This window comes from Salmo trutta, chromosome 9 (genome assembly GCF_901001165.1).
Source record: "Salmo trutta chromosome 9, fSalTru1.1, whole genome shotgun sequence".
Lineage (NCBI taxonomy): Eukaryota > Metazoa > Chordata > Actinopteri > Salmoniformes > Salmonidae > Salmo > Salmo trutta.
In genome coordinates this window covers 8,941,365-9,002,312 of record NC_042965.1, presented here as the reverse complement: position 1 = coordinate 9,002,312, position 60,948 = coordinate 8,941,365, and the positions used below count along the sequence as shown (strand labels likewise).

General features: G+C 41.7%; 2 protein-coding genes across 3 annotated transcripts; both read left to right on the top strand.

Annotated features, from left to right (window-relative positions):
- The first annotated feature begins 2,500 nt into the window (after positions 1-2,500).
- gltpa (glycolipid transfer protein a) lies at positions 2,501-12,002 on the top strand. Its single transcript, XM_029762262.1, has 5 exons — positions 2,501-2,732; positions 8,475-8,533; positions 8,640-8,773; positions 9,132-9,282; positions 9,580-12,002. The coding sequence occupies exons 1-5, from the start codon at positions 2,630-2,632 to the stop codon at positions 9,760-9,762; spliced, it is 630 nt and encodes a 209-aa protein (XP_029618122.1). The 5' UTR covers positions 2,501-2,629; the 3' UTR covers positions 9,763-12,002.
- A 1,262-nt stretch (positions 12,003-13,264) lies between these two features.
- On the top strand, positions 13,265-41,181 carry LOC115199811 (transient receptor potential cation channel subfamily V member 4). 2 transcript variants are annotated; one of them, XM_029762260.1, is made up of 17 exons: positions 13,265-13,775; positions 17,507-17,590; positions 19,151-19,611; positions 21,533-21,717; positions 23,871-24,023; positions 25,342-25,482; positions 36,089-36,387; positions 36,577-36,756; positions 37,026-37,184; positions 37,382-37,474; positions 37,803-37,876; positions 38,372-38,537; positions 38,638-38,704; positions 38,813-39,123; positions 39,418-39,545; positions 39,645-39,775; positions 39,912-41,181. In XM_029762260.1, the coding sequence occupies exons 2-17, from the start codon at positions 17,582-17,584 to the stop codon at positions 40,028-40,030; spliced, it is 2,676 nt and encodes an 891-aa protein (XP_029618120.1). In that variant the 5' UTR covers positions 13,265-13,775; positions 17,507-17,581; the 3' UTR covers positions 40,031-41,181. The 2 variants fall into 2 exon arrangements, with proteins under 2 accessions (XP_029618120.1, XP_029618121.1); XM_029762261.1 differs by lacking the exon at positions 19,151-19,611 and having other exon boundaries at positions 13,266-13,775.
- The last annotated feature ends 19,767 nt before the right edge of the window (positions 41,182-60,948 follow it).

Here is a 60,948-nt window from a genome sequence, read left to right as displayed (position 1 = left end):
ACAATTCCGTTGTCATTAGAAAGGAAAGAGAATGAGCGTCGCGCTCACGGCCACACGCGAAACTAAACTAATGTCTTTCAGCTTGACCACTTGTTGAAACAGCTCTTATTCGATCCCCTTTCACAATACAAGCCTGCAACAACTTCTAAAGACTGTTGACATCTACTGGAAGCCTTAGGAAGTGCAATCTGACCCCACAGACACAGGATATTGTATAGGCAATCACTTAAACCTCAGATTTCCCACTTCCTGGTTGGATTTGTCTCAGGTTTTTGCCTGCCATATGAGTTCTGTTATACTCACAGACAGTTTTGGAAACTTTAGAGTGTTTTCTATCCAAATCTACCAATTATATGCATATCCTAGCTTCTGGGCCTGAGTAACAGGCAATTTACTCTGGGCACACTTTTCATCCAAACTTCCCAATGCTGCCCCCTATCCCAATAAATTTAACGCTTTAAGTTCGCTAACGTAGATTCAAAATATCATGACTCTAGCAAACCATTATCAAGTCGTAGCAAACGTTAGCTAGCGTAAAATTCGCATTTGTATTTACAGAGATACTTTTGAATAACATTGCTTACCGGTCTACGTTCCTTCTCCCAAATATAATTTCATATAAATTAGCTAGCTATGTTAGATTGCAACTTTTTTTTAATGTTAGATTGCAACTGGAGAAAATCCTTGCATTTCTTTCTCTTCCCGTTTCACTTAGTAACCAATTCTCTTCCTAGTTACACTATGGCGCATCACAAGGGTCAAACAGCGCAACGAGAATGACGTTGTAATTTATTGGCGATTGATGAATGTATGCCAAGCATACACGCAGCACTTAAACCCAAATCCATGATTTTAATTCAGCGTTTTTGCTTTAGACCAGCTGGTGGTGTTGAATTTTGCCAACAACTGAAACTAGTGAATTTGCTGATTGGTGAGGAGATGGGTAGGTGGGATCCCTGATTGGGACAAATCAGCGAAAGGAACAATGCATGCCTTCATATTGGCCAGTGCAACATACTGTATGCTACTGTAGCGACTCTAACCAAACACCTAGAGTCCTCACCATGAGTGTTCAGATCTCTCCGTAACGGCTTGGGTGACAGCTCAATGTATGTAGTTCAATGTGCCCTCTGACTTCGCTACATTGGTGTTAGAAGAGGGATGACCCTTGGTTGCAGACATCGATAATGTCTTCTAAGCATAGTCTGTTATAATCTCCACCCGGCACAGCCAGAAGAGGACTGGCCACCCCTAATAGCCTGGTTCCTCTCTAGGTTTCTTCCTAGGTTTTGTCCTTTCCAGGGAGTTTTTCCTAGCCACCGTGCTTCTACACCTGCATTGCTTGCTGTTTGGGGTTTTAGGCTGGGTTTCTGTACAGCACTTTGAGATATCAGCTGATGTAAGAAGGGCAATATAAATACATTTGATTTGATTTGATTTAAGCGTCCAGTGTGAGAAACGAACATGGGTAGTCTTCGACAGCATATCCCAACGTAGGAGCAAGATCAAGGGACTTGTTAGAGTGAAATGTGGGACGGGAAGAGCTTTCTGGAGACAGGGGTTGTGTGTATACACCTATAAATACAACACCTAGCGACCTTGTCAAGATGTCTTTGCATAGCAGGTAATGTGTTGGACTGACAGTCGCAGTGACCTGGGTAAATGTAACCCTCAGAATTTGCGGGAGTACATTTCCGGCAGTAATTGTATGCTAATCCGTTCTTGGCCCACTGTCACCTAGTTGTGATTCCACATTGCATAAAGAAGCACATCAGGAGTAGGCCTAAAGTGGAGACATAATTGTCTGATGAATTATTTATATATAGCTAAATCTTTAATGGAGAACAGATAATTCTAGGCCTTTGTCATCTGTATCTGCTATATCAAGGAATTAGACCAGAAGTATAAGGTTTTATCTTCCTTTCTCTGCGAAACGTCTAAGCAGTGCACAATGAGTTCAATTTGAATATAGTATGCTCATTTTATTCTAATTGTATTGTTGATCACGAGACAGTTTCAGGAATACCTACATCACGTTCACAAGTCCTTTTCAGTGACCACATGAGTGAGCATCATCCATCTACTGACACCAAAGCAGCAAACAACAGGGGCCTATTCATTACGCCGATTCTGATGCAAAACGTTTCTTAAACGGAACGAAACTATCTGAATTTGTCCAATAGAAACTCGTGTTTTAGTTGCAACTGTTTGGCTAATGATTACACCACGGGATATAATCCACTTGACCGTATAATGATGTCCCTCACTAAAAAAGTACCCAGCTCCCTGACCAATTAAGCATTTAAAAAGGCAGCTTTTACAAGTTGCATAGGCTACTATTACATTATGTACTACATGTTGAGACGTTCTGCTGTCAGATAGATACCTACGCAAAATTCCATGTAGTGTTTTAACCCTTGTTTTTTTGTTTTCACGTGATCGGTGCACTGCTTCCCATCTATTGAAAAGAGCATTCTGAGTCAGCTTCTGTGCTTTCCAGCTTTCAGACCACGAAGGGGCGTGCGCTGTTGGAGAGGCTCACAAACTCACTTCGGTGGCAGTTCCGGGTTTTACAAATCACTTCACTGGTCGCGGTTATTGTCGGAGATATCGTGGTATAGTGTTAACGATGGCTCTTCTTATGGAGCACCAATTTAAACAGCTTCCAGCCGATAAACAAGTGGAAACTCGATCATTCTTGGAGTCGGTGTCATATCTTCCGCCATTCTTTGGTAAGTAGCTTGCAAACTATGATTTTTTTTCGAGCTCGCTACATGAGTTCTAGCCATAGTCTGTGCATAGACGACCACCCAAATTGCTCGCTATTATGTCGCAAGAAACAACATATTCTCCGTTAAGCCACACCATTTAATACAGCCCATCATGGGTAAAGACAATTTATGATCGTACTCTTGTGGCTGGCCATCAACTTGTCATAGGCAAATTGCTTTTCTCTGAATATTTTGTATGCATGCAAGGGTAGAGTTATCAACATTTTGTTTGACCTGACAATGCCAGGAGTGAGGAGAAGCATTCATGTGTGTAGAAAACGGATTTAAAATAGCTTCATAGTCTGATTTGCCCGTGGGATAGTTTGCTTTTGGGATTTCAGAATGTGAGAAGCAATCTGTCAAAACACCTCTGTCAATCCCAAGCAATTAAATGCCATAAGGGACAATCTTTTTTTTTGGATCGTATGTCTCTTTATCAAGCAGTCAACAAACCTTTTGCATTAATAATTTAATTCACTGGCCTCGATTTGAAGTTGTTAAAATTGATTAGCGCGGTGTTGAGTTCCCTGGGCCATTCACTGACTGTGTAGACCACTGGGGCATCATTGTGTGGCTCCATCCTGTATGCCAAAGATACTCTATTGAATTGGGCAGGTGAAACCCCTGAAAACACTCAAGTCTGGTGTTGATATTAACGTCTTTCCATTTTGTTGTCATTGATCCAACTGAGCTAATCATTTCTTAGAAAACTTTCCATTTGACCTTATCAACTCAAGAAACTGGATAACTGTTTTTATTTTTATGCTGTAATGAATTTTGTGTGATATAATCACAGTCATAACTCAATTATACATAACTGCTACATTGAGTTGTGACTAGAGTATATAATGTTGGAATTTCAAATCTCTTTGGAGTCTATGCCTAGGATAGGATCTTCTCTTTGTTTTTCCACCAACCTTTAACTCAGTTGTACGTTTACACTTGATGTTAGGATTCAAACATAATACAATTGATGACCTCTGCTTTCATCACATAGCCTGGACCTTCCAAAGCAACCGCACAGAAGCATTTATGTGGAAGCAATTGAGAGAGAGAGAAAAGGGTTTCATTTGTATGGGGTGGAAAACGAGAGATGGGCATCTTTGGTGGTAGTCATGAATGAATAACATTCAGGATAGGTAGAGGCATGTCTCTCTCTAAATGATAAGGACAAAGGTGGGGCTTCTCTGTAACTAGAGAAGATACCAGTACCACTTGCACAATGGATAGCCTTCTGGGGCTGAGGGCTAACAGTTGTCAGTTGTATTCCACTTTAAGCCGTGTGTGTGGTCGGAATGTAAGTCGTCCAGTGGGCTACCCCAAATGAACAGCCGGGCCCCCTTTTTATGTAGTTATGTAAATGGCTTGGGGAAAGAGATAAGGCTAAGCGAAAGAAATGCATTGTTACAAACGGTTGGAAGTCTTTAAACTGAATGCACATATGTAGGTTACTATACAGAACTAGCCTATACCTTGCTATGAAGAATGAAAAAACTGTTGGTCCTGTTTGAGGTCTGATGATGTGAGGGTATATTTCCTTTTCCGGTTGCATAGATAGGCCTAGGGCCAATGATGGGATGCATTGGATTAGGCCCATTGAATTTGGCAGGATACTAGGACCTACTTAAAGTTTTATGAGTCTCTCTGGTGCTTTCAGAAATCTGTCAGGTGCTCTGAGCAGAGTGAATTATTTAGCATATTGTTGATTTTCAAGTTCAATATGAGTTTGCTGTCGACCTACCATTTTGTATCAAAAGCACTCAAGTACATGATCAGGATGCAGCTCAGAATGCTATTCTCTGTTTGTCTCAACCCTGTGTTTTGCTAGTTCTAACGTAAAAGCTTTCTTTTGCCAACGTATATGCCTCTCTGAAAAGTATTTGACAGAGTGTAGTGGTTTATTAGGCTGCGTTGTTAATCTTCAAGGGATGTGGTAGTCCGCTTTCTCTTTCTCTCTCTTTCTCTCTCATATTGTTCTGAAATGATGTATGTTATTAGAAACGGATAAGATTATTTTGTTGAAATATAATTTGATCTAATTTGATTGCATCCACATTTTTATTTATAGGATTCATATAATAGTCATGAACTATAGTAACAAACATCTGAATTGGACCAAACTTTACAAAAAATGTTAAAAATGTAGACACGAGGAATCCAAAAGGATTGGTCAGTAGCTAACCACGGACCCCTCACACAGATCCCACCCCAACAACAAGTATATAATATGGCGTTGCCCCTCAAAGTATTCTTTGTTCCTTCATCCTATGTAATGTATTCCCAGTGAATTTGGTGACGTTTATTTTCCATATTTCAGAGAAATGTCATTGAAGTTGTTAGGTTCATGTTCCATCCTACATCTTGATATTACCAAGTTCTGACCACAAGTTTGAAGCCCCCTCCTTTCAATGTTAAAGGGATAGTTCACACAAATTACATTGGTTTTCTTACCCTGTAAGCAGTCTATTGGCAAGGTATGACAGCCACCCATGCTTTGGTTTTGTTGGTCACTGTTTCAACTGCTAACTTTTAAGCAATTGTGGCACAAATCCAATGCAAATAAATTGTACCTATATTAGCATTTTCACACCATGTTTAAGTGTCCTAAATTGTATGATTTTTTTTGGTTGTATTTTTACCCACCTTTTTCTCCCCAATTTTTGATCTTGTCTCATTGCTGCAACTCCCCAACGGGCTCAGGAGAGGTGAAGGTGGAGTCATGCGTCCTCTGAAGCATGACCCGCCTAACCGCGCTCCTTAACACCCGCCAGCTTAAGCCAGGAGCACCAATGTGTCGGAGGAAACTAGAGGTCGGCCGATTATGATTTTTCAACGCCGATACCGATTATTGGAGGCCCAAAAACCCACTACCGATTAATCGGCCGATTTAATAAAAACCGTTTTTTTTATTTATTTGTAATAATGACAATTACAACAATACTGAATGAACACTTATTTTAACTTAATATAATACATCAATAAAATCAATTTAGCCTCAAATAAATAATGAAACATGTTCAATTTGGTTTAAATAATGCAAAACAAAGTGTTGGAGAAGAAAGTAAAAGTGCAATATGTGCCATGTAAGAAAGCTAACGTCTAAGTGCCTTGCTCAGAACATGGGAACATATGAAAGCTGGTGGTTTCTTTTAACATGAGTCTTCAATATTCCCAGGTAAGAAGGTTTAGGTTGTAGTTACTATAGGAATTATAGGACTATTTCTCTCTCTACGATTTGTATTTCATATACCTTTGACTATTGGATGTTCTTATAGGCACTTTAGTGTAACAGTATAGCTTCCGTCCCTCTCCTCGCTCCTACCTGGGCTCGAACCAGGAACACATCGACAACAGCCACCCTCGAAGCAGCGTTACCCATGTAGAGCAAGGGGAACAACTACTCCAAGTCTCAGAGCGAGTGGCGTTTGAAATGCTATTAGCGCGCACCCCGCTAAGTAGCTAGCCATTTCACATCAGTTACACCAGCCTACTCTTGGGAGTTGATAGGCTTGAAGGGGTGGGTATAATTTGTGGAACGTTCCAACAGGAATCTGTTCCAAAAAACGTAAAGTAAAAGGTTGCCAACCAACAATGCATACAAAGTAGCAATGCATACAAACCTAGCTAACTAGCTGCCGAATAGGCATCAACTCACCACGTAGCTTATTCTTAATGTTTGTCCATAGGCAACCAGAGGAAGGACAGACATTTTTAGGAATAAACTTGATGAGTAAAAAACGCAATGAAATAGACCACTCCCTACCCGGTATCTTATTCTGCCGCTATACAACTTTGTATGCATTGTTTTTTGGCAACCTTGTTATTTATGAAGTTTTTGGAATAGATTCCTGTTGGAACGTTCCACAAATTATACCCACCCGGCTTGAAGTCATAAACAGCTTGAAGCAGAGCGAAGAGCTGCTGGCAAAACGCACTAAAGTGCTGTTTGAATGCTTACGAGCATGCTGGTGCCTACCACCGCTCAGTCAGACTGCTCTATCAAATCATAGACTTAATTATAATATAATAACACACAGAAATACGAGCCTTAGGTCATTAATATGGTCGAATCCGGAAACTATCATCTCGAAAAACAAAAGTTTTTTTCTTTCAGTGAAATACAGAACCGTTACGTATTTTATCTAACGGGTGGCATCCATAAGTCTAAATATTCCTGTTACATTGCACAACCTTCAATGTTGTGTCATAATTACGTAAAATTCTGGCAAATTAGTTCGCAACGAGCCAGGCGACCCAAACTGTTGCATATACCCTGACTCGGCGTGCAATGAACGCTAGAGATGTGACACAATTTCATGTTAGCAGGCAATATTAACTAAATATGCAGGTTTAAAAATATATACTTGTGTATTGATTTTAAAGAAAGGCATTGATGTTTATGGTTAGGTACTTTGGTGCAACGACAGTACTTTTTTCGCAAATGCGCTTGTTAAATCAACACCCATTTGTCGAAGTAGGCTGTGATTCAATGACAAATTAACAGGCACCGTATCGATTATATGCAACGCAGGACACGTTAGATAAACTAGTAATATCATCAACCATGTGTAGTTAACTAGTGATTATGTTAAGATTGATAGTTTTTTATAAGATAAGTTTAATGCTAGCTAGCAACTTACCTTGGCTTCTTGCTGCCCTCACGTAACAGGTAGTCAGCCTGCCATGCAGGCTCCTCGTGGAGTGCAATGTAAGGCAGGTGGTTAGAGCGTTGGACTAGTAACCGAAGGTTGCAAAAACGAATCCCCCCTGAACAAGGCAGTTAACCCCCGTTCCTAGGCTGTCATTGAAAATAAGAATGTGTTCTTAATCTGACTTGCCTAGTTAAATAAAGGTGTAAAAAAATAATAATAAAATAAAAATTGTTTAAAAAATCGGCAAATCGGTGGCCAAAAATACAGATTACTGATTTTTATGAAAACTTGAAATCGGCCCTAATTAATCGGCCATTCTGATTAATCGGTCGACCTCTAGGGGAAACACTGTTCAACTGGAGACCAGGGTCAGCCTGCAGGCACCCGGCCCACCACAAGGAGTCGCTAGAGCGCGATGAGCCAAGTAAAGCCCTCCTCCCCTGTCCAAACCCTCTGCTCACCCGGGCGACGCTGGGCCAATTCAAATCAAAGTTTGTACGCCGTCCTATGGGACACCCGGACACGGCCGTTTGTAGCACAGCCCAGGAATGAACCCGGGTCTGTAGTGACGCCACTTGGGAGGCCCAAAAATGTGACTGTTTAACTCCATGATGTTACTTTTAGTTGTCAGAACCTGGTAATATCAGGATGCAGGATGGGACATGAACCTAACAACTTCATTAACTAATTTCTCTGAACAGTAGGGGGGAAAAAACATCACCGACTACATTACATAGGATGAAGAAACAATACTTTGAGCCGCAGCTCCATACTACTCAACAGACATAGAGATACTGCAGCCTGTTGTTGGGATTGGTGTGGGGTGTCCATGGATGGCTGTTTGACCATTTTTGGGGGATTCATGTCTTACTCATAGTTACAAAGAAGTTTCAGCAAAATAGTTTTGCAGTAATGCTAATTGTACCTCTCTCCTGTATTATCCTACCTCTTATCCTAGCTCTTGGGAATGTAGACAAAGCTGACATGTGAATTGTGGAGGATGTTATTTCTCCAGTACGGGCAAACATGGTATTTTTACATCTCTCGACAGACTGCCTTGGCTCTACTGTTTTTGCTCCAATTAAAGCAGACATTGTAGGGAACATCACAGTAAGTAGCCTACAGCAACATTTTTTTATACAGTCAAAGTTCAAACTGGTAACCTTAGATCCATAAGGAAACAAACAACTATATTACTGTACTATCCCTGTTTTAGACAATCAAAGCAGTTTTTGACAGCAACCCTAGCAGGTTCAAGACCCTCCAGAAAATCCTGGAGGCAGAGAAGGAGCTGCATGGAGCAGACTGGCCCAAAGTGGGAGCCACCCTGGCACTTATGTGGCTAAAGAGGTCAGACAACTTTTGTATTTTTGGATCTTGAGTCGGTACTTAATGCCTACAGCTGTAATGCATTATGACGCAGATATAATGCGTTATAAGACTTGTCGTGAGCATACGATCTCTGCGTCATCTCATAATGATTCTAATAAGTACCAGCCGTTTTGATTCAGTAGAAACTTCAATAGAGGGATTTTAATATCATCCTTATTATAAGACATTATAAAGCCTCATATCTGCTCATAATAATAAAGGGATGTACCTAGTGTTTTATTATAAAGCCTTCTCCCTGAAATTTCTGTGTTGCCCTTGAGTCTGTCTACTTGTCTGTCTGATTTTATGATTTGTTTCCGTGTTCTTCATTGACCAGGGGACTCCGGTTCATCCAGGTCCTGCTGCAGAGTCTGGTGGATGGAGAGAAGGATGAAAACAACCCTGACCTTATCCGTGTAAATTGCACCAAAGCTTATGAGTTGGCCCTGAAGAAGTACCATGGTTGGCTGGTGCAGAAGCTCTTCAAGGTAAGCGTCTCACCATAGCATGATTTGCTTTAGATTACTGCTTGATTACACAGCTTCTCCGTTGCCATTTAAACTGTGCAAGTGTAGCTGATTTTTTTTAAATTTGTAAAACAATTTTTTTATAGATGTTTTTATATCTAGATTTTTTTTAAATAAATCGATTGATAATTAGTTGTGCTAGTAGTGGCCATCGTTCAAGTGATGTCACCTTCACTGAGATCTAAAAGGCAACTTTTGTTTATGATTCTGACGAGTCTGCATTTTGAACTGACTTTACCTGAATGTCTCCCACTGAAGGCAGCCGTGTTCGCAGCTCCCTACAAGGCAGATTTCCTGAAGGCGCTGTCCAAGGGGCGGAACGTCAAGGAAGAGGACTGCCTGGACAAAATCCGACAGTTTCTAGTCAACTTTACTGCCGCTAATGATGCCGTCTATGAGATGTACACCAAGATGAATGCCGAGCTAGATTACACCGTGTGACCACGCAAGCTAACCCCCCCATTCCCTCAATGATCTGCCCCCCCCATTGGGACAATTACAAGCAGTGAGAGTTGCTATGCTTTCCTACAGGTTTGTGTGTGTGTGTGTGTGTGTGTGTGTTAGATCCGGTGTTGTGTCACACATCCAGTCTGTGCTCTTTTTAAGATTTCCTTTGAGTGCATTTGCTTGCTGCTCTTAATCAGTATGTTTCTCTGTCAACTGTTTTGTTGCTTATTTTCAATGCCTCAAACTTTCTTACAGGGAATAGCTTTCAATAGGACCCGAGTCTTTACATGGCGATATGTGTTTGATTGTTATCAGGTTCACTAGGCACAAAATGAAAGAAAACGTACTGAAATGGGGAGGAACTACCTGGACTTATCTAATAAGGAATTATCATTTTTTGTTTTCCACTGCAAATCGTTTTAAAACATTTGCCATTTCTTGCCCCAATGAACATGACCCAGTTTCATAGACCAAAACTGCAGATGCATCTGGACTGTCGAAAGTGTAGTCTCTGGATAAACTGTAATTTATTATAAATTCATCTTACCCAAGTAACTGAGATATTATTATTTTGTGTATGTACGTTTCATTGAGTTTATTATACACAACTGCATAGCGGGCAGTTCCATAGTACTCTTTTAAAACTACTAATAGAGATGGAGGAAATGATTGTATTAGTAATTGCTATTTGGTAATTGTTTGTAGTCACATGAGTAACCTATGCACTTTGAGAATGTTTTCGAGGATTGTGGTAAATGAATAATCAAAACCAAAAATATATTTAATTCATAATTATGTATTTTCTCATGATATTTGAATAATAACATACAAATATTTGTATTTTATATTAATGAACCTTTTTAACTCTGCTGGAATGTGATTTATTGATTCTATCTACTTGAAAATGTAATCTATTTCTTATTTGTTTATGTTAGAATTTTCTGACTTTGATAATGCAACTCTGTATCATTAGGACAGTAAATATAATTTTTTTTTTTTTTCTTCATGTTATTTATTCTTTGTTAAATTTCCATCCTAAGAGCTGATTCCATTGGTACATCAATGTGATTGTGTGTAATTAAATGTATTGTGTTATTGATTTAGTATCTTATATAATCATACAAATGTTATTTTACATAATCACATCTTGGAACTCAAAACTAAATCTGTCTTGCGGGAACAGTGTTGTCACAAGATACTAGTATTCATATAGTCAATAAACCTGCAAAAGTAAACACTCAAGTCAAAGTGATGATTTGTTTTGTAAGTTTAAGATTGAAATAAGTGAGACTTTTAAAGTGTTGTGTAAAAATAAAGCCATTTGTTAGAACGGAAGTATCGTATAACCATTACTTGATGAGTGACATTGAAATCAATCCATGGGAACATTTAATTTTAGGCTGTTTAATAAATGTGATTAATTGTGAAATAAAATCATGATGCCGTGTTCAGTATGAATAGTAAACCAGGTTTATTTGAAGTGTGCTTTGTAATTGGAGTGGGTGATTCAAGCCATAGACTATTGCCCTCTATTGTTAACCTAACTGTGCCTTCTGCTAGTGACACAGGGGAAAGGGTGAACTCACTATCTTTGTCTCCATCCAACAGTGCAAGTTTACTGAATGGCTGCCTGCCTCTTGAGTTGGGTCATGTTCATCACCAAACGGAGGAAATGCATATTTTCCATTCCGGTTCCAAAACGTTTTATTACGGTGTGTTCTAATGAACACAACACTTGTAGACAGTTTGTCTTGCTCCATGTCATGTATCTTTGCTTGGTATGCCTCAGTTTCAATTCTGAATTTCTTCGTAATACCATCTCATGTGCCTCAAGATAATCTTTGTAACTTTGTTTGTACATTGACATACTCTGTCATTGCTGAAGAAAGTAGTGTGATCTTATAAGATGAAGAATGTTTAGATGAGATGTTTCCCTGTCCATGCCCTATGCCTATGCAATAGGAATTTGTGTGGTTGCCTGGACTTCAAAGAATGTAATAAGAAACTATGGAATTATAGCAAATTTCAAGCAACCATTAAATAAACTGAAAATGGATTGCTTATTTGAACTTTTTTTTTCCTTTTATGGCTATGAAAATGTATTTATCTCTGAAAACATTTGTGTGATGAAAAGCATTTAATTGCAGTGCATTAATACTGCAAGATAATTTACATTATTTTCAACTAATATTGTAAACTAACTTTCACAATAAACAATGACCAATTGTTTGTAATTTCATATTGAATCGTGCATTGTTATGACAATGTGTGTGTGTGTTTTTTGTGAAATTCAATGGTGCATGGCCACACACTTCAGTTACAGCAGCCTAGGTTTAAAGTATGTTATAAGCGCAACATGTAAAGTGTTGGTCGCATGATTCATGAGCTGAAATAAAAGATCCCAGAAATTTTCCATATGCACAAAAAGCTTATTTCTATCAAATGTTGTGCACAAATTTGTTTACATCCCTGTTAGGGAGCATTTCTCCTTTACCAAGATAATCCATCCACATGATAGGTGTGGAATATCAAAAAGATGATTGAACAACATGATCATTACACAGGTGCACCTTGTGCTGGACACAAAAAGCCACTCAACACAATACCGCAGATGTTTTGAGGGAGCATGCAATTGGCATGCTGACTGTAGGAATGTCCACCAGAGCTGTTGCCAGAGAATTTAATGTTCATTTCTCTACCATAAACGTTGTTTTAGAGAATTTGGCAGTACGTCCAACCGGCCTCAACTGCAGACCACGTGTAGCCATGTCAGCCCAGGACCTCCACATCCGGTTTCTTCACCTGCGGGATCTTCTGAGGGGGTGCTGAGGAGTATTTCTGTCTGTAATAAAGCCCTTTTGTGGGGAAAAACATATTCTGATTGGCTGGGACTGGCTCCCCGCTGTCATGTGAAATCAATAGATTAGGTCCTATTTTCTATTTATTTAACCCTTATTTTACCAGGTAAGGACTGAGAACACATTCTCATTTAAGCAACAACCTGGGGAATAGTTACAAGGGAGAGGAGGTGGGATAAATGAGCCAATTGTAAACTGGGGATGATTAGGTGACCATGATGGTATGAGGGCCAGATTGGGAATTTAGCCAGGACACCAGGGTTAACACCCCTACTCTTACAATAAGTACCATGGGATCTTTAGTGACCACAGATAGTCAGGACACCCGTTTAACATCCCATCCGAAAGACAGCACCCTTTTTCGACCAGAGGAAGGGGTGCCTCCTACTGGCCCTCCAACACCACTCCAGCAGTTTCTGGTCTCCAATCCAGAGACCAACCCTGTTTAGCTTCAGAAGCAAGCTAGCAGTGGGATGCAGGGTAGTAATGCTGCTGGCAAATGAATTTATTTCATTGACTGTAACTCAGTGAAATCTTTGAAGTTGTTGTATGTTGCGTTTATATTTTTGTTCAGTTAGATACATTTATGGGTAAAATAAACAGGTCAAGTTGTTTTATAATCCATTTGGGGTGCGTCTGGGTTACTTTCTGGTGGTTTTCAGACTGAGTTATTACTGTAGCCTATCTGATTTAGACGGCATGTGATTATAGACAATTAATGGAGTTAGGAAAAACTCCACTAGAAAGAGTTGTGTAGTTTTACAAACAAAAAAAGTCCTCCTGTGGGACTGACGTTAGTAGTCACTACCGTTAGTCCCCACACAAACACTTTTAATAAAGCGCCCCTTGTTTAGGTGGGCGGTGAGTTGGATGCGTGAACATGGAAAGCAAAGGACTGAGGTATGATGCTGTCGCAATGTGTAAATTTAACTGGGAACACTGCCTGGAGAGTTGAATAATGTCTGGACTAGGCTACACGCGAAATCAGATCACCAATTTCTTCAAAATAGTTGAAGAAAGAAGTAACTAGGGTACTAAAGTCGGGAGGAAGTCGATCCAAATGTTTTGTCCACAAACTTTTTAGAACTTTTCCTATCGTTAAGAATGAAAAACTGCGCTGCACAAAAGGTCCATTGATTACAGGACAAGGTAAGCACGAACACGTTTTACCCCATTAAGGGTTCCTATTTTCACTAAATATTTCATATTTTTAGAACTGCATTTGAAGAACACTTTATGAAGGTATCTACCATATTGTGCCCATTCTATGTGTGCTATTTCTAAGCTTTCCGTTCTGAAGTTTCTGTGTCTTTTAAAATCGGTTTTATACACCAGCTTCAAACAGCTGAATATACAATATTTCTGGTTATGGAAAATATATGTCATAGTGGTTTAAATGGTAGGCCTACAATGATTCTCTTCACAATGACTGTTTGTTTTGTCACATAAACTGAAATTAGGCGAACTATTAACATTTTTGCAACCAGGCAGAGCAATTTCTGCATAGTGCATCTTTAATTGCTTTTTATTTGAATTTTTCTATTCAGATTTGGGTAAAAACGCCAAAATATACAATTAAATGCAGAAATCGCTCCGCCATTTCCTAGTTGCTAAAATTCTAATAGTTCGCCTAATTTCAGTCATTGTATAGAGAATCATTGTACCATCTAACCCGCTGTGAAATATATTTCCATAACCAAACATATTCAGCTGTTTAAAGCTGGTGTACTAAACCGAAAGTAAAATACACAAAAAACGAAACTTCGGAATGGGAAGCATAGAAATAGCACACATAGAACATATCTACCGCGTCTTAGACTTGCTTTCAATGGGAATGAAAGATCTACAACTCACATTTCTATGTGAATTTGCTCAGATATCCCGAAAAGTTACATATTGTAGCTTTAAGACATTGAGGTTATGAACATATCCTCTGCTGTCAGGCAATCATCCACATGAATGTGAAACCTATTGTAGAGTTGGGGGCTGTGGTTAAAACAGTAGTGGAACTTTTTTTGTTGCTAACCCCCATTTTCCCACGACCATATTTGCACCCGGACATCCCCCAGTGGTCTGGATCATATCCACTACATATCCACCACGCTGTGTCTCTAAGGGGATAGTTATCCTCAGTCTGACCCTGCTGATCATTACTACTACCAATATGTTGGAGGAGTGTGTGAATGTGTGGAGACTGATGAAGGGAGGACAGCTCATAGTAATGGCTGGAATTGAATTAATGGAACGGTATACATTTTGTATTTGACACAGTTCCATTGCATTAATGAGCCTGTCCTCTGATTTAAAGGCCCAGTGCAGTCAAAAAGTTGATTTCCTATGGTTTATATATATTTCCACACTACAAAGTTGGAATAATAATATGAATATGTGCAATTTATAATGATACCCTTTTTAATGTAAGAGCTGTTTGAAAAGACTACCTGAAGGTTCAGCCTGTTTTCATGGGATGGAGTCTTGGCCTTCCATGGTGACATCACCATGTGGTAAATTAGTTAATAGACCAATAAGAAAGAGAGTTACACACTTCTTTGCCAATAACAGCACATTTTCAGTTTTTCCATCCCCACTCAGACCACTCCCAGACAGTCCTAGCATAATTCTTGCTTGAAGAAGCTGCAAAGAAGCCATTTTTGTTTCTTTTTGACCATTTTAATTGAAAACGATCACCTTAAGGTACTTCAATGTTACCCAGAAATGCTTTGATATTGAGATAAAAATGGCTGCATTGAACCATTAAATCGAAGCCAGCTTCCACTGGTGTGAACACACAATAGTATTCGCTCCTGGTTCTGGACTCATTCTTTGTTTGAACTCAACAGAGTAGTGTCAAAACACGCCTGGTGGATGATTCGTTCATTTGTCACCCCTCTGTTTGGAGAGTTTATCAAAGAAAGCCTCTTCATCCTTTCATCTTTTCACCCTCCACAGTAAAGTCTGTTAATCCTATTTGTTGGAGTGTACGAGAGGAACTCTGTTTTCCCTGACTGGATTGCAGTCTCTCTATTTGTGTTGCTCCTCTTGGAGGAAGTTTACATGTCAACCCCATGTGCTGTCAGAGAGAGTTGTCAGAGTGAGCATTCTACAGCCAAGGACATGCTACAGTTTATGATGTTTGTAGTTGATACCAAGGATGTACTGTATAACTCACTGTTAAAGGAATGCCTAGACAAGGTGACTACATCCTGGGGAATCCAGAATGATGACATAACATTGCTATCTCTGTGTGTGTGTGTGTGTGTGTGTGTGTGTGTGTGTGTGTGTGTGTGTGTGTGTGTGTGTGTGTGTGTGTGTATCTCTGTGGAACACAAGGTGTTGCTGGATTTGTCATAGTAAATGCCAGACACAGCCCGCAACTGTATGGTTGATTTTGACAGGAGTCCTTAACTTGGGTTTCCAATGATTCCCCAACAGGATACAGCTTGTTTTGTACAAAGCGACACCATATATACAAAAGTATGTGGACACCCCTTCAAATTAGTGGATTCGGCTATTTCAGCCACACCTGTTGCTGACAGGTGTATAAAATCGAGCACACCACCATGCAATCTCCATAGACAAACATTGGCAGGAGAATGCCCATACTGAAGAGCTCAGTGACTTTCAACATGGCACAGTCATAGGATGCCACCTTTCCAACAAGTCAGTTTGTAAAATGTTTGCCCTGCTAGAGTTTCCCCGGTCAACTGTGAGTGCTGTTATTGTGAAGTGGAAACGTCTAGGAGCAACAACGGCTTAGTCGCAAAGTGGTAGGCCACACAAGCTCACAGAACAGGACCGCCGAGTGCTGAAGCACATAGCATAACATTTTTTGTCCTTGGTTGCAACACTCACTACCGAGTTCCAAACTGCCTCTGGAAGCAACGTCAGCACAAGAACTGGTCTTCTGGAGTTTCATGAAATGGGTTTCCATGGCCAGGCAACTGCACACAAGCCTAAGATCACCATGCGCAATGCCAAGTGTTGGCTGGAGTGATGTAAAGCTCACCGCCATTGGACTCTGGAGCAGTGGAAATGCGTTCTCTGGAGTGATAAATCACGCTTCACCATCTGACAGTCTGACGGACAAATCTGTGTTTGGTGGATGCCAGGAGAAGTTTGCCTGCCCGAATGCATAGTGCCAACTGTAAAGTTTGGTGGAGGAGGATTAATGGTCTGGAGCTGTTTTTCATGGTTTGGGCTAGGACCCTTATTTCCTGTGAAGGGAAATCTTAATGCTACAGCATACAATGACATTCTAGGCGATTCTGTGCGTCCAACTTTGTGACAACAGTTTAGGGAAGGCCCTTTCCCGTTTCAACATCACAATGCCCTCGTGCACAAAGCAAGGTCCATACAGAAATGGTTTGTCGAGATCGGTGTGGAAGAAGTTGACTGGCCTGCACAAAGCCCTGACCTCAACCCCATCGAACACCTTCGGGATGAATTGGAACGCCGACTGCGAGCCAGGGATAATCGCTCCAACATCAGTGCCCAACCTCACTAATGCTCTTGTGGCTGAATGGAAGCAGGTCCCTGCAGCATCACCGAATGGAAAGCCTTCCCAGATGAATGCAAAGGGCGGACCAACTCCAAATGAGGGCGGACCAACTCCAAATGAATGCCCATGATTTTGGAATGAGATGTTCGACGAGCAGGTGTCCACATACCTTTGGTCATGTAGTGTATGTTTAGTAACCAAAAGATCAACCAGAACATACATTTTGCCCATAGTGACAAATGGAGCTTCCCATGGATTGACTGTGGTCTAACCTCTACTTAGTCTGACACCCTTCTCTTTCATCAAGCTCTCCTGCCAGTCAACCAGTCTGTATTAATGCTGTTAATAAATACCACATTTTTTTGTTTTTCCGCTTACACAGGACCCACCCCCATGCTCCAGCGTCACTTCCAGTTTCCCCTGAAGAAGAACTCAGCACCTCAGCGTGACATAAGGGATGAATGAGGTACGGAGGGTTTAAGGGACCATGTGAATAGAACCCAGGACCCCAGGAGAACACATATGGGATTTGCCCTTTACAATCGCAGGAGCTTTCTGTTTCTGTCATCCCCGAGTAGAAAATGCACCATTAGCAGTGTAGCCATTCAGAATTTGTCAGGTGGTGGTTGCATGTTTCCACCACTTGAAAAGGCTTCTGGGCTGTGGCCATTAGATGTTAAATGTTTTGCAACACAACATTTGTTTTTTTTCTGATTGAACCTCTCTGTTTTAGTCAGTTTAGCATCTGCAAAAGAAAGGGAGATACATATTCCGTAGCATTACTATAATGTAGCAATGGGTTACTTGCGTACAGTGCCTTCAGAAAGTATTTACACCACTTTACCTTTTCCAGATTTTGTTGTATAACAAAATAGATCGGCAACGATCTACACTAATATATCTTGATTAGATAAATAATCTCACCCCCTGAGACAATACATGGTAGAATCACCTTTGGCAGCGATTACAGCTGGGAGCCTTTTTGGGTACGTCTCAAGATATTTGGCCATTATTATTTTTTTAATTCTTCAAGCTCTGTCAAGTTGGTTGTTGATCATTGCTATAAAAAAAAAAAAACATTGTCATGTCTTGCCGTAGATTTTCAAGCTGATTTAAGTCAAAACCATAACTAGGCCACTCAGAAATACTGTTGTCTTGGTAAGCAAATCCAGTGTAGATTTGTCCTTTTAGGTTATTGTCCTGCTGAGAGGTGAATTCGTCTCCCAGTGTCTGTTGGAAAGAAGAGAAAATACTTTGGAGAAAATACTCAGTCATGGGAAAGGTGTATCTGAAGTCATCCTCTGTTGTGTTCTCTGTCTGGTCAGTAAACTGGTTGGAAATTCAGAGGCATCCCACTCTGTTCTCCTACCCCAAATGGAAAATCTGGGCACCACTACCATGCGCTGGTCTTGGGCCAGTAATGGTCAGGCAATGCATTGCTCAATATTTACAGATGACGTTCCCAGGCTGCCAGCGGCTGCAAATGGCTGACTGGTGGACATTCTGTGCCAGCAACGCAGCCCACAAGATGAGCAGGATGCCAGAGCTCTGCCCACACACATCTGGGTTGCAGTGCACTACTTTTGACCAGGGCCCATAGGGTATTACCACCGTAGTACACTATAAAGGAAATAGGGTACCATTTCAGCCCGGCTACTTCAGGATCAAGGCTACATACAGGAGAATCACTTTCAGACATACATTTTCTGTTTCTTGAAATACAGTCCAATCACCCAAAAGCTCATTTTATTCAAGTGACTGTTTGTCGTGCAATCAGTGATAGTTGTTCAGGGTCCTGTTCATTAAGCACCAGATGGAAGAAAACAGACTGAAACAGGAACCTTTTTATTAGTTTTCTGTGGCAAAAATATTTTTTGCTTGTGTGCCCAAATGAACACGACCCAGGTCATTCACAGTTGAGTGAGACCAAATACAAGGTTTATGATTGGACTGCTAAGTTTCTCTCCCTTTGACCTATGACCCAGATGGAGTTATAACCTGTGTATTTTGCTATGGTGTTTTTTAGGACCGCTCCCCTGCCACTCTATTGAGAAGGTGTCGCATCGCCATGACAGAGACGAACACGCTTCACTCGGATGCGAACAAGGCTGCCCTGTCCTCGGGCTCAGGGGAGGGAGGAGGAAGTGGGGAGGGACAGCCTGATGCCGATGGCACCTGTCCTGATCTGTCGGCACTTGCCGACCTGTTTGAGAGTGAGGAGGGCTCCCAGTCACCTCAGGACCCGGCTCCGGACGTCGACCGGCCAGGCCAGCTGCAGCCAGGGGACAGCCGACAAAACCTCCGCATGAAGTTCCATGGTGCCTTTAAGAAGGGCATCTCTAACCCCATGGACCTGCTGGAGTCGACCATCTACGAGTCACCCGTGGCGCCCGGCCCCAAGAAAGCCCCCATGGACTCCCTCTTTGACTATGGTACCTATAGGCACACCAACAACAAGAAGCCACGCAGGAAGAAGCTCCCACGAGGGTGAGGAGGGCCCTCTGTTTTGAAGTAGATACGTGACTCATTTGTCACGGTGGCTTTCATGAGTCTATGAGCAGAGGCATGCAGAGGCATAGATTGTCGAACAACATGTGGCGTTAGAAGCAGCATAGTAGATCACTTCTGGGGTGTAAATGTGACCGACTGGGTTCGAACTCGGTTTCTCCTGCATGCCACAAGACTGTGTTAACCCCCTGAGCTTAAAGCCTAGGCATCGGCTTGGAGAGTGAACGCAAGTCTTCAGGTGTCAGGCCAGGTTGTTTATCACACAATTGGGATTCACCCGACTATCTCTGTGACACAGACCACGCCATCGGGTTTGTACTTGGAACCAAAGGTTGTTAGTCATGTTTAACACCTCACTCTATAATATTTAGGACAAATTCCCGTAAGTGATGGTCTGGGTTATAGATACACAAAAACTGCCTCTGATTGTGGCTATATATTTCTACCATATAAGAGATTTCCCCTAAAAATGTTGATCAAATTGGCTTGGTTTCTGAGCTGAGAGTTGGATTAATATTATATTTTACTTTACATTGCCATTTTCATTATTAATCAAAGGCTTGGCTTGGAAAAAATGGCTCATTGCAAAAATATAGAAACTCCTTCAACTGCCACCGTTTAGTCACAGAGGTGTGTCCCTCTCATGTGGGACTTCGTAAACAGAAGGGCTAGTCAGAGGGACGTTCAGTCATCTAACAGAGAGTGTGTTGTTGTTTCCCTCCTCACAGCCGTTGAGGTAATATTTAGGCTGGAGCTTGTTCCCGACTACCTGTTTCACAGTGAGGTCTATTTATTGAGTAGTTCAGTAGTAGAACTTCGACAGCAGTTCACTTTATATGGTTTAACGGTCAACTTTTTTTCGAGGCTACAACTACTGGTAACACTTTACGTAGTCCACAGGTATGATGAATTATGATGGAGTTATAATGCATTGTTAGACTTGTCATAAGCATATATGACCCCCATATAATATATTTTTATCATCGCGTTATGATCCTGACTAAATACCAGCCATTTTGAGTGTATTGAACATTTGCTAGAGAGACAAAACATATAAGCCTCATAATAAGATATTATATGCTTATAACAAGTAATAAAGCATTATTTTACTGTTGGCTTTAAATAAAGTGTTGGCCCAACTGCCATTCTTGACCCCCACTGTTTAGTCCCACCACCTGTAGGCCTACTGACGCCAGAAATCACCATTTAAAAAAAATCATCCAGTAATCAGCCGCCATCTTTAATTTCAGATCAGTAATGTAACACAGAGGGATTTCTGTGTCCCTACCAATGATGTCTATACACACTTAGAGTACGTGTTATACACTGAGTGTACAAAACATTAGGAACACCTTCCTAATATTGAGTTGCTCCACTTTTTGCCCTCAGAACAGCCTCAATTCGTCGGGGCATGGACTCTACAGTACAAGGTGTTGAAAGCGTTCCACAGGGATGCTAGCCCATGTTGACAGTTGTGTTAAGTTAGCTGGATTCCTTTGGGCGGTGGACCATTCTTCATACACACTGGAAACTGTTGAGCGGGGAAATACCCACTAGTGTTGCAGTTCTTGACACACTCAAACCGGTGCGCCTGGCACCTACTACCATACCCCGTTCAAAGGCACTTAAATATTTTCGCTAGCCTGTTCACCTTCTGAGTGGCACACATACACTACACAATCCACGTCTCAATTCTCTCAAGGCTTAAAAATCCTTCTTTAACCTGTCTCCTCCCCTTTATCTATACTGATTGAAGTGGATTTAACAAGTGACATCATAGCTTTCACCTGTATTCACCTGGTCAGTCTATGTCATGGGAAGACAGGTGTTCCTAATGTACACTCAGTATATGTGAGTATATGTATATGTGAGTATATGTATGTCAATGGTCCCTACATAGTAAGACTGAGACGTCCTGCAATGAAAGTCTGGACCCTCCGGGCTTGGACCCACCCAAGGTGTTGAAGGTGTTTAACCGCATGCTGCTCTTCGATGGCGTGTCACGGGCCGACCCAGAGGCCCTCTCCGGCCTGCTGGAGTACCTACAGGGTCACGAAAAGAGGCTCACCGACGAGGAGTTCAAAGGTGAGACAACCCCATTGGTGGTGTGGTGGGTGGAGCCCTGTGGTGCCAAATATCTCTTGTCTCAGCTTTCACAGCCAAACGCAGAAAGGTCGGAGGAAAAGAGAGAAAGTGTGTGTTTGTTGAATTTAATTTAATTTAACCTTTATTTAACTAGGCAAGGCAGTTAAGAACAAATTGTTATTTACAATGATGGCCTAGGAACAGTGGGTTAACTGCCTTGTTCAGGGGCAGAACGACAGATTTTTACCTTGCCAGCTCGGGGATTCGATCTAGCAACCTTACGGTTACTGGCCCAACGCTCTAACCACTAGGCTACCTGCCACCCCAAGGGGTGGGGCTTAAGGGGTGGGACTAAGATAGCATCAGAACCTTCTCTCAAACATGTTATATCTGGCCTCCCGAGTGGCACAGAGGTCTAAGGCATTGCATTGCAGTGCTAGAGGCGTCACTACAGACCCGGGTTCCATCCCAGGCTGTGTCGCAGCCAGCCGCGACTGGGAGACCTGGGAGGGTTTGGCCGGCCGGGATGTCCTTGTTCCATCGCGCTCTAGCGACTCCTTGTGGTGGGCTGGGCGCATACACGCTGACTTCGGTCGCCAGTTGTACAGTGTTTTCTCCAACACATTGGTGCGGCTGGCTTCTGGGTTAAGCGAGCAGTGTGTCAAGAAGCAGTGCGGCTTGGCAGGGTCGTGTTTCGGAGGACGCATGGCTCTCGACTTTCGCCACCTCCCGAGTCCGTACGGAAGTTGCAGCGATGGGACAAGACTGTAACTACCAATTGGATGTCATGAAACATCAAAACATCTCACATCTGTTACAGTTGCCTTACTAAAGGAGAAGCCTTACTTTTTTAGTCCACTTAGCCCTGTGAATAACACCTTCAGTTAATGTGTCATCCTGGAGTTTTGTCTTGACTTTGTGTATTGATAATAGGTATCGATGTCTAAACAGACCTTTTTCTGCCCATAGGGCTTCAACTCTTTGGCATGTCCTGTGACTTGGTTATCTGTCTCTGACTTCTCAGTATTCCACCGTCCTCTCTTCCCTGTTGTTCTTGGCTCCATAGAGCACGTGTCAAACTCATTCCACGGAGCGACGAGTATCTGTGGGTTTTCACTCCTCTCTTGTACTTGATTGATGAATTAAGGTCACTAATTTGTAAAGAACTCCTCTTAACTGGTTGTCTAGGCCTTAATTGAAAACCACAAGACCTGCAGACACTAGGCCCTCCATTGAATGACTTTGACACCCCTGCCATAGAGTAATGAGAAGGAAGCTACTGTGATGTCAGAGATTTTGTCCTGCCAAAGGTGGGTCCAAGGACAGCTTCCTGTTGGCTGTGTGTGTGTGTGTGTGTGTGTGTGTGTGTGTGCGCGCTTGCTTTATAACAGAGAGCAGAGAGAAATCACAGCAAACTGTCTCCTTCTGGGAAGAAAATGACTAAAGTGGGCTTGACAGACTACATGAAAAACTCAGACTAAAAGTAAACAATAGAAGCAGACAATTTACTTTACCACCACGTTTAGTTTGGCTGTTGTTTGTCCTGGTTTTGAGGCATTTTCATGTTTAGTGAAATGTCTTGCTTGCTTCCCTTTCCTTTCTTATTTTATCACTAACGATTTATCACCCGTTTTTACTTTTTCAACAAACATAAAAATGTTTTCTGTGTCCCTAACGTCTTTCTCTTCTCTCGACTGGCAACTGTGTTTCAGGTGATTTGTTGGAAGTTCCTCTCTAAGCACAGTTCTGTGTATCATAAAGTTCACCTGTACTGCAGAACAGTGAAAAAGCATTTGCTTCAAATTGGAAGGTCTTGCTCCGTCTGGGGAAAGGGAAAGGGGATACCTAGTCAGTTGTACAACTGAATGCCTTCAACTGAAATGTGTCTTCCGCGTTTAACCCAACCCCTCTGAATCAGAGAGGTGCAGGGTATATCTCAGAAATGCATTTCATTACATCGTTTATTAGGTGATTGCTTATGAACTTGGCACTTGGTGTCGCCCTGGCTGCAAGACCGTTTGTCACATGAACAATGTACCTTGCTGCCTCAAAAGATTTTTTTTAAAAGTCATTTTTTTATGTCCAGAACTATACATGTACATGTGGATTCTGAGTACCCCTCCCCCCATCAATTTGGTTTTATTTTCTCCCAGAACCTTCTACAGGGAAGACATGCCTGCCCAAAGCCCTTCTGAACCTGTACAGTGGTCAGAATGACACCATTCCTATGCTGATGGACATCGCAGAGCAGACAGTCAACCTCCATGAGTTCATCAACACGCCCTTCAGAGACGTCTACTACAGAGGTAAACTCTCTTCACATTTTAGCCCCTAAAAACACCAGGGTCCTGTTCAATAGGTACCACAGACTGAAATGCTCACTTTTGGTTTCTGTTGTGAACCTTTATAAAAAAAAAGAAAAAAAATTGTGTGCCCTAATGAACACGACCCAGTACTGTATTAACCAGTCATTTGACTAGGATTGAAGTAGATTATTTCAAATTTGGACTGTGTTTATAATTTGATATTATCACAGATAAAAGTACCTACCTGAAATGTAAGGGCCTACTATGCACACGCAACCCAGTACTACTTCCATGAAGGTAGGCTTAATAGAGACGCCCTTACCTACACTGAGTCCTCCACTGCCCCTTCTGCACAAAGAGACCACACATCCTAGTCTCCGGCCCAACACAGGGCTGCTCTATGGGGCTTCTATTTCCAGAGGAAGGCTGGATGATGTGGCTGTTACACCTTCACAGCTTGCCTTCACAGCTTGGAAACAGCAGTGCAGCACACCTATTTCTTCCATCCACTGTCTTAGGTCTAAGCACAATAAACTCCCTGTCTAAAAAAAAAAAAAACTTCACTCATCACACACTATGTCAGCCACTTTAAGATTTGCTGTTAGAGTGGGATTTCACACTTTTGCCAGGATATCTCACATTCCGTGCGTCTGAAATTACTCCCTATGTTGTGCATTTTTTTCCCATGGGGCTCTGGTCAAAGGTAGTGCACTATATAGGGAATAGGATGCCATTTCAGACACAACCATAGTCCACCTCCACACAGTAATGAAGTAGTAGACAGATGGTGATTTCTGAGGAGCCCATGGCAGCCATATGGCCTACTCACTGTTGGTACAGGTCCCCTTTAATGAACATACAAGCCAGAAGGAATGTGTTTATGTCTGTATGCCTGTGTGCCATGACTGTTCACAGATTTGACACTGCAGCAGAACCAAGCCACCTTTGTTGACCATAAAAAAAACAAAAAACATTTATTGATGAGATACAGGGACTTAGTGAATGTGGTATCACCTTAGTTACAACCATACCATTGTTGAAATGTGGATAGGAGAGGAAAGCGGTTGACCTTCGACCCAGTCTTGGAATGGAGATTTTTGCATCTTTGTCCAAGACCTCTAGTCAATGCACCTTTCCTCACTCCTGAAGACGGGACTCAGCAGACAGTGAGAGACCAAACAATGCAATAAATCCACTGTAGAGTTCAATCCCTCTCAGGCAAGCCTGGAATAGAGAATATATGAAGGATCTAAGAATCCCAATTTAACCACTTGTCCCTATACCCAATGTGTTGACTGACTGTTGTGTGGTTTGACAGGCCAGACGGCGCTCCACATCGCCATTGAGAGGCGCTGTAAGCAGTACGTGGAGCTGCTGGTGGAGAAAGGGGCAGATGTTCACGCCCAGGCCCGCGGACGCTTCTTCCAACCCAGGGACGAGGGGGGCTACTTCTACTTTGGTAAGACACCATAACGCTAGGATCCGTTCTGATCTATTCTTCTGTCTACAGAAACCGCAAGATTCAGATTTGAGATTCAATATTTTGAAGTCCTCAGTCATCAGGGGCTTAAAGTGGCAGAACATTAAGTGTAGGAGTATAGTTTAAAACCTCTTAGATTTAAAGTCCCCTGTTTAGGGGGCCTGCATGGTCCTGGTACCGGTTCTGACTGACATTTTTGCTTATAAATCATCCCACGGACACAGTAGTATGTTTTTTGTGCCTGTGTGACTTGGGATGTGAAATCATAAACCATTTGAAGCTGGGATTTCTCTCCTACCATTTCATTCGCTCTTCCAACTGTCCAACTCCTGGCTGAACCCTACGTCAAAGCCACTGACAAAGCGCAGGCCTGCAATCAACAGGTCACTTCCTGTTGAACGTGGAATGAGGCAGCGTTCGGTAAATTGGTTTGGAAAGTTTGAAAGTGTCTGAAAAGGTGTTCGATTGGAAAAGCTTGGTTATTAGCTAGCTACTGTACCTTTTTGATATTGGATCCCGTGACACGGTTGGCATCAGTTGCTGGGACCGCTGCTATCTGTTCAGGATGACCAAGGGTCTGATGAGCTGCTTGGCGTAGCAGCTAACCTAGCTGCTACTGTTAGCTGCCTATCAAGCTAGAGGGGTTTCCTTGAGGACTTGAACGCAGCCCAGAACGCGATTAGCCATTGTGGCTGGGACCGCGGATTATCCCAGGCTTGTGGTTGTCTAGATTCCTATTTTGTTGCTGTTTCCATCTTCCCTGCGACCGGCCCTGTCTGGAATTGCAGGGAGTAACAGCGTAGCCTACGTTGCTACCATGACAAAGACCAAAGTCGGTGGGAGTACCGTTGAGGACAGTGGTGTCTCTATCACAGGGGAAGGATCTTTTAAAGAAACAGAAATAGTTCTACAAGCAGTTGTTACAACAACAAGAAAATAGCTTCAAGTATTGTGTTCAAATAACTAATAAAATAATGGACAACTTGAGCAGAGAAGTCCAGGACCTGAAGAACAGTTTGCAGTTCTCACAGGGTCAGCTAGATGAGTTTAAGCAGGAAAACGACAAGATGGCAAAAATCTATAAGTCATTGGAGAGAGGACATTAGTTCTATATGTGAATCCAGGATAACCTCTTATGGCTAGGGGGCAGTATTTTCACAGCTGGATAAAAAACGTACCCGATTTAATCTGATTATTAGTCCTGCCCAGAAACTAGAATATGCATATAATTATTAGCTTTGGATAGAAAACACTCCAAAGTTTCTAAAACTGTTTGAATGGTGTCTGTGAGTATAACAGAACTCATTTGGCAGGCCAAAACATGAGAAGATTCTGTTCAGGAAGTACCCTGTCTGACCATTTCTTCCCCTTGTTGATTTTCTCTATCTATTACAAGGGATCTCTGCTGTTACGTGACACTTCCCACGTCTCCAATGGGCTCTCAGAGCCCGGGAAAAACCTGAATGACGTAATTCAAAGCCCTGGCTGAAACACACGAGTGCTTTTGCTAAGTGGTCTATCAGCAGACAAAAGACTTAGGCGGGTGACCTGCCCGCCCCCGCCTTTGTTTTTCCCTCTGTTTACAGACACGCAGATTCCCGGTCGGAATATTATCGCTTTTCTACGAGATAAATTGCATAAATTGATTTTAAACAGCGGTTGACATGCTTCAAAGTACGGTAATGGAATATTTAGAAATGTCTTGTCACGTTATGCGCCATGCGCACGACCGTGATTTACCATTCTGATAGTGTCTAGAACTCACGAACAAAACGTCGCTGATGGAACATAACGATGGATTATTTGGGACCAAACCTACATTTGTTTTTGAAGTAGAAGTCCTGGGAGTGCATTCTGACGAAGAACAGGAAAGGTAAGACCATTTTTCTTATAGGAAATATGATTTTGGTGAAGGCTAAACTGGGTGGGTGTCTAAATAGCTATCCCGTGATGGCTGGGCTATGTACTTAGAATATTGCAAAATGTGCTTCATCCGAAAAGCTATTTTAAAATCGGACATATCGAGTGCATAGAGGAGTTCCGTATCTATAATTCTTAAAATAATTATGCTTTTTGTGAACGTTTATCGTGAGTAATTTAGTAAATTGTTAGTAAATTCGCCAGAAGTTTGCGGGGGGTATGCTAGTTCTGAACGTCACATGCTAATGTAAAAAGCTGTTTTTTGATATAAATATGAACTTGATTGAACAGACATGCATGTATTGTATAACATAATGTCCTAGGGTTGTCATCTGATGAAGATCATCAAAGGTTAGTGCTGCATTTAGCTGTCTTCTGGGTTTTTGTGACATTATATGCTAGCTTGAAAAATGGGTGTCTGATTATTTCTGGCTGGGTACTCTACTGACATAATCTAATGTTTTGCTTTCCCTGTAAAGCCTTTTTGAAATCGGACAGTGTGGTTAGATTAACGAGAGTCTTGTCTTTAAATAGCTGTAAAATAGTCATATGTTTGAAAAATGGAAGTTTTCGGATTTTAGAGGAATTTGTATTTCGCGCCACGCCCATCATTGGATATTGGAGCAGACGTTCCGCTAGCGGAACATCTAGATGTAAGAGGATAACAATGCCAGAGAAATCAGATTATCTCGAGGGACAATCAAAATGGAACAACATTGTTCTAGATGGAATTGCAGAATCTACACATGAGATCTGGACGGAGTTTGAGGACAAAGTGAGAAACTGAAGACGGACCATATGAAGATTGAGTTAGAATGCGCCCACAGGACTGGAGAACCCAACACCGGCCCAGGTGACAGGCCCAGGTTGATAGTCGTCAAGCTCCTGTATCAAGACTCAGATGCAGACACAGGAGGTGGATAGTACGAGTCTCTGAGTTTATTATAGTACAAGGGGCAGGCAAAAGGTAAGTCAAGGCAGGCAAAGGGTCGTAGACCAAATCTGAGTCAGGCAGGTACAGGATGGCAGGCAATCGGTAGGTCAAGGATGGTGTCATGAGGATCAAAGAGAGCGCCCCCCCCCCCTCTCTCTCTCCCACCAGAGAGGAAGGGGGGGAGTTGGGTCGGTTTTATGACTTAACGACCAATCGTAAATGTTTTCTAACTCTCTCCCTCTGCCTCTCAGTATCCAAGAATGGAATGTCTGAGTGGTATAGAGAGATTTTTGCCCAAAGAACTTCAACATCCAAAAGTGGATAATGAAACAATATTCCTAACATAAAGAATGTGGGAAATGGTCGGTGGGGATCCAAACAATGATGATGTCGTATCATTTGTGATTTTGTGGTATCATTAAAGATGTTATAACGGAAACATTGTAACTTTAACTTCTTACATCTACACGTTCCGCTAGCGGAACGATTGCTCCAATATCCAATGATGGGCGGGGCGCGAAATTCAAACTCCTCTAAATCCGAAAACTTACACTTTTCAAACATATGACTATTTTACAGCTATTTAAAGACAAGACTCTCCTTTATCTAACCAAACTGTCCGATTTCAAAAAGGCTTTACAGGGAAAGCAAAACATTAGAATATGTCAGCAGAGTACCCAGCCAGAAATATTCAGACACCCATTTTTCAAGCTAGCATATCATGTCACATAAACCCAAACCATATCTAAATGCAGCACTAACCTTTGATGATCTTCATCAGATGACACACCTAGGACATTGTGTTATACAATACATGCATGTCTGTTCAATCAAGTTCATATTTATATCAAAAAACAGCTTTTTACATTAGCATGTGACGTTCAGAACTAGCATTCCCACCGAACACTTCCGGTGATTTTACTAAATTACTCACGATAAACGTTCACAAAAAGCATAACAATTATTTTAAGAATTATAGATACAGAACTCCTCTATGCACTCGATATGTCCGATTTTAAAATAGCTTTTCGGATGAAGCACATTTTGCAATAATGTAAGCACATAGCCCGGCGTTACAGGGCTAGCTATTTAGACACCCTGCAAGTTTAGCCTTCACCAAAATCACATTTCCTATAAGAAAAAGGTTCTTACCTTGCTTGTTCTTCATCAGAATACACTGCCAGGACTTCTACTTCAATAACAAATGTAGGTTTGGTCCCAAATAATCCATCGTTATATCCAAACAGCGACGTTTTGTTCGTGCGTTCTAGACACTATCCCAACGCTAAATCTCGGCCACGAGCTTGACGCAAAATATGACAAAAAATTTCTAAATATTCCATTACCGTACTTCGAAGCATGTCAACCGCTGTTTAAAACCAATATTTATGCAATTTATCTCGTAGAGAAGCGATAATATTCCGACCGGGAATCTGCCTGTCTGTAAACTGAGGAAAAAAACGAAAGCCGGGGGCGGGGCGTGTCACGCGCCTAAGGCTTAGACCATCGAGTGACCACTTAGCTTTTGCTCTCGTGTGCTTCAGCCAGGGCTTTGAATTACGTCATTCCTGTTTTTCCCGGGCTATGAGACCTCATTGGAGACGTGTGAATTGTCACGTAAGAGCAGAGATCCTTTGTAAACGACAGAGATAATAAAGAAGGGCAAGAAATGTTCAGACAGGGTACTTCCTGAACAGAAGCATCTCAGGTTTTTGCCTGCCATAGGAGTTCTGTTATACTCACAGACACCATTCAAACAGTTTCAGAAACTTTGGAGTGTTTTCTCTCCAAAGCTAATAATTATATGCATATTCCAGTTTCTGGGCAGGACTAATAATCAGATTAAATCGGGTACGTTTTTTATCCAGCCGTGAAATTACTGCCCCCTAGATGTAACAGGTTAAGAGCTTTCACAATGTATATGTCAGAGTTACGTCTAAATGTAAAACTCGTATGATTAAATATGAAACTATTTGTGAGAAGATGAAATGTGATTTTATCCTTCTAAATGAGATACTTGTTTTTCATGTAAAGTTTACCCAGTTAGTAACCACGCCCACTTGAGCACAGACATTATGCCAAAAGGATGGAACGCCCCTTATTCCAGAGTGCTTATAAAATGACTCCTAACGAAATTTACATTAGACCAGAAAATGTGGAGTCGTGGCTACACAAGGAAATGGTTGCAATTTAAATACAGACCAAGGGTGGCAGGTAGCCTAGTGGTTAGAGTGTTGGGCCAGTAACCGAAAGGTTGCTGGCTCAAATCCCTGAGCTGACAAGGTAAAAATCTGTCAAACTGCCTGAGCAAGGCACTGTTCCCCGGGCAACGAAGACATGGATGTCGATTATTCAGAGGGGTTGGGTTAAATGCGGAAGACACATTTCAGTTGTACAACTGTCTAGGTATCCCCCTTTCCTGTACAGACGGTAAGCCGGACGTCACAAATGGTTTAAAACTACTAGACCAGAAAGAGTAGAGCTATGGTTAGATGGTAAAATGGTTAGACTCTACCAGACCAGAAAAGGGTAACTCAACAGAGAGAAGAAGAAGACTAGACATGCAGCTCTGCATGTAATGTAGTCTAGGACACTCAACCGAAGATGAGAAAATAAGAACATTTCGCTATCAAATGACCATTGGAATGTGTTGTATCCAGTCTAACGATCACTTCCAGCAAAGAAAGCTACTACTACAACTACTAAGGACATGGTGACCTCTGGTGGACAACTAGAGACTTACACAATCAGAGACTTTCTTTCAAACTATTCGTCACATACTGATTGGGTGATTTCAACAGAGAGAGATGACAAAGACATACAAGCATAAATATGTACATTGCATTTCTAAATCTGAATGAGTGGTTGTTTGGGTGCTAAATATCAATATTTACGATGAGCGTATTATTCAACTGTATGTACGATAGTTGAATTCCTTTCTCTCCTTCTCCCGCTCTTTCCAAGCCGTTATATCAGGTTAGTCTACCAGGGACCTTTCATTGCATTGTTAGTAATCAACGTATAATCGATCCTGTGTGTGTGTTTTATGTAATTCTGTGTGATTATTTAGTTAGTAAATAAATAATTAGGCCAATTTGTGTATCGCTGAGTCATCATTTAGACTAGGGTTCGTGCAGATTTAACGGATTATGCGACATTCAGAATGAGACTGATATGAGGTAATAATAATTAATGGATGGCTAAAATGATATCGATTTATTCTGATATTCTTGAGTTAATTCTGGAAACGGTAACTCATTAAACAAACTTTTTCCATGGTGCCCCAAGATTGCTTGTGAGTTAATTGTTACATGATGAATGTAATCATCGTAGTAATTAAACAGTTCATTAATTTTATAAAATAATCATCATCACATTAATGGTACGAACGTCACGACACAGGCAAAGAGTCGTAATCCAAATCAGAGTCAGGCAGGTACAGGACGGCAGGCAGGATCAGGGTCAGGGTCAGGACAGGCAGAAAGGTCAGGGGAAGAGTAGGAAAAACAAAAACTAGAGCATAGGAAACACGGCAACATGCTGGTAGGACGGGACAAGACAAACTGGCAACAGACAATCAGAAACGCAGGTATAAATGCACAGGGGATAATGGGGAAAATGGGAGACACCTGGAGAGGGGTGGAGACAAGCACAAGACAGGTGAAACAGATCAGGGTGTGACATCCTGAGGTTCAAGCACAAGGTAGCGGTTCTGGAAAAAGCCAAGAACTTGAGGGGAACGTCATCTACAGTCATACAGTCATCTAAAGCCTATTCTTTTGGGGTGTTGCTATAGGCCAACAAGTGCTAACAGTCAGTATCTAAATAATGTGCATGAAATGCTAGATAGGGTATATAATGTTAACAGAGAGGTCTACTTTCTTGGGGACCTGAATATTGACTGGTTTTCATCAAGCTGTCTGCTCAAGAGGAAGTTTCTCACTGTAACAAGGCCTGTAATCTGGTTCAGATTATTAATCAACCTACCAGGGTGTTACTAACACTACAGGAACAAGATCATTCAGGTCTTGATCACATTTTTAATACTGTACAACTCTGAACTAAAGCTGTATCCGTACCCATTGGATGCAGTGATCACAATATAGTGGCTATATCTTGGAGAACCAAGGTTCCAAAAGATGGGCCTAGAATAGTGTATAAGAGATCTTACAATTTTTTTTGCTGTGACTCTTATGTGGATGATGTAAAAAATATTTGTTGGTCTGATTTGATTAACAAGGAGCATCCAGACGCTGCACTTGATGAATTTATGAAATGTATTTTTCTAATTGATGATAAACATGCACCTGTTAACTGACTGGCAGCTTCAAACTGACTGGCAGCTTCATTAAATAGTACCCGCAAAACACCAGTCTCAATGTCAATAGTGAAGAGGCGACTCCGGGATGCTGGCCTTCTAGGCAGAGTTCTTCTATCCAGTGTCTGTGTTCTTTTGCCCATCTTAAGCTTTTCTTTTTTTTGGCCAGTTTGAGATGTCTTTTTCTTTGCAACTCTGCCTAGAAGGCCAGCATCCCGGAGTCGCCTCTTCACTGTTGAAGTTGAGACTGGTGTTTTGCGGGTTCTATTTAATGAAGCTGCCAGTTGAGGACTTGTGAGGCGTCTGTTTCTCAAACTAAACACCCTATTGTACTTGTCCTCTTGCTCAGTTGTGCAATAAAATGCAATAAAATGCAAATTAATTACTTAAAAATCATACAATGTGATTTTCTGGATTTTTGTTTTAGATTCCATCTCTCACAGTTGAAGTGTACCTATGATAAAAAGTACAGACCTCTACATGCTTTGTAAGTAGGAAAACCTGCAAAATCGGCAGTGTATGAAATACTTGTTCTCCCCACTGTAGATTCAATGGTTGTAAAGTGTGGCTATTTGAAGAATCTCAAATATAAAATATATTTTGATTTGTTTAACACTTTTTTGGTTACTACATGATTCGATATGTGTTATTTCATAGTTTTAATATCTTCACTATTATTCTACAATTTAGAAAATAGTAAAAATGAAGAAAACCCTTGAATGAGTAGGTGTTCTAAAACTTTTGACCGGTAGTGTATTTTACCGGTAGTGTTTTTTATAAGGTGAAATCTTATAGTTAGTGATTTTATAATTTGATGATACTATATTTAGAAAGCATATAAGTCATTTCAAGCCTTATTCAAACAGTTTTGTTGAATAGGAAATACGTCATATGAAATATTTCATGTTTTCATATTTTTATCATATTTGCACTTTTGTGTCCTCAAAAGTGACTACACCTCAGCAGTTTCTAACTTTTTTACCAGAAAGGTGAGATTTTAGCCTTTCTTGGAGTATGCAGCGTTGCTAGTTATTGTTTGTTCCTCTCATGATAAATAATTACTTTCGGGGATCACGTAGTTTACATTTTAGATTACATGTAGTTACATTTAAGAGTTAAGCACATGATGATACTTCATATATGTTCTATTTATGGTAACATTCATGCCCTAGCATTGTATTATTGAACTTTGGCAGTAGTTTGATACTGTTAAAGTCATATACTATTCCTATTGGTTTTTTAATAACAGGTCTGTAGTTTTCCATGACAGGCGCCTGGGTTCCCGACACTGTGAGGACATGTCAGTGTATCTTAAAGCAGTGCACTTGAAAAATGGTTTTCTAGCTACCTCAGTGTGCCTTTATTTTACATGCCCAGAGGTTTGGGCTACAAAGACTGGATCGCTGCGCAGATGGATAACTTGGAGTACTATACCACTGTTAAGCATCTTTTGGAAAATGCTCTCAGTTGCCATGGTAAGCAGCGGTGGAAAAAGTATCCAATTGTGATACTTGAGTAAAAGTATAGATACCTTAATAGAAAGTTACTCAAGTAAAAGTGAAAGTCACCCAGTAAAATTGAGTAAAAGTCTAAAAGTATTTGGTTCTAAATATACTTAAGTATCAAAAGTAAATGTAAAAGTATAAAAAAAATAGTAAAGTACAGATACCCCCCAAAACGACTTAAGTAGTACTTTATAGTATTTTTTACTTAAGTATCTTACACCGCTGATGGTAAGATTAAGTGACATTAGAGCCCACCCTTCCCTTTTTACATGGCAGGTTTGGTCTGGGAAAACACAGTCAGAACAGTTCGCTAGGCTAATGATAACTCACATAACCACCCAAAACTAGTCTGAAGTCATATCATCAGAAATGTCATTATTAGTAGTAGGCTTCTCCAAAAAAGAAAAGAAAACAACGATGTCACAAGTTCAACAAGAATTTCCGAACAGTTTAATGAAAGGTGTCTGTGTCTTGCTGCTGAAAAAAACCCCAACATACATACTTCCCTTCAAATGGGCGAGCTGCCTCTGTTTTGCTGACCTCACCGAGGTTGCTGGTCCATTGACAGAGGGCCTCCAAATAAAACGTGCCACTCCATATTGCCCTCTGCTAATTGGAGAGTATCCCTGCAACTCTCATCCCTGAACCCAACATCCCACTACAGGTGTAGGATCTTAATTGATCACACCCTGTTGCAGGATAACTTTCCAACAATGCAGGAAATGTAAAACTTGTAGTGTATTTGAGGTTTAAAAATGTCCACTTTGAAATTTCAGACTTGATTTTCCCTTAACGAAAAATGTATCAACCTGTACAAAAATGGCCATTAATTATATTCCTGTTGTAGCAAGCTGGCACGAATGAAGATCCTCCGGAGTAGACTAGCCCACATCCCATTCACCTCAACAGCCCTTCCAGCCTCAAGTTCAACAAACAAATACCATTTTCACACTTTCCTGTTGACCCGAACTAGACTGTGCTGACTGATATATCATTTTGACATGGTCTTTTCTGGCACTGTGTTTGCAACTATGGTGAATGCTTTACCAGGCCAGTGCAGAAACCTACAGCTCTGCCCAGGAACGTGAAAGGGATATAAAGGAGATACATGCAAAAGACAGGAGATTTGAGTAGGCAATTATTTCCCAAAGAAACTCACTACTGCCATTGTTATTGTATTAATGCGTTATGTTCCATCCCACGAGGGATTATATCCAGTTGCACTAAGTGCGACTGTCATTCCCAAATCATTCCAAACTCCTGGCGTGTCTGTGGCACAGTGCAAGTCATTCACTCTGGAGCTTTGCGCTAAGGTAACCAGGAAACCTGGCAGAGGGGCGACAGCTAATGTGATTTAGCGCTTACTCCAACACTCCACGAGCACCCGTGCAAATCCATGAAGAAGAGCATTTCCCATGCGAGGTGACAGGGTAATCTGTCACCCGTGGCAACGGCTCGTTTTCAGTAGCTGCTTTTGGCACACTGGTTTCAATGCACAGGCCCCTCCCTCAGATAAGTAGTACTAATTGTGCCCTTTTCGTTGCAAGGTTTTAAATCCAATCTTTGATCCACTTATAGGTAGGCTTAGCCTGATGACTCACACTAAATTCTTCCGCCGCTCTGTTATTCGCTACATATTTTTGTCTGCCACGTCCATAGGCCCGGTGTAGCGTTTGGCCTGAGTTAGGAGTCTGGGTAGCCAGGCAAAGAGCCTTCAAAGACATGTTGAAAGTGGTTTGCTGTTCCTTATGAACTTACATCACTTCCAAGAGTGGAAATAGACTACCTGAGTGCCAGTTGGGCAGGGTTTGCACTTTTGGGTCTTTTCTATTGCTTCCGTTGTAAAATGGGATCCCCTTGATTGATGTGCTTGTTGCTGTGTGTATCTAACTGTATCTCTTTGGCCAGGCGAGCTGCCTCTGTCGCTGGCAGCGTGCACCAACCAGCCGAACATGGTGCACTACTTGACCGAGAACGCCCATAAGAAGGCTGACCTTCGACGGCAGGACTCGCGCGGCAACACAGTGCTACACGCACTGGTGCACATCGCCGACAACACCCGGGACAACACCCGTTTCCTCACCAAGATGTACGACCTGCTGCTGACCAAGTGTGCCAAACTCTACCCAGAATGCAGCCTGGAGGACATTCTCAACAACGACGGCATGTCGCCCCTTATGATGGCAGCAAAGCTGGGAAAAATTGGGGTGAGAACAAACTCATATATCACGTGTATGAGGAATCATACTCTTAACGGGATAGTTTGTATAACACGTGGAAATGCTATGGTGTGCTGCCTTGTTGGATTATGTATTGTATTATTGACAGAAGGTATAATCACATGCATTGTAAAACAGACAATAAAGGTCAGCTTTTGTTATTATTATTTCTCCCAGGTTTTCCAGCACATAATTCGCAGGGAGATCAAGGACGAGGAAGCGCGTCACCTCTCACGGAAGTTCAAGGACTGGGCGTACGGCCCCGTGTACTCCTCCCTGTACGACCTCTCCTCACTGGACACCTGTGGAGAGGAGGTGTCCGTGCTGGAGATCCTGGTCTACAACAGCCGCATCGAGGTGCGTGAAAGCCTGCTTAGATAAATCCTTGACTTTAAACCTCTGGGAGCTAACGCAAGTCTACACTGTCTTTTTTTGTGTGGCTGAGATTGTGAGGTGGGATGGAGCAGACAGAGGCCAAGTGTGGACTTTTGCCTTTTTACCTGTAATAGATTTGTTTTCCTGAGATAAAGGGAGAGCCAGCATGGTAGGAAAGATGGAGTATGATTTCTCTTTCACACCATACTCTCTTCCTATCATTATTGTGAGTTTTCCTGCACTGTCCGTAGAACCGCCATGAGATGCTGGCTGTGGAGCCCATCAACGAGCTGTTGAGGGTCAAGTGGCAGAAGTTTGCTGCCGTCACCTTCTACATCAGTGTTGTCTCCTACCTGGTGACCATGATCATCTTCACCCTGGTGGCCTACTACCGCCCATCCCAGGGAATGGTATGTATATGACCAACAACTCAAATACAACAAATATATGCACTTATTCAATGTCGGTTTGGATGAAAGTGTCTGCCAAGTGGCATTATTATTATTATTATTATTATTATTATTATTATTATTATTATTATGTGTATTGTGCAAACAGTATGGGTGCCATGATCAGCAACGCTTTAACTCTGTTTGTCCCTGCCCAGCCTCCGTACCCTTACACCACCTCCACAGACTATCTGCGTCTGGGAGGGGAGGTTATCACCTTGGGCTCCGGAGTCTTCTTCTTTCTCACCAACGTAAGTCTGCAGCCTGCAGCCACTACATCTTCTCTCCGGTTGAACCATCCAATCAGAGTTACAGCTTTGAATGTTGACTCTACAATTAACAACTTGTCTTTAAAGAGGCCTCAAAATGTGTACACAAACACACACTTTCACTATAAATCTTCGATCTCCCCTGTAAATTGATCTTGTTTCTTTTCTGACCTTCTCTCTCTCTCTCCCCCTCTCTATCTTCCTCTCTTGCTCTCTCTTCCTCTTCTTGTGTCAAACACCAAAACTAAAATACAGTATGTTTGTGGGCAGCCATTACCCAAATCTCTCTCTCCCTGTCCCCTCTTTGTAGATTAAGGACCTCTTCCTGAAGAAATGCCCCGGGGTGAACTCTCTATTTGTCGACGGCTCCTTTCAACTGCTCTAGTAAGACTCCAGCTTCCCCCTCCTTAACCTTCTCCTCCCTTGTAACACCCTCTGACTTGTACCCGAGGCTAATTTATCATCCTCTCTTAATTGAGTCTTCTATTTAATTCCAAATTAAAGCCCCCCTTTTCCTGGCACGTTTTATAGTTTACATCTTCTTTTAATTAAACTCACGATCCCAACAAAGAGCGGAGGATGTTGAGCGCCACTCCGAAGGGTGTTTTGTTTGCATCATTAGTGCTGCATCTGCGAGAGTCCGTTAAATCCCAAATGGCATTCCTGAGTACTGGGAATGTTCTTTGTATCTAACATGTAGGAAAGGAGAAGGATTATTGCTGTTTCCTGGAATCTGAACACCAGGGCCATTAGGGTACGCTGAATCGGAAATTAAAGCGGGTTTCTTATTGGACAAGTTCAGTTAGTACCTAGGCGTTTCGGTCCGTTTTCTTCAATTTTGTGCCTAATGAACACGGCCCAACTCTCCTATATCTCTAGCTTCATCTACTCTGTGCTGGTGATAGTAACTGCGGCCCTCTACCTGTCGGGTATCGAGGCCTATGTGTCTGTGATGGTGTTTGCGCTGGTCCTGGGCTGGATGAACACTTTATACTTCACCAGAGGCCTGAAGCTCACCGGCACCTACAGCATCATGATACAGAAGGTATCGACTCTTTCATCCATCACATTGCATTTGAAATCAAAATGGACTAATTGGACACTAGACACCTGGTCCCAATTTATCCTTATTCCTTGGCTCTCAGATTCTCTTCAAAGACCTGTTCCGGTTTCTGCTGGTCTACGTGCTCTTCATGATTGGATACTCGTCAGGTACAGTGTCCCCTACTGCACACGTCTTCTCAAGCAGTCTGTCGACCAGTTGAAACAGAGGAGAAACCTACCTTATCATCTTCTCCTGTTTCCCATGTCAACCCCCAGCTCTGGTGTCCCTCCTGGCGGTGTGCCCCGGGCCTGACGAGGTGTGTCCGGAGGAAGGCGGCTGCCCCACCTACCCCCAGTGCCGGGACACGGACACCTTCAGCAACTTCCTGCTGGACCTGTTCAAGCTGACCATCGGAATGGGTGATCTGGACATGGTCAGCAGCGCCCAGTACCCAGCTGTCTTCCTCATCCTGCTGGTCACCTACATCATCCTCACCTTCGTGCTGCTGCTCAACATGTTGATTGCTCTGATGGGAGAGACAGTGAGCCAGGTGTCCAAGGAGAGCAAGAAGATCTGGAAGCTGCAGGTGAGTGAGGAGAACAGCTGATGGACAGCTAGGTTCCCTATGCGACAAACACTATTCATTAAAGCACACCGCAGCAAATGTTGTCACGGAAAACAAAAATAAACATTTATTATTGGAAGTCCAGGTAGTCCCTCCCTGTTTCAGTCATTTTTCTTACGTTTGGTACCTAGTGAATATGACCCTGGGAACCTCTGGTGATGGCCTTATGCACAGTGCATCCTCTAGTTCACGGTCACATTAGTATGTTATGAAAACTATTACTGCATGTTGGTTGGCGTTATGTTTTAACAACAGTGGGCTACGACAATCCTGGACATCGAGCGCTCCTTCCCTGTGTGTCTGCGGAAGTCCTTCCGGTCCGGGGAGATGGTGACAGTGGGGAAGAACTGGGATGGTACCCCTGACCGCCGCTGGTGCTTCAGGTACACATGCTAATTTCACTGAACTCTCACCCCTCTCTGCGTCAGAGAAACGTGTCTGATTGGTAAGTCAAATGCAAACATCTTCTGTGGTCATTTCAGGGTGGACGAGGTCAACTGGTGCCACTGGAATCAGAACCTGGCCATAATCAACGAAGACCCGGGCAAGAACATAACAGAGACCCAGCAATGCTCTGGTACAGTGCATCAAACCGTCCGTGGACTGAGGAGAGGTGAGACTCTTTTACTGCGTTCTCAAAAGAAATGCCCTGATGCATACGTACAGTTCACCAAGGCAAATACACAGTGTATAAGGGCGAGCCAAATCACATCGGCCAACATTTGACTTTCTTTCCCCAACCCATGTAGATCGCTGGTCCACGGTGGTGCCACGGGTTGTGGAGCAGAATAAAGGGCCACGACCACGAGACCTAGTACTGGAGATGGAGCCACTGACCCCCAGACACAGACCCTGTGCAGAGGGCTAGAGCCCAGCTCTTGGGGGCCTCCAGGAGCCCGGGTCCTTAAGAATACCCTGCTGATCGGAGGTACTCAGACTGACAAAGAAGAGTTGGGCCACAAAGTTTGCCACTTTGCACAAAACTCTGTTAGCTTGGGATTAGAACCAAAGATATGTACAAAGTATTATAAGGCAATAGAAAGGATTTTAGAAAAGATAGGAATGTAGTGTACGGTCAAAGCAAACCATTCATTTGTTTATCAAATGCTTTTTTAAATTATACTAGTTGTGAATGGTGGTCATAGCTCTGATGATAAGTATCCTCTACCTTGGGGGTTTTAACCCAGGAGGAAGGACCCTCGGGAAGCTGTTACCTGACAGAATGCCATGCCTTCAACTTGCAACATATCCAAATGTGTGTTTTCAAGAGTTGATCATAGATGAGACATATGTGGATGTGATCTGTTGGGAGACTGCTGATGAAAGTATACCGTACCTCTGTATTTAAGAAACCTTGCTCAGGGAGTTCAAGAAGGCCCAAATATTTATTATATTCTTACACATGTCCTTGTTGTTTTTAGTGTCTGGAAAAAGAACTGAGAGGAAGTGATTCAAGTTCAAACAACCATTTTGGGATGGGATGTTCAGGCACAATATGTACTGTCTGTATGTATGTAGCTATGTACTAAATGACAAAAAAAACTAAAGCTAGCTTTATATGGCCCACCGTTTTTCATTTCCATCAGTTTAGTCCTGTTGATAGTCCGAAGCACAGGGCCCTAATTTTATTATTCATGCTTGGATAGGATTGCTTTGATCATAACTGTAATTTTTACTTGTTTTATGAAGTGTGTATATCATTGCAAAGCATATCCAAAAACAAACAAAACAAACACTGAATTGATTTGTTGAGAGGAAGATATATTCTCCATAACAGTATTGATGTGGATTTATTAAGCGTTGGGTGTTATACCAAAATGAAAATACGCCTTCAATTAAAACTGGAACATTTGCTACTGATCCAACATCACCCAGAGAATGGTTTTGAAGATGCAAGCTGTTTTTCCTTCATGTTTTATTGAGGCCTTTTGATTCATAATGGACATTAGCATCCTATGTGTTTCAAAATGTTTTTATTTTATTTTATATAATTCCTAATAAATTTTGCAACAACGTTAACTCCTGGTCTTTTTGCCTTTTTCAGAAAAAAATCACATTATATACTATTATATTGTATAGGCTACAGCAGGGATCATCAACTAGATTCAGCCGCGGGATGATTATTTTATTGAGCGTGTGGCATAATTACAAATCATTTGTAGACTACCCAAACAGATATATTATTTGACTAAAATAATAATTTCAAACCTTGCTTACATTTGTATAAGATCTATTGTGTGTGGGAATACTTGGGAACAGTTTTCCAAAATTAAAAATCACTTGAAGCTGATTTCCTGGTGTTTTTACAGTCTTTAATGTCCATCAATAAAAATGAAATAATTATAATTTTTACAAAATGTAACCAATTTGGCCTGCGGGCTGCAAATTGGTGAATTCTGAGCTACGGTAAATGATTTATTTCCGTTCTGAAGCTGCAAACTACTGCAATCCTTATGTTGGCCAGCAGATAGAAGCAGAGGTCTAAAATCCTAAATGATATAGCCAGTGCCCTCACGCTGCAAAAGCACCAGTGTTGTATACATTAGGCACCAAAAGGAAGAAAACAGACCACCTGACCTGAACTTGTTCAATAAGAAATCCTCTTTTTCCATTGGAAATGTTTTGCTATGGTGTTTCCCTAATGAATACGACCCTGACCAATGATTTTTTTAAATCTAAACACATTCTCATACATCAGTCAAAGACCTACTACCTCCGAAAGCACCTCCAAGATTTTCCCCTTCATCCAGCAAACCTGCTCCTTTGTCTTCCGCTGCCGTCTAGTTGAACAGTCATGTGTTTCAGATATGTTGTAGGCATAAGAGCTGCACGACCCTCCAACCATGATGCCCGGGCCTGTATTCACAAAGAGTTTCAGAGTGCTGATATATAATCGTGTTCATTATGGTCTAAAAGGGAAATCTGACCCTATAGCACTTTGTGAATACGGCCCAGAGCTTCACCTCTCACCTTCCCATCTCTTCCCCCACCTTCCTTCCTTCCTTCCCTCCCACCCTACATTCCCAGTCTTACTGAAGCACACCGGGAATCTCTTGCCACCTCAAAGAGGAAAGGCTAATCTTCTCTGCCCTAACTTTAACTACGCCACTAATCCTTCAGGTTTATCTAAGTAGTGTGAGCACCTGACAACTTGGCCTGCCCTCCTCTCTGCAGCCTCTTAGGCTGTGTTTACACATGCAGCCCAATTTCAATATTTTTTCACACTAATTAGCCTTTATGACCAATCTGAATAAGATCTGATGTGATTGGTCAAAAGACCAATTAGTGGGATTTAAAAAAAAATCAGAAATAGGTAGCCTGAGCTGTATCTTTGGGAGCACACCTTGTCCAAATATTGTCACCCAGCCAATTAGGCCATTAGAAGTAGAGCCTGATGAGTCTGATGATATTTGGACTTCAGTCTTGCTCAATCCACTCATGCTTACTTTTCTCACTGACTGCAGCTTTTCTTTTATTTCAGTGTGCCTACATTATGATATAGACAGCATCCAACTTGGATCAAGTGTCCTGCCCAGTCACCCTGGTCTCAAGCATCTCGTATTATTCTGTACGTAAATCCGGGACACTCAAATTACTATGATATGTTTTGTTTGGAATGGTTACGTAAGATGGATACTAAAGGCAAAAAATGAAAGTAGGGTGGTTGGACGGGTGAGCATATAACATGAACATTGATTCTCTTCACGGACAACATTAGCATTTTAGCTAATTAGCAACTTTTCAACTACTTACTACTTTTTAGCTACTTTGCAACTACTTAGCATGTTAGCTAACCCTTCCTCTAAGCCTAACCTTAATCCTTTTAGCTAACCCTTCCCCTAAACCTAACTCCTAAACTTAACCCTAACCTTAACCCCTAGCCTAGATAGAATTCATGACATATCATACATTTTCAAAATTTGTAACATATTGTATGTTTTGCAAATTCATAAAATAAATGTTATTTAACGAGGCAAGTTAAGTTTAACTAGTTTAACTAGGCAGTTAAGAACTAATTCTTATTTACAATGACAGACTACCCCAGCCAAACCCTCCCCTAATCCAGATGACGCTGGGCCAATTGTGCGCCGCCCTATGGGACTCCCAATCACGGTCAGTTGTGACACAGCCAGGATCAAACCCGGGTCTGTAGTGACACCTCTAGCACTGAGATGCAGTGCCTTAGGCCGCTGTGACACTCAGGATCCCTGAGAATTATAATTCATAACATATCATTATTAACTAATACATACCATACAAAATGTAACGTATTATACAAAATGTAACGTATTATACAAAACGGAGTGTGCGGATTTACGTACAGAATAATACAAAATGCTCTTAGACCAGGTTGGCCCAGCCGATTGCTAAGGTTGTTGATTACTTTTACAATATTGAATATCAGTCAGATATTTCCACACATGCACTTTTGTTTTGTTTTTTAAAAAGACACTCAATGGTAAATGAAAGATATCGACATTCTGGCTGTACTTTAAACGCATGAACCAACTCAGCTTTAAAACAACATATCCACAGACACTGATCCTCATGGATCAGAATGTGGCAGTGACGGGAACTGTAAGTCTTTCATCAATGGAATGAACCACAACTAACATATTTACCACATTCCTCATAACCATTAAAAGATGATGGATGGTAGAGTCCAGAAACCATTGAAACCCACTGGGCACAGACGTCAGTTAAATGTCTAGTTTTGATTTACGTTTGGTGGAGTTGTCAAATAATGTGAATTCAGTGTGAAATCAACCAACATTTCCACTTTGTCATAGGATTTAGGTTAAAAGTTTGGTGAAAAATATAACATTTTCTTTAAGACTTTTTGCAAATCCAATCAGTTTTGCACATTGATTTAGTGGAAACAACTTTGATTCAAACAGTTTTTGCCCAGTGGGAAGATAGATTATAGAGTCCAGAAAGGAGAATAAGAGGCATGCTGACACATGTTTATCTCAGAATCACTCATTGCCCCTCAGACATTTTATTCTGCCAAACGTAATTAGGCTTTCCTTTGAAGTAATTCCCTAAAAAGCTTTTCATATGCACCTGTGAAATACCTCACCCGGGTGGGACATTTCTGAATGAATATAGCCATTGGGGGAGTTGGGAATAGGGACCAGGGCCTCGTTTTCCAGTTGCAATGTAATTTAAGCATTACGATGATCATACAAGATGCATTGTTATCTATGTGCCAACTTTTTAATGCTGGGCGTACACTACATGACTTCTAAAATCTTAACTACTTGGATGCGCTCACGTTTCCCGATTTCCTTGTCCCAAATCTTTCATTCCGTCCATCCTCAATCCCAGGATGTCGGTGATCACGTTACAAATTATTCCCTAGTTGCTCCTGCTCTGCATTTCTCGGTTGTCATAGGAAAAAAATGAGGACAGGCAAACAGTGACCTGCTTAATTAGTGTGCACATTATTACAGTACCTTGTAACTTTTTCCACATTTTGTTATGTTACAGACTTATTCTAAAAGGGATTCAATATCTTTATTTTTTTGCAATCTACACACAATACCCAATAAGGACATAGCAAAAACTGTTTTTTTTATATTTTTGCAAATTTAAAAATGTTTTAAAACAGAAATATCTTATTTACATTAGTATTCAGACCCTTTGCTATGAGACTCGAAATTGAGCTCAGGTGCATCCTGTTTCCATTGATCATCCTTGAGATGTTTCTACAACTTGATTGGAGTCCACTTGTGGTAAATTCAATTGATTGGACATGATTTGGAAAGCCACACACCTGTCTATATAAGGTCCCACAGTTGACAGTGCATGTCAGAGCAAAAACCAAGCCATGAGGTCAAGGGAATTAACCGTAGAGCTCCGAGACAGGATTGTGTCGAGGCACAGATCTGGGGAAGGGTACCAAAACATTTCTGCAGTATTGAAGGTCCCCAAGAACACAGTGGCCTCCATCATTCTTCAATGGAAGAAGTTTGGAACCACCAAGACTCTTCCTAGAGCTGGCCGCTTGGACAAACTGAGCAATCGGGGGAGAAGGGCCTTCAGGGAGGTGACCAAGAACCCGATGGTCACTCTGACAAAGCTTTAGAGTTCCTCTGTGGAGATCCAGAAGGACAACCATTTCTGCAGAACTCCACCAATCAGGCCTTTATGGTAGAGTGGCCAGACGGAAGCCACTCCTCAGTAAAAGGCACATGACAGCCCGCTTGGAGTTTGCCAAAAGGCACCTGAAGACTCTCAGACCATGAGAAACAAGATTCTCTGGTCTGATGAAACCAGATTGAAGTTTTTGGCCTGAATGCCAAATGTCACGTTTGGAGGAAAGCTGGCACAATCCCTACAGTGAAGCATGGTGGTGGGGATGTTTTTCAGCGGCAGGGACTGGAGACAAGTACAATTTGATTTGATTTGATTTGACTAGTCTCATGCACCGAATACAACAGGATCTTACAGTGAAATGCTTACTTACAAGCCCTTAACCAACAATGCAGTTTTAAGAAAATACCTAAAAAAGTAAGAGACAAAGTAGCAAATAATTAAAGAGCAGCAGTAAAATAACAATAGTGGGGCTATATACAGGGAGAACCGGTACAGAGTCAATGTACGGGGGCACCGGTGTCGAGGTAATTGAGGTAATATGTACATGTAGGTAGAGTTATTAATGTGACTATGCATAGATATTACAGAGAGTAGCAGCAGCGTGGGGGGGCAATGTAAATAGTATGGGTAGCCATTTGATTAGATGTTCAGGAGTCTTATGGCTTGGGGGTAGAAACTGTTTAGAAGCCTCTTGGACCTAGACTTGGCATTACGGTACCGCTTGCCGTGTGGTAGCAGAGAGAACAGTCTATGACAAGGGTGGCTGGAGTCTTTGACAATTTTTAGGGCCTTCCTCTGACACCGCCTTGTATAGAGGTCATGGATGGCAGGAAGCTTGGCCCCAGTGATGTACTGGACTGTACGCGCTACCCTCTGTAGTGCCTTGCGGTCTGAGGCCGAGCAGTTGCCATACCAGGCAGTGATGCAACCAGTCAGGATGCTCTCGATGGTGCAGCTGTAAAACCTTTTGAGGATCTGAGGACCCATGCCAAATCTTTTCATTCTCCTGAGGGGGAATAGGTTTTGTCGTGCCCTCTTCACAACTGTCTTGCTTTGCTTGGACCATGTTAGTTTAGTGTGTGGAGTAAAGGTGGTCTATTTTTTTCCCTCTGGTTGCACATTTAACATGCTGATATAAATGAGGTAAAACTGATTTAAGTTTCCCTGCATTAGTCAGGATCGAGGCAAAGATGAAGGAAACAAAGTACAGAGAGATCCTTGATGAAAACCTGCTCCAGAGTGCTCAGGACCTCAGACTGGGGTGAAGGTTCACCTTCCAACAGGACAACGACCCTAAGCACACAGCCAAGACAATGCAGGAGTGGCTTCAGGACAAGTCTCTGAATGTCCTTGAGTGGCCCAGCCAGAGTCCGGACTTGAACCCGATCGAACATCTCTGGAGATACCTCCACGCTCCCCATCCAACCTAACAGAGCTTGCAAAAAAATATTATTTTTTGTTAAATAATAATATTTAAATAATTAAATGAACAATTCATTAATTTTAGAATATGGCTGTAATGTAACAAAATGTGGGAAAAGTCAAGGGGTCTGAATACCTTCCGAATGCACTGTATGTGTAGAAAGGTCAAAAAAGAGATGCAGACCCAGAATATAGACTTAATATGAAATGGTAATGATAATATTACATTCTTTTTTTGGTTTCTGTCATGGTAGGACGCAGATATAATATTGGTGCGAGTCCCGACATAGGCTACTGATCCTAGCCCAAGTTCATAGGATTTCACCCCGATCATGAAAATTCATCTGGGACGGCAAAAACATGGCGAATTCGTGGCAAAATCGTGTAGTGTATGCCCGGCATTATATCCCAAACAAGCACATAGAGAGAGCGTTCCCTAAAGTACGTTGTTCCCTAAAGTGTGTCGACCGTGTGTCGATGCTCATAGGATCGAAAGAAAAGCAGCGCTTCTCTCGGATTAGATTTCTTCATTCAAATCTTACTTTAACATTATAAATATTCTGCCATACTGACGACGGATGAGCTCCAAGAGAGATGTTACCAGCTATGGCTGCAAATAGGCTATTGAGGAGGCTTATTGTGCTTACTCAATAACAGTGGCGATTTCAGCATATAAATCTTGGTGGGGAAAAAAACAAACAATGTTTTAGATGCATGCCAGCAAAGCCACTACACAATACTAAACAATACATTAATTGCACTATAACTGCGACAAATGGTGCCCACAAACTGTTAGGGCCTACATAAAGCTGTCCCAACAGCAGAGCTTTCTTTTCAGCACTATGTAGTGAATCCTTATCACTGCTACACCTGGCTATCAGCGGAGCCTTGTCTGGCAGTGAAACAGTTCATTCAGCCTGCCTTTTAAAAAACATAGTTGATATGGCTGACTTGCTTAAACAAATATGAGTTCTACTGACAATTGAGATGTACAAACTATGGCATAAGGGAACGATGAGCGGATGAGGCAATCCGTAATTTCAATTGAGACATTAATGAGCGAGCTAAGACGGACATAGTCAGTATAACTATTTGTTCAGCACTTTTGGAGTGAATCCTAGTCAGTATAGTCAGTATAACTATTTGTTCAGCGACAGAATTCAGAACATTGGCCATTCTTACAGTATTCTCCCTGTACACCAAGTCAGAACTGTATGATGAGTGCAGGCGGCATATAAGCAGACAATGAAAGCTCTTACAATATTCGATGATGACATTTCTCTAAAACAGGCTATAGGCTACATGTGCACCACCAAGTCAGAACAGTAAGCAAAGTTATGAGGGGGTAAGGGACCTGGGCTACTAAAAGGCATATGGGCTACTAACAGCTCACTACCAGTGGTGTAAAGTACTTCAGTAAAAATACTTTAAAGTACTACTTAAGTAGTTTTTTTGGGGTATCTGTACTTTACTATTTACAGTGGGAGGGAAAAGTATTTGATCCCCTGCTGATTTTGTACGTTTGCCCACTTACAAAGAAATGATCAGTCTATAATTTTAATAGTAGGTTTATTTGAACAGTGAGAGACAGAATAACAACAAAAAAATCCAGAAAAACGCATGTCAAAAATGTTATAAAATGATTTGCATTTTAATGAGGGAAATAAGTATTTGACCCCTCTGCAAAACATGACTTAGTACTTGGTGGCAAAACCCTTGTTGGCAATCACAGAGGTCAGATGTTTCTTGTAGTTGGCCACCAGGTTTGCACACATCTCAGGAGGGATTTTGTCCCACTCCTCTTCGCAGATCTTTTCCAAGTCATTAAGGTTTCGAGGCTGACGTTTGGCAACTCGAACCTTCAGCTCCCTCCACAGATTTTCTATGGGATTAAGGTCTGGAGACTGGTTAGGCCACTCCAGGACCTTAATGTGCTTCTTCTTGAGCCACTCCTTTGTTGCCTTGGCTGTGTGTTTTGGGTCATTGTCATGCTGGAATACCCATCCACGACCCATTTTCAATGCCCTGGCTGAGGGAAGGAGGTTCTCACCCAAGATTTGACAGTACATGGCCCCGTCAAATGATGCGGTGAAGTTGTCCTTTCTCCTTAACAGAAAAACACCCCCAAAGCATAATGTTTCCACCTCCGTGTTTGACGGTGGAGATGGTGTTCTTGGGGTCATAGGCAGCATTCCTCCTCCTCCAAACACGGCGAGTTGAGTTGATGCCAAAGAGCTCCATTTTGGTCTCATCTGACCACAACACTTTCACCAGTTGTCCTCTGAGTCATTCAGATGTTCATTGGCAAACTTCAGACGGGCATGTATATGTATTCTTGAGCAGGGGGACCTTGCGGGCACTGCAGGATTTCAGTCCTTCACGGCGTAGTGTGTTACCAATTGTTTTCTTGGTGACTATGGTCCCAGCTGCCTTGAGATCATTGACAAGATCCTCCCGTGTAGTTCTTGGCTGATTCCTCACCGTTCTCAGGATCATTGCAACTCCACAAGGTGAGATCTTGCATGGAGCCCCAGGCTGAGGGAGATTGACAGTTCTTTTGTGTTTCTTCCATTTGTGAATAATCACACCAAATGTTGTCACCTTCTCACCAAGCTGCTTGGTGGTGGTCTTGTAGCCCATTCCAGCCTTGTGTAGGTCTACAATCTTGTCCCTGACATCCTTGGAGAGCTCTTTGGCCTTGGCCATGGTGGAGAGTTTGGAATCTGATTGATTGATTGCTTCTGTGGACAGGTGTCTTTTTTACAGGTAACAAACAGAGATTAGGAGCACTCCCTTTAAGAGTGTGCTTCTAATCTCAGCTCGTTACCTGTATAAAAGACACCTGGGAGCCAGAAATCTTTCTGATTGATAGGGGGTCAAATACTTATTTCCCTCATTAAAATGCAAATCAATTTATAACATTTTTTACATGCGTTTTTCTGGATATTTTTGTTATTATTCTGTCTCTCACTGTTCAAATAAACCTACCATTAAAAGTATAGACTGATCCTTTCTTTGTCAGTGGGCAAACGTACAAAATCAGCAGGGGATCAAATACTTTTTTCCCCGACTGTATATTTTGGACAACTTTTACTTGACTACATTCCAAAATAATGTAATGTACTTTTTACTCCATATATTTTCCCTGACAGCCTAAAGTACTAGTTACATTTTGAATGCTTAGCAGGATAGGAAAATGGTCCAATTCACACACTTATCAAGAGAACATCCCATGTCATCCCTACTTCCTCTGATCTCGCTGACTCACTAAACACAAATGCTTAGTTTGTAAATTATGTCAGAATTGGGCTGCCTGTGTAAACGCAGCCATAGACACTCAATTCTAATTCAGGGCCCGGTTTCTCAAAAGCATCTTAAGGCTAAGTTCATTGTTAAAATAGTTGAGCAACCCACTGGAGGCCCATGCTATGGGTATCTGTCCTCCTGAGTGTTGGAGTGTGCCCCTGGCTATCCGTAAATAAATAAAAAACTAGAAAATGGTGCTGTCTGATTTGCTTAATATAAGGAAATAGTGATGTGGACACCAAGGAACTTGAAGCTCTGAACCTGCTCCCCTATTTTAACGATGAACTTAGCCTTTTAAGATGCTTTTGAGAAACTGGGCCCTGAACTAGAATTGAGTGTCTATGGCTGCGTTTACACAGCCAGCCCAATTCTGATATTTTTCCCATTAATTGGCCTTTTGAGTAACCACATCAGATCTTTTTCAGAGCTGATCTGATTGTTCAAAAAACCAATTAGTGAAAAACTATCAGAATTGGGTTGCCTGTGTAAACCCAGCCTAAATAGCAGGTTGATGTTATGGTGACAGCAGAGCTATTGCAACCCACTGGAGGCCCATGCCATGGGCATCTGTCCTCCTGATTTCTTGTGAAATTGCCAGGGACTCAATGCGGCGTGCTGGTGGATGAGTTTTGCTAATAAGAGAAGCATTTCTGCTTTACAGATCCCCTCTTTACTGTGTGAGTGAGCGTGCATGAAATCATTGTGCATGAAATCAGTGTGCAGTGAGTCTCCCATATCCACAGGCTCTGGTGAAGGCGCCTGCCTCATCAGCCTGGGAGCTTATCAGAGGGTTTAGGTGGGTGGGTGGGTGGAGTGTAGTGGTGGTGGGGAGAACGGAATGGAAAAAAACCCAACCACAGCTCAACTTTCTGGGGTTAAAGGTGACAGTGTCATTAAACATTTAAACGGAGTGCTTGTAGTTTGAGGCCGGGATTCAGTCCAAGGTGCGTTATAGAGCAGCGGACTGGACAGCTGACAACGCGATGCGCCTTTTAAAGGCGTTTTCCTCAACATTTGCGGATCTCGTATTTCACGGTAAACATTGCACGTCAGCTCAAGCGTACATCATCTATAAAGTCAAGTGTAATGCGCTGCTCTCCTGCACGTGCACAGATAAGGGTCTACCTGTGCTCAAGCAACTGCCTCTTTGCCCTATCCTACTTGCCACAGTTATTGGATTGGTTGAACAGCGCAGAATAGAACCTCCCGCAATTAAAAAATCAAATCAAATAAATCAAGGTCAGTATGTAGGGGGGGATCTAGTTTCATGTGTTTCTTTTTCGCCTGCTACGTTACCCTTGCCCCATTTGTTGGTCTGCTCTGTAGCCTACAGAGCTCACATGTGCCTGGTTATGCCTTTTCCCAGTCTGCCCTGTACAGAGATTGCACCTGCCCTGTATTGGTTACTGTCGAGTGTGTGTAGCAAGCTACCTCGTTTAAATATCGACAGTACTACCACATCAGAATAACATTTGATTAACACTTGATAACACTTGATTTACATCATCATCAATATTCGGTCTGATTGGCCGACAGCGTAAGTGCAGCAGCACTTAGTCATTTATTTCCTTATAGAATCATCGTGCCGGAGGGGCTGCAGCACCCCTGATTCATTGAAATATATTTCCCAGAAGTTATAAAATTACTGCTGTTTGTTCAGAAGAAATTCAATAATTCAGAATAGCCCACTCACTACTCCATGAGTAGGCCTACACTTTAGCCACAAAGGATCAATAGCTTCTTTAAAGCTTCTGTGGATTGTGTGTAGCATATAGGGGGATATATATTTTGTTTTATTTATCAGGGGATGTTGCAAATACAATTGGGAAAACGCAGGTTGGAAAGCAAATGGCTCCTGCTGAGAAGAGACGACCAATCTCTCTGCTGTAGATGACCAAAATATTTGCTCAACATCCAAATAGGCCTATTGAGTGCATATTGTTTTACAAAGTAAAACAAGAGAGATAGATGTCGGCTTTTGGCACGAGCACAATCAGCACATCGGCCATCACCAGCCACTGAGCTGCCCACCATTGGGTGAGTCAGTGCAAGAGAGATTCCCTCCACCATATTTCTTGTACCAGTCTAGGCACTTACCCTTTAAATCCAAGTCATATTAGGATAGATTTATAATTGAAACCCACTGTAACCAAACCTATGTCCTGGCCATGGAGTTGTATGGAGTCCTCTAGTGGCCAAAAAAACTGCGTTAGCATGGCATTTTCTTCTTTAAAAAATAAGAAAATGGTGCCATATGGTTTGTTTAATACAAGGAATTTGAAATGATTTATACTTTTCCTTCTACTTTTGACACTTAAGTATATTTTAGCAATTACATTTACTTTGATACTTAAGTATATTTAAAACCAAATACTTTTAGACTTTCACTCAAGTAGGATTCTAATGGCGACTTTCACTTTTACTTGGTTTTAAATATTTTATATTATGGTATCTTTACTTTTACGCAAGTATGACAATTGGGTACTTTTTCCATCACTGCAGTACTACTATATAATACTACTACTTTCTCGCTTCCCCCTTTTCAGCTTAAAGCGCTGCACGGCTTTTCTCCTCATGTGGGGCACCAAGGTTAATTATGCAACAGAAATGATCAAACCATGGACATAACAGAAAGAGAAGCAGTAGCGAGTACCAAAGTCGCCCAAAGGCTGCCTGCCTGTAAACAGAGCAACATTCTGTCCCTCAGATGTAGTTGCACACTAACAGATGAAAAGACCAAAGCGGATTGCAGAGGGCAGCATATGGCACTACAGCATGTGCTCATAGTGTCGTTCATGGAGCTTCGGCCTCCCACTAATGAACTTACCTTGGTTACCGTAATCAGTTAGGACCTGATGGAAAAGTCCTTTACACAATAGGTTTAGCAAGGAGAGTGGGAGGGAGGGAGGGAGGGAGAGAGAGAGAGAGAGAGAGAGAGAGAGAAAAAAAAAAAAGAGAGTGAGAGGACAGATAAGGAGAGAGATTGCAACTCATTCAAATGAGTTCATTGCAGTGAAATCAGATTATTATATCATAACAAAGCTTCCTGTGAGAGGGAACAACGACCAGAGTCATGGACATAGAAGTCATCATCCACTTTATTTACTTCATGTCAAACAATATTACAGAACAGAGAGAATAAATTAACCATCTACATCATAATAAAGACATTTCAGTCCTGAGATTGACCCCAAAAAAAAGCAGTTACATTAGATTATCCACTATGGTACCTGGGCTGGAGGAAGGGGCTGGGGGGGTTGGAATTAGGGGTGAGGGAGAGGGCATACAGCGGCAGTCACAAAAGATTGGATGTGGTAGAGGTGGAGTGGGAAGGGGAGGTGAGGGGGGACGTCGGGGCGATTATGGGGAGATTGTAGAGGTGGGCTGGGATAGAGGGGGGGTAAGCAATCACAGGTATGCTTGGCTGTAGGCACATTCAAAAGTTGAAAATCCCAAGGCTAAAGAATTTTACAGCTTTTTCATTTTTTCGAATTCAGAACCATCCGTTTGAAATCCAAGATCAATAAATATTATTACTGTTTCCAAAAAACGAACAGAAAACAAAAGGTATTCTTTACACATTTTTCATCCTGAGGAGGCAAAATCATAAATACAACACTGCAGGGAGAACAATAAGAGAGATGCTTTATAGATTTCCTATTTCCATATATATTATTTTCTCAAGGTTGCGGCACCCTCATACTTTGGCAGCATTGGCGCATTGGAGATCATTGTAGAATCAGTCCTGTTTGTCTACAGGAACATTCTGTGTGCCAAACAAACAATAAATAGATACTAAAACAAACCAAAAATCCCCAGACTTTTAGATTGGACACAGCCATATAGCCACTCCATGAAATAGATGAGAGATTTGGGGGTCCTTCTAGAATGAATGTTGTAACAGGGGAGACAGGGGGCAATTGTAACAGTTTTTATATTGTACTCTATTGCTCAGAGACCACTTGAACTAGGCCAGTCATTTTTATATATAATTAACTTGCATATGTCTCCTAGTCACTCATATCATTTATGTCTGGACATAAGACGGTCGGATCACAATATTGATGTTAATCCGAAAAGCGTTATATTTCTCCCCTGCTATTGTAAAAGTAGCTGGGGTCAAATGTGATCATATTATCATAGACAAACGTGATGATTCTGAAATAAATATTTATATGTACGTAATCAATAATTACAGTAATACTCATGTTTTTGCACGGGCATTCGCTTCCTCTCAAAACATCTGAATAGTCTGATCAGTTCTTATTTACAATGATGGCCAAACCCTAAACCAGACGACGCTGGGTCAATTGTGCGCCGCCCTATGGGACTCCCAATCACGGCCAGTTGTGATACAGCCTGGAATCGAACCAGGGTCTGTAGTGATGCCTCTTGCACTGAGATGCAGTGCCTTAGACCGCTGCGCCACTCAGGAGCCCAATGGTGAAGGAGGTGCCCAGACCATATCTGTTTACAACTTCTTTGGCACTCTACAGGACTCCACGGCTAGTTACAGATATTATGTTATAATTCATACAATATTAAAGTTAAAATCACTTGTTTTCATCATTTGACTGCTTGGCTCAGGGTCATGTTAACACTGTGTTACAATTGCCCCCAACCCAGCAGCCATGACAAAACCTCATGCTCCTAGCAAGAGACAACAATAGTGACATGTCATTCATGTCAATGTTTAGCCAACATATAGTGATGAAAATGTTGCTAGTTTGAATTACTGGATATTAATGCTCAGGGCAGTATAAGAAGAATATAGCTGGTGGAAAATACTTTCACCCCTAAAAAACTAATAGTGAGATATTTGGCTGTAACTTTTCAAGCAGGAAGATAACCTAAATGGGCATGCACTATGGGCGTTTCATCACTCCAGCTTGTGTCTGTTTTGATACATTTAAGGTGTCCCGTGTGGCTCAGTTGGTAGAGCATGGTGTTTGTGTGGTGTCCCGTGTGGCTCAGTTGGTAGAGTGTGGTGTCCTGTGTGGCTCAGTTGGTAGAGCATGGTGTTTGCAACGCCAGGGTTGTGGGTTCGATTCCCACGGGGGACCAGTATGGAGAATAACACATTTTTTTAATGAAATATATGCATCCACTACTGTAAGTCACTCTGGATAACAGCGTCTGCTAAATGACTAAAATGTAAAATGTGTTCAAATTGCCACCAGTCTCCCTTACATAAAGTTAAAACATTGAGGAAAATGCAACTTCATAGGCACCTGAAATTGTACCCAGCTGCACTTTGTTGACAGAGAAGGGATTCTAAGCTTTTCCTCAGGGACACGGGCATCCCACTGATTCTACTTCTTTCATCTGTGCTATAAATGAACTGTTTTAACTATTTTATTGATGTTGTATTATTTTAAAAAGACAACGATGCTACAGTACATCACCAGTACTGTACATTCAAACGATGAATATAATGATATTCACACGCCCGTCTGGCAACTGTATCACCTGTGCCTACAGGGAGTCATTGTAAGCACTCTGCTCCAAATCAATCCCCAGTATAGATCATGTGCAACATCCATAAGGTTCTTAGGTCACCTGTACAAGCCTCCTCAGGAAAACCAGAATTATCAACAGAAACGATGCTTTGCTTTTAACAGATAGAAGAGTGAAACGGAGAGGACTGTGTTGATGATATGTTCCAGTCGGCAGTGGAAAAAATGGAGGAGGAGAGGTCCCTGGGATAGGGGAAGTCAGAAGACATGTCTCAGCCAGCCTTCTAGGTCTGGGCAAAGTAGTGTCTAGTAGGGGGGAGAACCACCCCAACTAGTGTCATCTGTGTGTGCAAGGTACAGTGTATAGAGACAGTGCCAAGGCTCTACAGAGAGAGCATCTGCCCTTTTTTGTTTAATGAGATATCTTAACAGCCAGTCTATCACAGTCGATCCCTCTTCACCTCTCTCCCCTTGGCCTCATAGTATCGTCCCTTTCCCAGAGTCATGGTGCCCTTGAGATACCTGAGATACAGAGCGCTGGAGGAATACGTCAATTGACATTCTGTGATGATAACTTTTCTCTATACAGACATTGGCCACAGGAAGATAGCGCAAAAGATGTGGAGGTCATTCTCTGTGTAGTAAAGGAGCGGGAGATTGTTATATATCCACTAACCTCTGCGCTTCCAGGAACAAATGGCAAGTGATAAACATGAACATACCATTTGTGCTTCGTACAAATGGAAACCTTTCAATACCGCTCACTGAAGACTGTCCTTCAATAAGATAGAGACCTAGGCCAGGACTCAAGCAAGCCGCACTGTGACGACGTCACACTGCACTTGACTTATGAAGGTCATTTGCGCTTGAACCGACATCTGCAGTATTGACCAATGAAATTTACCAGTAAAAAAAAAAAAACAGTACGATATTGGTGTAGTTTGTTGGAATCCTGGCCAGAGACCTTAATTGATAGGCAGAAGAGCTTTGACGCGAGCGACCAGTGTGCATCACAACATCCCCAGAGACACACACTACTGTTTCTCAATGCATAGAGTCACAGGTCGGGTGGCTGAAACCAGAAGCAGCACCAGCCGCAACGTGACAATTACCCTGATTACTAAATGCTTCACGGGCCTGCTCTGACCCCCTCTGCCTCGCCATCTCGCTCTCTCCCTGAGATCTGTCACAGAGAGCAGAAAGGGCCCCTCAGCCAGCCAGCCAGCCAGCCAGGGCCAAGGCACATGCAGTAATCCAACAAAAAAGTAATTCCCCTCCATCATCAAAAACAGCAGGCCATCTTTCAAAGGTGCCTTTGCCGCCTGTGGAGGAGGAAGGCCATCAGAGATGGCACTGCATTGGCTGTGGTTCAGTGCCCACCCACCCCCTCCACACTTCCCCATCCCGTCAGTCCTCCTTACCCTGGGTTTGTTTAAGCACTGGTGAACCCTGTTGGCCCTGGATGAGGGGGAGGGAGGGAGGGCGTAGATAATGACATGCCATATGCCACTCTGCAGCCGAGAGAGGCCCTGCACGGATGGAGCCATGGATGGGCAGTCACAAGTCTTATTGAAAATGTAATTCCATTATCCTAATATGGGCTGAGCATCCATTGTCGCAAAGGAGCCTAGAAATCCTAGACAGAGGCCAGTGCAACAGAGGTATATTCCACTAACAGTAACCTCCCTTGGGACAGATGGTTTGTAGGCTGTGTGGGACCTAAAATAAAGCCCCTGTCCCACTCCATGAAGCAACATGAGGGATGCATGGTAATAGTATTACTCCATTCTAACAATACAAAATAATCACTTTCATTCACCAAGGGAAATGTTCTCTATTTTTATCCATGGAACGATAAATTGAAGAGACTTTCTTTTGGAATGTTGAAAGATTTGGCCCAGTTTAGATTTGGTTCATTAAGAAATGTTAGCAGCCATGACTGAATACAAACATGAGTTGGTTTCAGGGTGTGGTTTTATGTGGGTGTCTCTCGTGTGTGTTCACAGGTGGGAAGAGTTAGCCAAATCATTTAGCCAATTAGCTGGTGTGGCAAAGTTGGTTTGACTTTTTTTATTTATTATTATTTATTTAATTGACATTTGGAGCTATTGACCTTAAGATATTGTCCCATGTACATTGTTTAATTTACTGATGGTCCCACTCGGGCTCTCGAGTAGCGCAGCAGTCTAAGGCACTGAATCTCAGTGCTTGAGGTGTCACAAAAGACACACCTTGTTCGAATCCAGGCTGTATCACAACTGGCAGTGATTGGGAGTCCCATAGGGCGGCGCACAATTGGCCCAGTGTCGTCCGGGTTTGCTGTAGGCTGTCATTGTAAATAAGAATTTGTTCTTAACTGACTTGCCTATCTAAATGAAGGTTAAATAAAAAAAATAGCCCCATAGTGATGTCAAATTTAATGTCAAGTCATGGGCATTAAGATAGTTGTCAATTCTGAGCGCTGCACTTGACCCTACTTACTGTTGGCATGTGAGCAGGATAATTTTACGGTACCCTTCATTCCGTGACACATTTCTCTCCTATCATCTCGCAAACATTTATGACCAAAATTATCTTATTTACACTTCAGAGTCAATTTTGACACTAGAATAAAGGTTTCTGACTCATATCGATGCCACATCAGCCATTTTCAAAAAGAGAAGTTGCTTTTCAAGGGCAGTTGCTCTTTAACTCTAAACCACAGTATTATCCTTTACCCTCTCCTAATGACAACTCTGAAAAAGCAGATAACTGCAAATGGACATGAAATAAATCACTTGTCTACAGGACGAGAGTTTGGGAGGAAATGTCCGTAATGGAGTTCAGAGCTTTATATTTGGATATAATATAAGCCTCAATAGAGGTCTGTGTGGAGTACAGACAGGAAAGAGGAACCAAGCTGAGTACTAAAGTCCTGCACATCCACTGTTAAAACACAACCTCCCAAAAGTGACAGACAGAAGATGACAGGCCAGGCCGGAAGAGATAACCGCCTGGAAGGGTGCTCCGAGACGTTCCTTTTGTGGTGACAACGATCTGACAGACACGACCAAAAGAAGAAAGACAATCCGTCACAATGCCAAGTCCCCAGGGACCTGTGTGGTTAACTTGAGTGTCTGCCACAGTGACGTCGGAGGCGGTGAGCTCACAGTTCAGACCTGTTCCTAACATAGCTACATCCGTTCAATTGTCCAATGATGAAAAAAGATGAATCAATTCTAATGTATCTTGTCATTATCTAAAAAACACTGAGAGACAAAATATGTGATGGGGAAACAACAGGAATTAATAAGGGATATGTTAAAATATTTATCAAGTTTTATAGATTATTCTTTGCCTAAAGATAATCCCCCTGCTCTCTGAAAAACAGGGTAAATTGCATTACAATCCTGTGGACAAATGTACGCCACTCCCACTGTCAGTCGGCCTGGCGTTATCCAATACTCCCATTAGATGGGAGGCGCAACACCAATAACCTCTCCTTGTGGGAAAATGCTGACACCAAATGCTCCACTCATTGCCTGTAGTCTCACTATAGCTCTCCTCCAACGTCATGTGACATGGTTTAAAGCTTGGGTGCTGAAGCCAAACGGAAAGGGATTTGGAATCTGATACATCTTCTGTAAATCTGTCAAAATATTTCAACAAGACTGAATAAAACTATGCCAGAAACATGTGGTGGGATGTTAAGCTGTTGAAACAACATGAAAATATTTCGCTGTGGAATGTTAAGGAGGCTTACTTACTGTATTAGTTCAAGTCTAGATACTCCTTGGTCTAAGAGCTTTGCTTTGTCAGCCTTCCAAGGATTTCCACAAACACTACTGTATTACCGTATTCATTTAAAGGAGCAATCAGCGTTGCTACATACATTTTTGGACTTCTAAATGAATGCTATGTAGCCATTGGTTCTTGAAGAATACAGTGCCGTGAAAAAGTATTTTAGCCTTTCTGATTCTCTATTTTTAATATCTTTTAATACTGAATGTTATCAGATCTTCAATGAAAACCTAATATTAGATAAAGGACCTAATATTAGATAAAGAACCTGATATTAGATAAATAACCTAATATTAGATAAAGGACCTGATATTAGATAAAGGACCTGATATTAGATAAATAACCTAATATTAGATAAAGGACCTGATATTAGATAAAGAACCTGATATTAGATAAATAACCTAATATTAGATAAAGGACCTGATATTAGATAAATAACCTAATATTAGATAAATAACCTAATATTAGATAAAGAACCTGATATTAGATAAAGAACCTGATATTAGATAAATAACCTAATATTAGATAAAGAACCTGATATTAGATAAAGAGAACCTGATATTAGATAAAGAACCTAATATTAGATAAAGAACCTGATATTAGATAAAGAACCTAATATTTGATAAAGAACCTGATATTAGATAAATAACCTAATATTAGATAAAGGACCTGATATTAGATAAATAACCTAATATTAGATAAAGAACCTGATATTAGATAAAGGGAACCTGATATTAGATAAAGGGAACCTGATATTAGATAAAGGGAACCTAATATTAGATAAAGAACCTGATATTAGATAAATAACCTAATATTAGATAAAGAACCTGATATTAGATAAAGGGAACCTGATATTAGATAAAGGGAACCTAATATTAGATAAAGAACCTGATATTAGATAAATAACCTAATATTAGATAAAGAACCTGATATTAGATAAAGGGAACCTAATATTAGATAAAGAACCTGATATTAGATAAAGGGAACCTGATATTAGATAAAGGGAACCTGATATTAGATAAAGAACCTGATATTAGATAAAGAAGCTAATATTTGATAAAGAACCTGATATTAGATAAAGAACCTAATATTTGATAAAGAACCTGATATTAGATAAAGAACCTGATATTAGATAAAGAGAACCTGATATTAGATAAAGAGAACCTGAGTTTACAAATAACAAAACTTATTTTATTTATTTAATAAACAAAGTTATGCAACACCCAATGCCCCTATGTGAAAAAGTAATTGCCCCTATGTGAAAAAGTAATTGCCCCCTTTACACTCAATAACTGGTTGTGACTCCAGCTGCAATGACTCCAACCAAACGCTTCCTGTAGTTGTTGATCAGTCTCTCACGTCGCTGGGGAGGAATTTTGTCCCACTCTTCCATGCAGAACTGCTTTAACTCAGGAACATTTGTGGGTTTTCAAGCATAAACTGCTCGTTTCAAGTCCTGCCACAACATCTCAATTGGGATTAGTTCTGGACTTTGACTAGGCCATTCCAAAACGTCAATTTTTTTTTTTTTTTGCCATTTTCATGTGTGTTTTGGATCATTGTCTTGGTGTATGACCCAACTGCACTTCAGCTTCAGTTTACAGACGGATGGTCCTGTAGAATTCTCTGATACAGAGCAGAATTCATGGTTCCTTCTATGGATGACATGGGTCCCATTATGCCTGGTGAAAACCAAACACTGCCTTCCACAATAAGAACGTTA

Coding starts and splice junctions, on each gene's coding strand:
- LOC115199811 (XM_029762260.1), top strand. Junction 24,024..25,341: donor CAGAGACGTCTACTACAGAG/GTAAACTCTCTT, acceptor GTGGTTTGACAG/GCCAGACGGCGCTCCACATC. Junction 36,757..37,025: donor TCTACAACAGCCGCATCGAG/GTGCGTGAAAGC, acceptor CACTGTCCGTAG/AACCGCCATGAGATGCTGGC.
- gltpa (XM_029762262.1), top strand. CDS start 2,630: ATGGCTCTTCTTATGGAGCACCAATTTAAACAGCTTCCAGCCGATAAA. Junction 8,534..8,639: donor ACATTGTAGGGAACATCACA/GTAAGTAGCCTA, acceptor TCCCTGTTTTAG/ACAATCAAAGCAGTTTTTGA. Junction 8,774..9,131: donor GCACTTATGTGGCTAAAGAG/GTCAGACAACTT, acceptor TTCATTGACCAG/GGGACTCCGGTTCATCCAGG.